This window comes from Bufo bufo, chromosome 8 (genome assembly GCF_905171765.1).
Source record: "Bufo bufo chromosome 8, aBufBuf1.1, whole genome shotgun sequence".
Lineage (NCBI taxonomy): Eukaryota > Metazoa > Chordata > Amphibia > Anura > Bufonidae > Bufo > Bufo bufo.
In genome coordinates, this window is record NC_053396.1 from 110,877,400 (window position 1) to 110,949,488 (window position 72,089).

Genomic DNA, 72,089 nt, shown 5'->3' on the forward strand with positions numbered 1-72,089 from the left:
ATTTCACCTCTCCTGGTGTCAAATGGCCTCCAATAAGTGCGGGGACGGCAGGCTACAGCTTTATACTTGCACTAATTAAAATCAGCCTATGGGACGGACAGGTTAGGAGTGCACGACCAACGGAGTCAATGCAGACTGCAAAGAAAGAAATGGGGGTTAGTCAGCACATCCCAATGCGCAGGTGCACGTCGCTGAAAGCACAGAAGCAAAAACAAACACAATGCAACAGCAGTCTGCAGACACAAATGATAAAGTAAAAGCTAAAATCTATATAGAATAGTTCCAATGCTGGAACTGTTTAATGCACAGGGCACACTAGAAATCAGTAGTGGGGGAGGACGGAGACAGTCAGGTCCTCGTGAATATAAAGACTCGTCGCCTCGCACTATGTATTGCACAACTCCAGCACTGGAGTTGTTCAATACAAGATTTTAGCAAGCGGCTAGGGAGGTTAAAGAAAATGACCCAGCATTTTCTAGGGAGATCTCTCACCAGTTTATGCTGCCCTTTAAAGAACATCTATCAGCAGGATCATCCCTAGTAAACCAGGCATATTGTTTAAGGCTAGGGCTACATGGCGACTTGTGTTATGTGACAATAAGTCGGGCGACATATGGGGTACAACTACCCTGCTACGACATATTGTACGATATACTGGTGTCGCACTGTGACATGCGACATGCCACGACTGCGACAAGAAACTCGCACAAAAATCCATCCTGTCACCGTGTAGCCCTAGCCTAAAATACCTGTATTGTGAAAGTCGGTTTGCGAGAAAAAAAGACAAATTTTTTATGCAAATTAGGGCTTCAGTTCACTGAGGGGTGTGGCTAACAATGGAAAGTTTAAAGGGGTTGTATCACTTCAGCAAATCGCATTTATTATGTAGAGAAAGTTAATAAAGGCCACTTACTAATGTATTATTATTGTCCATATTGCTTCCTCTCCTGGCTGGATACATTTTTCCATCACATTATACACTGCTCGTTTCCATGGTTATGACCACCCTGGTCGGGCTTGCAGAAAAAAGCACCAGCCTACGTGAGCTCCCGCAGTCCGGGTCACAAGAGAGGTGAATCAAGCCAGCAGAGGAAGCAACATGGATAATAACAATACATTAGTAAGTTGCTTGTATTAACTTTCTATACATGATAAATACCACTTGCTGAAGTGACACAACCCCTTTAAGTGCACAGAGGGGATAGGCCACACCCCTGGGTGCACATAAGTCCTAATTAGCATAAATAATAAAAGTCTTTTTTTCTGGAATGCTGCAGCTGACCTCATGTTAATCAGTATGATGAACCCTGATCCTGCTGACAGGTACACTACTCTTCAAGTTACAAGTACAGTCATGTGAAAAAATTAGGACACCCTTTGAAAGCATGTGGTTTTTTGTAACATTTTTAATAAATGGTTATTTCATCTCCGTTTCAACAATACAGAGAGATTAAAGTAATCCAACTAAACAAAGAAAACTGAAGAAAAGTCTTTTCAAGATCTTCTGTAAATGTCATTCTACAAAAATGCCTATTCTAACTGAGGAAAAAGATAGGACACCCTCACATGTATTCCCTCTTAAATTGGCTCAGATCTCACACAGGTATATCACACCAGGTGCACATAATTAGTAGATCGTTACTCTGCATGTTGAATGAGGCTTACCCTATTTAAACCTCAGACATTTAGTTTGGTGTGCTCCTGACTGTTGAAGTGAGAGTGAGCACCATGGTGAGAGCAAAAGAGCTGTCAGAGGACTTCAGAAAAAAGATTGTAGCAGCCTATGAGTCTGGGAAGGGATTTAAAAAGATCTCAAAAGATTTTGAAATCAGCCATTCCACTGTCCGGAAGATAGTCTACAAGTGGAGGGCTTTCAAAACAACTGCCAACATGCCCAGGACTGGTCGCCCCAGCAAGTTCACCCCAAGAGCAGACCGCAAGATGCTAAAAGAGGTCTCCAAAAACCCTAAAGTGTCATCTCGAGAACTACAGCAGGCTCTGGCTACTGTTGATGTAGAAGTACATGCCTCTACAATCAGAAAGAGACTGTACAAGTTTAACTTGCATGGGAGGTGTGCAAGGAGGAAACCTTTGCTTTCCAAGAGAAACATCGAGGCCAGACTGACATTTGCCAGAGATAAAGTTGACAAAGACCAGGACTTCTGGAATAATGTTCTTTGGACAGATGAGTCCAAAATTGAATTATTTGGACACAACAGCAGAGGACATGTTTGGCGTAAACCAAACACAGCATTCCAAGAAAAGAACCTCATACCAACTGTGAAGCATGGAGGTGGAAGTGTCATGGTTTGGGGCTGCTTTGCTGCAGCAGGACCTGGTCAGCTCACCATCATAGAATCCACGATGAATTCTACTGTGTATCAGAAGGTGCTTGAAGAACATGTGAGACCATCAGTTAGAAAATTAAAGCTGAAGCGGAACTGGACCATGCAACATGACAATGACCCAAAACATACTAGTAAATCAACCAAAGATTGGCTGAAAAAGAAGAAATGGAGAGTCCTGGAATGGCCAAGTCAAAGTCCAGATTTGAATCCCATTGAGATGCTGTGGGGTGACTTGAAAAGGGCTGTACGTGCAAGAAACCCCTCAAACATCTCACAGCTGAAAAAGTTCTGCATTGAGGAGTGGGGTAAAATTTCCTCAGACCGATGTCGAAGACTGGTAGATGGCTACAAGAACCGTCTCACTGCAGTTATTTCAGCCAAAGGAGGTAACACTCGCTATTAGGGGCAAGGGTGTCCTATCTTTTTCCTCAGTTAGAATAGGCATTTTTGTAGAATGACATTTACAGAAGATCTTGAAAAGACTTTTCTTCAGTTTTCTTTGTTTAGTCGGATTACTTTAATCTCTCTGTATTGTTGAAACGGAGATGAAATAACCATTTATTAAAAATGTTACAAAAAACCACATGCTTTCAAAGGGTGTCCTAATTTTTTCACATGACTGTACATTTTCTAGGCAGGGAACCCGAGCAAATTTTATATACATTGTGCAGCATTTTTTTTTTTCTACCGATGTGCCAGCATTGCATGTTTAATTAAAGAGCATAAAACACACAGGCAGCATTCTTTTTCTGTAAAATGTTTAATTTCAATTCAAAAAGTACACATTTCTCATATTGTGTAAATTTAGGTAATTCATGCAGTACTAGGCAAAACTCACAATCCGCTAGTATTACGGAACCATTTCATGATTAATGGCTTTAGCACAAAAGCTGTTCATCCTCGCCAATAATGTCCGTGATAAATGATCGAAATAATGGATTTTACACATCAATATTGCCGCTTCTCATTCAATACACAATTATCATGGTTAAGAACTAATCCTTACAGTACAGAGTTCTTGCCTAAATCAATTCTAACATACTCTGGGGGTCACATTGATGCTATTTTAAACTGAAATTTTGCATTCTGACAGATAGACTTGCAGTTAAAGTTTATGGTGAATTTAACCCCTCTGGAAACTTCCTGTTGGGATCCTAGACGTGATCTAGATTGTAAAGAGTTAAAAGAGTTTTCCAAGGTTTTAATACTGATGACTAGTGATGAGCGGGAGGTGCCATATTCGATTTCACGATATTTCACGAATATTCGATTGAATATTCGTCTTATATTCATCGAAATCGAATATTCGTCATTATTCTATTTATGCAATTTGATAATTCGCGTATTGCAATTTTCTTTCAACTGTCTAAGGCAACTTTCCTATTGGTTGGCTATGGTTATGGCTAATATGTGTATTTTACGAATATTCGCTATATTGCTATAACTTAGTTTTTTAGAATATTCGTAATATTCTAAAAAACGAAGTTATAGCAATATAGCAAATATTCGTAAAATACACAGACTGTAATTTAGCTAATATAGTGCTATAATCTTTTTTTTTATAGTCAAATTTTTTGTCTCTTCTGAACTTCAGTTTTAGAAAAAATTTATACTATAAAAAAAAGAAAATACTATAGCATTATATTAGCTAAATTGCAGTCTATATGTGTATTTTATGAATATTCGCTATATTGCTATAACCTCGTTTTTTTGAATATGACGAATATTCAAAAAAACGAAGTTATAGCAAGATAGCGAATATATTCGTTATTTAGAATATTTGTCTTTTTTTTTTTCCAATCTGTACTGTTATTCCACTTTGGCATACTGCTCCCCGACAAGCGTCCCCGTCACCATGGGAACGCCTGTGGGTTAGAATGTACCATCGGATCTGAGTTTTTACGGTCTCAGGGAAAACTCAGATCCGATGGAATTTTCTAACCCACAGGCGTTCCCATGGTGACGGGGACGCTTGTCGGGGTGACGTATGTGAACAACTGTACAGATTGGGGGAAAAAATTTGAATATTCTAAATAACGAATATATTTACTATATTGCTAAATATTCGTTTTTTAGAATATTCGTCATTTTTTTTCCATATGAAAACATGATTCCTTCCTGCTTAAGTTGCTTGTGGGCCAATGACTCATTGGCCTACAAGAAAGAAGCAGGGAGGAATCATGTTTTCAGATGTTAAAAAATAACGAATATTCGATATAGCGAATATATAGCACTATATTTGAAATATTCGCGAATTAGCGAAGTTGCGATATTCGTGATTAATATTCGCTTTTCGAATACTCGCGCTCAACACTACTGATGATTTATCCAATTGATAGGTCATCAGTACCTGATCGTGGGGGTCCGACACCTGGGACCCCCGCCAATACAAAATATAGGTCATCAGTATTAAAATCTTGGAAAACCCCTTTAAAACTGAATATTAATTAGGATCAGCAATCTTAATAATTGCTCTACCTGTTTGCAGAGCAGCTATCTAAGGGAAAGGCCACAAAGAAACAATTGTTTTGCAGACAAAACCTTGCATCCACTTAATCTTTCATTTAAAAACTGTAGCAGTATGTTTTACCTAGAACTAGATCCCTGGTGAGTTAGCAAAGGTTGAATTAGCTCTTGTTAACCTCTTCCTTACCCATGTAGAAAATAGTCCCTCACATATAGCCCTGGGGGATACCTATGGTATGTAATGCCCCAGCTGGCTAAAGAGAGATGAATGAAAGGTGTCTGGGCTGCTTATCTATCACTAGGCCGGCAATGAGGGGAGAAGAAGAGAGCAGGGAAGTTACTAAGCATGATCAACAGCAGGGGGCGCTGATAGAGAAGAGAATGTTATGCTCCTAAAAAAGAACAGTATTTGTACTGTCCAGCGACAATTCCTTTTTAAAAGAGAGAGACCTAACCCATAGCTTTATGTATTAGAGAAAGAAAGAATACCCCATTCAGTCTATCAGTTCAACGAGCCTTATTCAGGACATAAGAAATGGGAGGGTTAGGGTCCATTCACACGTCCGCAAAATGGGTCTGCATCCGTTCTGCAATTTTGCGGAACAGGTGCGGACCCATTCATTTTCAATGGGGCCGGAATGTGCTGTCCGCATCCGCGCTTCCGGATCCGCAAAAAAATAGAACATGTCCTATTCTTGTCCGGAATTGCAGACAAGAAAATACATTTTCTATGAGAGTGCCGGCGATGTGTGGTCCGTGGCACATTGCCAGTGTCCGTGTTTTGCGGATCAGCAATTTGCAGATCCGCAAAACACATACGGACATGTCAATGGACCCTTACGCTGTAGCAAACAATTTATGGGCCTCGTGTTCATAATTATATTTATTTTAATTATCTTCATATTTACAACATTAACATTATTTAAATATCATAGCTCCATAAGTTACAATATATGTAATATAAATACTTGAATTGTGTTCTTAAATGGGTTATCTGTGAATTTGGTATTGATGACCTATCCTCAGGATAAGTCCTCAATATCAGGTCAGCAGGGATCCTGGGGCCCCCACCAATCAGCTGTATGAAGAGGCCATGGCTTTCCTTATACGCCTAGGCCCTTTCCTAGGACAGTGATGTCACTGAACATCAGTCACGCGTCCTAGGTGCAGCTCAGTCCCATTCAAGTGAATGGGGCTGAGCTGTGATACCAAGCACGGCCGCTGTACAATGTATGGCGTTGTGCTTGGTAAGCTGTGAAGAAATGGCAATGTCCTCTTGAAACAGATCGCCAATCTGGCATTGATGATCGTGAGGATAGGCCGTCAATATCAAATTCCTGGATAAGGCCTGTAAGATCACAAATTCTATGAAATTGCTTTACTTTACTTGTCCAGTAGATGGCAGCATATACTAAATAGTCACTAGATGAATAAAGTCTGGGTCCAGAAGAATGTATGCAGTGTATGTATGATAAAAAGCACGTTTTCTGGAAGCAATATTGGAGATCAATGGCCTCGATGCCTGCTCTATTACCGGAGCTCTACACATGCGATTAGCCATGGCCAATCCAACCACACGAGCAACACACTTATGAGCTGATATGTCAATGAAGCCTCAGGCTTGGCTCTTGTAAGCTTCCCCTCTTCCTCATTTGGTAAGATTAGCTTCATTGTGTTCTTCCTCAAAGAAAAAATAGACACGATTGCCACAGCCTACTTTCGCTTGAAATCATCCATTTTTTTTGTCTGAGAAATGTGACCTTATTTGCCTTTCGCTTTCTATCGTAAGATAATAGGGAGGAAGTCTCTAAGCCCGTAGTCAGGCTTTCTTCTGGTAATAAATAATTCTGTTTTACAATTCTGTATTATCTAAAGTTCAAAAGGAATTTTCTAATGCCGTTGGCCATTTAATTAAGTGTAAGGTGTTTTTATTTTTTTTTACAATCTCTAGCTATTTATATTGGTTTGCATTATAGGAAAAAGACCACAGGAATCTTGAAAAGGTACATTTCTATAAAAAAGAAATTCAGGTCTCTGTGGGTAATTGTAGAAAACATTTCTCCTTTAGAACTGATTCCACTTAATGGATTATACGCAGCCGTGTTAAAGGGGTTTTCCAGAATTTTAATATTGATGACCTATCTTCAGGATAGGTCATCAATATCTGATATCCGCACCCCCGCTAATCAGCCTTTTGAAGAGGACATGCTCTGTGTGAGTGCTGCCTTCCCTTCATTGTGTACCTGCTTGACGTCGACATCGCAGCAGTGAACAGGTGTAATTACAAAAGAACGTCATGGCATGGGTCTGCTGACGTGGTGCATGTGGTCGCTGCCGACATCCTCCATTGTATGCATTTTTGCCGGGGATTGCCGTTAGCAACGGTTCACATGCGGAGGAATTGCTCCCCCGGTTATAAACACGCTACAGTGTGTGGGGTTTTTGAGCATTTCCTCCCATTGAGGCCACTTTATTTCAGTTATTTTTCAACCCCTTTAAGATAATTTGTTACCAGTAAATAGGTCAGCTATTCAGCTAGCTCAACTGAATGTAATGATCATTTTCATTTATTGATTCAGTCTGGGAAAAAAAAGTAAATAAAAGGGAGTCTGTCACCTACTCGACATGTTGTAAACTGATTATATAGCTCTGTGGGAGACAAGTACATGACGCTAATGTTACCTTTGTTTGGTTTGTGAGAGTCTCCAAAGCAGCAAAAACAAAGTTTTAAAGATATGGAAAAGAGCCATCGCAAGTGCCCTGGCAAGGAGAGTTTGCTGAAAGTGCCCAGGCCCCCCCGACCTTACCCCTTCCTAACTCCTCTCCTATGTATCCTCCGGCCGTGGAAAATGGTCTTAAACTACGCCAGCAAGAGAGCTGGCATAGTTTAAAGCATGTCGCACGGCCTCCGCCTCTGCAAAACTTTGGCGCCTCTGCCGCCAGTGCAGAGGAATTAAGATAGGCATCTAAGTTGGCGTTCTTAATAAATGAGCCCCTGTATGTTTGTAGACTTTAAAAAAGAATGGTTATATAGTTGATTTGTCAATGTAGTGTGTAGATCTAGCAGTATGCCAGATGTACACTGCGTGCAGAATTATTAGGCAGATGAGTATTTTGACCACATCATCCTCTTTATGCATGTTGTCTTACTCCAAGCTGTATAGGCTCGAAAGCCTTCTACCAATTAAGCATATTAGGTGATGTGCATCTCTGTAATGAGAAGGGGTGTGGTCTAATGACATCAACACCCTATATTAGGTGTGCATAATTATTAGGCAACTTCCTTTCCTTTGGCAAAATGGGTCAAAAGAAGGACTTGACAGGCTCAGAAAAGTCAAAAATAGTGAGATATCTTGCAGAGGGATGCAGCACTCTTAAAATTGCAAAGCTTCTGAAGTGTGATCATCGAACAATCAAGCGTTTCATTCAAAATAGTCAACAGGGTCGCAAGAAGCGTGTGGAAAAACCAAGGCGCAAAATAACTGCCCATGAACTGAGAAAAGTCAAGCGTGCAGCTGCCAAGATGCCACTTGCCACCAGTTTGGCCATATTTCAGAGCTGCAACATCACTGGAGTGCCCAAAAGCACAAGGTGTGCAATACTCAGAGACATGGCCAAGGTAAGAAAGGCTGAAAGACGACCACCACTGAACAAGACACACAAGCTGAAACGTCAAGACTGAGCCAAGAAATATCTCAAGACTGATTTTTCTAAGGTTTTATGGACTGATGAAATGAGAGTGAGTCTTGATGGGCCAGATGGATGGGCCCGTGGCTGGATTGGTAAAGGGCAGAGAGCTCCAGTCCGACTCAGACGCCAGCAAGGTGGAGGTGGAGTACTGGTTTGGGCTGGTATCATCAAAGATGAGCTTGTGGGGCCTTTTCGGGTTGAGGATGGAGTCAAGCTCAACTCCCAGTCCTACTGCCAGTTTCTGGAAGACACCTTCTTCAAGCAGTGGTACAGGAAGAAGTCTGCATCATTCAAGAAAAACATGATTTTCATGCAGGACAATGCTCCATCACACGCGTCCAAGTACTCCACAGCGTGGCTGGCAAGAAAGGGTATAAAAGAAGAAAATCTAATGACATGGCCTCCTTGTTCACCTGATCTGAACCCCATTGAGAACCTGTGGTCCATCATCAAATGTGAGATTTACAAGGAGGGAAAACAGTACACCTCTCTGAACAGTGTCTGGGAGGCTGTGGTTGCTGCTGCACGCAATGTTGATGGTGAACAGATCAAAACACTGACAGAATCCATGGATGGCAGGCTTTTGAGTGTCCTTGCAAAGAAAGGTGGCTATATTGGTCACAGATTTTTTTTTATTTTTTTTTTGAATGTCAGAAATGTATATTTGTGAATGTTGAGATGTTATATTGGTTTCACTGGTAAAAATAAATAATTGAAATGGGTATATATTTGTTTTTTGTTAAGTTGCCTAATAATTATGCACAGTAATAGTCACCTGCACACACAGATATCCCCCTAAAATAGCTAAAACTAAAAACAAACTAAAAACTACTTCCAAAAATATTCAGCTTTGATATTAATGAGTTTTTTGGGTTCATTGAGAACATGGTTGTTGTTCAATAATAAAATTAATCCTCAAAAATACAACTTGCCTAATAATTCTGCACTCCCTGTATGCAACCATACAGGGAGTGCAGAATTATTAGGCAAGTTGTATTTTTGAGGATTAATTTTATTATTGAACAACAACCATGTTCTCAATGAACCCAAAAAACTCATTAATATCAAAGCTGAATATTTTTGGAAGTAGTTTTTAGTTTGTTTTTAGTTTTAGCTATTTTAGGGGGATATCTGTGTGTGCAGGTGACTATTACTGTGCATAATTATTAGGCAACTTAACAAAAAACAAATATATACCCATTTAAATTATTTATTTTTACCAGTGAAACCAATATAACATCTCAACATTCACAAATATACATTTCTGACATTCAAAAACAAAACAAAAACAAATCAGTGACCTATATAGCCACCTTTCTTTGCAAGGACACTCAAAAGCCTGCCATCCATGGATTCTGTCAGTGTTTTGATCTGTTCACCATCAACATTGCGTTCAGCAGCAACCACAGCCTCCCAGACACTGTTCAGAGAGGTGTACTGTTTTCCCTCCTTGTAAATCTCACATTTGATGATGGACCACAGGTTCTCAATGGGGTTCAGATCAGGTGAACAAGGAGGCCATGTCATTAGATTTTCTTCTTTTATACCCTTTCTTGCCAGCCACGCTGTGGAGTACTTGGACGCGTGTGATGGAGCATTGTCCTGCATGAAAATCATGTTTTTCTTGAAGGATGCAGACTTCTTCCTGTACCACTGCTTGAAGAAGGTGTCTTCCAGAAACTGGCAGTAGGACTGGGAGTTGAGCTTGACTCCATCCTCAACCCGAAAAGGCCCCACAAGCTCATCTTTGATGATACCAGCCCAAACCAGTACTCCACCTCCACCTTGCTGGCGTCTGAGTCGGACTGGAGCTCTCTGCCCTTTACCAATCCAGCCACGGGCCCATCCATCTGGCCCATCAAGACTCACTCTCATTTCATCAGTCCATAAAACCTTAGAAAAATAAGTCTTGAGATATTTCTTGGCCCAGTCTTGACGTTTCAGCTTGTGTGTCTTGTTCAGTGGTGGTAGTCTTTCAGCCTTTCTTACCTTGGCCATGTCTCTGAGTATTGCACACCTTGTGCTTTTGGGCACTCCAGTGATGTTGCAGCTCTGAAATATGGCCAAACTGGTGGCAAGTGGCATCTTGGCAGCTGCACGCTTGACTTTTTTCAGTTCATGGGCAGTTATTTTGCGCCTTGGTTTTTCCACACGCTTCTTGCGACCCTGTTGACTATTTTGAATGAAACGCTTGATTGTTCGATGATCATGCTTCAAAAGCTTTGCAATTTTAAGAGTGCTGCATCCCTCTGCAAGATATCTCACTATTTTTGACTTTTCTGAGCCTGTCAAGTCCTTCTTTTGACCCATTTTGCCAAAGGAAAGGAAGTTGCCTAATAATTATGCACACCTAATATAGGGTGTTGACGTCATTAGACCACACCCCTTCTCATTACAGAGATGCACATCACCTAATATGCCTAATTGATAGTAGGCTTTCGAGCCTATACAGCTTGGAGTAAGACAACATGCATAAAGAGGATGATGCGGTCAAAATACTAATTTGTCTAATAATTCTGCACGCAGTGTATAGCCATTATACAGCTGTATATGTATATATATATATATATATATATATATATATATAAAATATACAGTACAGACCAAAAGTTTGGACACACCTTCTCATTCAAAGAGTTTTCTTTATTTTCATGACTATGAAAATTGTAGATTCACACTGAAGGCATCAAAACTATGAATTAACACATGTGGAATTATATACATAACAAACAAGTGTGAAACAACTGAAAATATGTCATATTCCAGGTTCTTCAAAGTAGCCACCTTTTGCTTTGATTACTGCTTTGCACACTCTTGGCATTCTCTTGATGAGCTTCAAGAGGTAGTCCCCTGAAATTGTTTTCCCTTCATAGGTGTGCCCTGTCAGGTTTAATAAGTGGGATTTCTTGCCTTATAAATGGGGTTGGGACCATCAGTGGCGTTAAGGAGAAGTCAGGTAGATACACAGCTGATAGTCCTACTGAATAGACTGTTAGAATTTGTATTATGGCAAGAAAAAAGCAGCTAAGTAAAGAAAAACGAGTGGCTATCATTACTTTAAGAAATGAAGATCAGTCAGTCAGCCGAAAAATTGGGAAAACTTTGAAAGTAAGGGCTATTTGACCATGAAGGAGAGTGATGGGGTGCTGCGCCAGATGACCTGGCCTCCACAGTCACCGGACCTGAACCCAATCGAGATGGTTTGGGGTGAGCTGGACAGCAGAGTGAAGGCAAAAGGGCCAACAAGTGCTAAGCATCTCTGGGAACTCCTTCAAGACTGTTGGAAGACCATTTCAGGGGACTACCTCTTGAAGCTAATCAAGAGAATGCCAAGAGTGTGCAAAGCAGTAATCAAAGCAAAAGGTGGCTACTTTGAAGAACCTAGAATATGACATATTTTCAGTTGTTTCACACTTGTTTGTTATGTATATAATTCCACATGTGTTAATTCATAGTTTTGATGCCTTCATAGTCATGAAAATAAAGAAAACTCTTTGAATGAGAAGGTGTGTCCAAACTTTTGGTCTGTACTGTGTGTATGTATGTATGTATGTATGTATGTATATATATATATATATATATGGTGAGGTAAAAAGAATCCAGAAAGCTGTGTTGTTTCATCAAAGCACAGTTTGCTGAGGCATTTTTGTTTAAGTTATTTTATAGGCTGGATTTTTATGGAATGGCATGTCTGTGTTGGTAATGGGTCCTGCCATTCCCTCCCTTCCAGTACAACACTATCCCCTAGCCTAAGGCAAACCCAGGTGTAGATGTTGGGCTAATTGCTGTAGGGATAAACACAGGGCTGAGCTTCATTTAGTGTCAGAGCCTGGAATCTGCATGACCTGTTGGCTGTGTTGGATTTGGAATACTTAGGTGAGGTAACCTGATGTATAGTTAGCGTCCAGATGAGCAAGGTGGCCTTCGATGTCCTGTGTTATTGGGAAAAAAGGTGTTTGGATTTTTACCCCCCAAATTCTGTGAGTCTGTCATTGATGACCCCACCCCGAGCACACAGATCCGTGATTATATATATCCAAAGGAACTCTGAAAAATGAAAGGTGGAATCTGATTGTTTGCTACAGGCAGTTTTGCTGTATATTAATTTTTTTAATTCTCCATCATAGAGTTATTACGCCAACACAATTCATTGTCATTTTAGAATGTCTAGAATAGTCTTGCAGTTAAAATTGTCGGTGAAAAAAGGAAACAATTGGATGACAAATTCTGCATTGCTACATCTCAATGATCTACCATAACAATGCCGGAGTGACAGGCTTCAATCTGTATGCCCAGCCTACATTGAAAGCAACATTTCCCAGCTATAATCTTTGTTCCTAGTGAATTACACTCTCATGCACACAGTATACTAGAAGAAAAAAAGAAAGCATTAGTGCATCCATTGTCAGGTATTATACCTAATTACCGTATGCATGTATATATGGGAAACATTTAGTAAGCACTAGAATCGGATTCCAGTTTTGACTCAGAACTACTAGGCATTCCCTGATTGTCGTCTGCTGTGGCAACCAAATCAGTGCTTTGTGAGCTGGAACTGGCCCTCGAGCGTCTGCCCATCAGCTTCTTGCACTGAATTCGAAGCTCCTTGTTCATGCAGAAGAGGATGATGGGATTGGTGAAGATAGGGAGATCAAATAAAAACTCAGTTGCCGTTTCCAAACAGATGTTTTTGTCTGCAATGATGGGCAGTATTCCTCCTGGAGAAGCAAAAATAAGAAAAGTCATCTTGTAGATCATGCTTAGTTATAGGAGTTTTGCTATCCTTAAAGGGGTTATCCCATGAATTTCAAACACTTTTTATTCAATCATTTGCTTATCAGGAGGACTTTCTTCCCTTTCTGTGGTGGGGCAGCAGCTCATCAAGTACCTGCATCTCCCAGTACGTGTTGCAATTAGCTCTTGTTAATCCCTGCATAGAAAATAGTCCTTCACATATAGCCTCAGAGATACATACTGCTTAGTGAGAGAGACACATACTGTGTAGAGAGATATATAGCTATTTATTTCGATGAATTCAGGAACAAATGAATGAAAGGGGTCTGGGCCACTTTAACTGTTTCTCTGAGATCAATACACCAGCACGGACGAGAAGTGAAGAGAGCAGGGAAGCTACTGAGCATGTTAGTCCACCACTGAATTCAGGAGAAGGTGAACAAAAAGAATAAACAGCAGAAGATGGACTAGACTTCTATGTGTCTGGACTGATTCTATAGAAATACAGTATATATGATACCAACCAGGGGTGTAGCTAAAGACTCATGGGCCCTGGTGGAAGTATTCAGCTCGGGCCCCCTTTCTCTCAGTGCTATGTGGCCAGGGGCAGGCAGGCACATAACCTTCGTGCTGCCAGAGGCAAAAATTGAAAAGGTACCTCCCCTCCTCATGCCAAATTCTTGACCTATCCCGTTCCCTCCAGCCAGAGGTGTAGCTTGACCAGCATGTACTTTCTATAATACTGGTGTCTTCTTATGCACCACAAGGCTCTTTTGGGCCCCTCAGGCTCCTGGGCCCGGTAGAGACTGCAGCCTCTGCACCCCCTATAGCTGCGCCCCTGATACCAACGCATTTCCCTATCAGTTGTTACTAGGTCCATCATGGGGTATGTGACTTTATATTTACTTGTGCTAAGTGCTATCTGGTTACTATTAAAAGTTATGTTTTAACAGGGATTATTTTGTAACTCATTAATCTTTATTCTTACAATTTCCCAAGATTGCAGAAGAGAAGATAATGCACATTCAGAAGATGCTAAGCGCAGTCAGTAATTATTTCATTGTAATAAAGGACATTGTCTCTTCACTTCTGTCATTGCTGGAGCCGCTGAATGATTCTTCTCCTTGTTGTTTCTCCAGATGTTAATTTTTTTTTAGCGTGGTGAATACTCATATATACATACAAGTGATTCATCCATCAGCTTCACAGTACTGGCAACAGAGGCTTTTACATTGCCCACAGGACTGCAGTTGCCCATAATGTATCCGTGTCGCAATAATCACTATATCTATTGGCGCCCCCAGAGGAAGGCATCGCCGAAACTGGCGTTGGAGTGTGCGGCTATCCTGAGGCGAATCTCCCTATTATAGGGATGTGATACTGATGTGTGACTTCATATGAGGAAACATTAGTTATGTATTTGCACATGCACTTTAACATTGTTACTATGTTTGGGACTTTGTGTTTATGCTCCTCTATATATAAATTCATATTATTTAGCCAGTTACATATCCAATTAGGGTTCCTTTGTGGGATTGTATTTGTATAGGTTCTCTGCTGTTTCCCCTCACATACCGTATGCATTTCCCTATTATGGATATGTGATATTTGTGTGTTACTAGCATTACCACATTGAGGCCAATATAGTCATGCATTCATATAATTTGGTGTATTACTCTATCAATTAAGGTTCCTCCTTAGGACACAGCATCTACATGATCCCTGTTATTTTCCTCATATATGTATCTTAACACAATCTCCTCAGGAGTAGTCCGCACTGTATATTTGGTGTATTATGTCTCTTTTTTTTTATCTATGGTAGATATGTATTTAATAAAGTATATATTTTTTGATTTGAAGCCTGTTTAGTCTCAGTTTGTCTTGTGTAGGTCTAATTATTGTACACTGAGGTGGTTTTTATTAGGGTCTTCTACAGGGTGGGCCATTTATATGGATACACCTTAATAAAATGGGAATGGTTGGTGATATTAACTTCCTGTTTGTGGCACATTAGTATATGTGAGGGGGGAAACTTTTCAAGATGGGTGGTGACCATGGCGGCCATTTTGAAGTTGGCCATTTTGAATCCAACTTTTGTTTTTTCAATAGGAAGAGGGTCATGTGACACATCAAACTTATTGGGAATTTCACAAGAAAAACAGTGGTGTGCTTTGTTTTAACGTAACTTTATTCTTTCATGAGTTATTTACAAGTTTCTGACCCCTTATAAAATGTGTTCAATGTGCTGCCCATTGTGTTGGATTAGCAATGCAACCCTGTTCTCCCACTCTTCACACACTGATAGCAACACCGCAGGAGAAATGCTAGCACAGGCTTCCAGTATCCGTAGTTTCAGGTGCTGCACATCTCGCATCTTCACAGCATAGACAATTGCCTTCAGATGACCCCAAAGATAAAAGTCTAAGGGGGTCAGATCGGGAAACCTTGAGGGCCATTCAACTGGCCCACGACAACCAATCCACTTTCCAGGAAACTGTTCATCTAGGAATGCTCGGACCTGACACCCATAATGTGGTGGTGCACCATCTTGCTGGAAAAACTTAGGGAACATGCCAGCTTCAGTGCATAAAGAGGGAAACACATCATCATATAGCAATTTCGCATATCCAGTGACCCCCTTAGACTTTTATCTTTGGGGTCATCTGAAGGCAATTGTCTATGCTGTGAAGATACGAGATGTGCAGCACCTGAAACTACGGATACTGGAAGCCTGTGCTAGCATTTCTCCTGCGGTGTTGCTATCAGTGTGTGAAGAGTGGGAGAAGAGGGTTGCATTGACAATCCAACACAATGGGCAGCACATTGAACACATTTTATAAGTGGTCAAACTTTTAAATAACTCATGAAAGAATAAAGTTACGTTAAAACCAAGCACACCATTGTTTTTCTTGTGAAATTCCCAATAAGTTTGATGTGTCACATGACCCTCTTCCTATTGAAAAAACAAAAGTTGGATTCAAAATGGCCGACTTCAAAATGGCCGCCATGGTCACCACCCATCTTGAAAAGTTTCCCCCCTCACATATACTAATGTGCCACAAACAGGAAGTTAATATCACCAACCATTCCCATTTTATTAAGGTGTATCCATATAAATGGCCCACCCTGTATAGTGCCCTGCATTATATCTGGACTAATATTTGATTTTAATGTTTTGTAACTTGTATATGTTAATCACTATATCTATGGTACCAAAGAGGTTGATATCTAATAACTGAAATGTTATTTAATCACTAGGGACATTAATCAGACATGTTTTAAAACATAATCATAATTATGCCATTATAACTGATACATATATTTGGTATGTACATTGTATATTCACTTTGTGGGATTAGAACATATACAATACATTCGGAAAGTTTTCAGACCATTATTTTTTTTTTTCACATTTTGTTATGTTGTCGCCTTTTGCCAAAAATAATTCAAGCTTATCTCCATCATTCTGCACTTAATACACCATAATGACAAAGTGAGAACAGAATTTTAGAAATTTTTGCTAATTTATTAAAAAGGAAAAACTAAAATTCTGCAGGAACATAAGTATTCAGAGTCAGTCAATTTGCAATGACACTTGAAATTTAGCTCCTTTATCTTCTCATCTTTGAGATGTTTCTACACCTTGACTGGAGTCCACCTGTGGTAAATTGAGTTGATTGGACATGATTTGGAAAGACACACCCCTGTCCATATAAGGTCTCACTGCTGAGAATGCATATCAGAGCAAAAACCAAACCATGAGGAGGAAATCAGTGCCTGTAAAGCTCAGAGGCAGGATTGTGTGGAGGCACAGATCTGGAGAAGGGTACAAAATATTTCTGCTCCACTGCAAATTCACAAGAGCACAGTGGCCTCCATAATTCTTAAATGAATGAAGTTTGGAACAACCAGGACTCTATCTTTAGCTGGCAACCCCAACAAATTAAGTAGTTAGGGGAGAAGGTCCTTTGTAAGAGAGGTGACAAACTACCCAATGGTCACTCTGGCTGAGGTCCAAAGTTCCTGTGTGCACATGGGAGAAACTTCCAGATGGTTAAACATCAATGCAGACCTCCACTAATCAGTTTTTTATGGCAGAGGGGCCAGAAAGAAGCATCTTCTCAACAAAAAACAAACAAAAAACAAACACATGAAATCCCAGCTGAAGTTTGCAAAAAAAAACAAAAAAAAAACACCTAAAGTACTCTCAGACTGTGAGAAACAAGATTATCTGGTCTTATAAAACCAACATTGAACTCTTTGGCCTCAATGTCTCCTTCATGTCTGGAGGAAAGCTGACACTTCTCATCATCTGCCCAATACCATCCCTACAGGGAAGCATGGTGTCGGCAGCATCAAGCAGGAGGGGTGTGTGGTTATCAGCATCTAGGACAGGGAGACTGATCAGGGCTGAGGGAAAGATGAATTGAGCAAAGTACAGAGTTTTTTGGTAATAATAATCTGATCCAGAGTGCACTGGACCTCAGACTGGGCCACAAAGGTTCACCTTACAACAAGACAATGTCTCTAAGCACACAACCAAGACAACATATGAGTGATTTAGGGACAACTCTGTGAATTTCCTTGAGTGGCCCAGCCAGTGCCCTGACTGGAACCCAATTAAATATCTCTAGGGAAATCTGAAAATGACTGTCCACCGATGCTGAGGCTATGGACACCTTTATGGGCAATTTTTCAAAATTATTGCATTCTACTCATTTTGTCCTAAAAATCATTTTTTTAAGTGGGTCATCTGATATAGCTTTTTTTGTGACCTTATACTCCACAATTTTTGGGTAAGCATTTAAAATGGCTACCATACTATATGTAGGACAGGTCAGCTTTGAGCTTGACTGTCAGGGCTCATACATGGTATTATGAATTTTTAATACAGCACCAATAGAAATATAAGGGTCAATACTGTACCTGATGCAGGAGATTGTGATCCTACAAGGGGGCATAATACAGCAGCAGAAGGAGAGAGACTGCGCCATATTATCTGAGCCTTTAATATGGCTACCCCTAGTATATGAAGGACATGTCTGCTTTGAGCTTGACTGTCAGGGCTCATATACATGGCAATATGAATCTGCAATACAGCAGCCACTTTCTAACTGGTTGCTAGAAATCGTACAGTCTGCATACTAGTATACAACACCCATATACACATGACAAGACTACTGTAAAATATGAACAATTTGAAAGGTAAAAAAAATGATGAGCTTGTTATAGCCTTAAAATGTTATGTCATATTTGTGGATATGAGTATATAAATACTTGAAGTAACATAATACAATAATAACATATCTGCAAATGCAATGTAGATAAATAGATAAAGGAGGCCACCGCGGCTTTATGTATTGATTTACCTCTGTGCTATCCTTCTACCTGGAAACGGAGGGATTTGCTAAGTGCTGTTAGGTGCAGCTCTGGTACAGTAAATCATTTAAAACATTATTAGTTTACCCTTTGAAGCCTCTTTTGGGGATTGCATCAAAAGCGCATCTTTCCTTAAAGGGGTTGTCTCATCATAGACAATGGGGGAATATCGCTAGGATATGCCCCCATTGTCTTATAGGTGCGGGTCCCACCACTGTGACCCGCACCTATATAGAGAACGGAGCCCCACAAGGTGGTGGCTGGAGGACTCCGGTCCGGCCACCACCAAGCCGGCTCCCCATAGAAGTGAATGGGAAAGTACCGCGTATGCGCGGCCCCCGCTCCTATTCATTTTTATGGGGCTGACGGAAATAGCCGAGCCAGCGCTCGGCAATTTTCGCCGGCCTCATAGAAAATGAATGGAGGGCGGCTGCGCGTGCGCAGTGTGCGCTCCTTCACTTGCGGGGCTCCGTTTTCAATATAGGTGCGAGTCCCAGCATATTGCTCCTGCCGCTCATCACTGATATCAATCTGTTCAGCTCCTCCTGCTCCATAACATGCTGCCTGCAGACTGGACTGCATTTTCATGGTTACAGGTTCCCTTTACATGACATCCATATGCTCCATACGCTTTGGTACATATGGACAGGTAGTTTTAATAGAAAACCCCTTTGACGTAATGCAAAACAATAAAGAAAATGACCATAATTGTATATCCCAACCCAATATCTAGTTTAGATCATAGGATAAAAGATAAAACTGTTGATTCTGGGGTATTAGTGCCAATGATGCTTTATATCAGATTTAATGATGTGGCTCATACAACAGAACGTATTCTTGCTACTGTACAAAGCAATCTTACAGTGACACATAAGGAGATTATAACAGCCGCTTTAACCGATTAAAGGGGTTGTCTCATCATGGACAATGGGGACATATCGCTAGGATATGCCCCCATTGTCTTATAGGTGCGGGTCTATATGGAGAACGGAGCCCCGCAAGTGAAGGAGCGCACACTGCGCATGCGCAGCCGCTCCCTCCATTCATTTTCTATGAGGCCGGCAAAAATAGCCGAGCGCTGGATCGGCTATTTCCGTTGGCCCCATAGAAATGAATGGGAGCGAGGGCCGCGCATACGCGATACGCGATACGCTCCCATTCACTTCTATGGGGAGCCGACTTGGTGGTGGCCGGACTGGAGTTCTCCAGCCACCACTTTGCGGGGCTCCGTTCTCTATATAGGTGCGGGTCACAGTGGTCGGACCCACACCTATAAGACAATGGGGGCATATCCTAGCGATATGACCCCATTGTCCATGATGAGACAACCCCTTTAATCGGTTAAAGAGGCTGTTATAATCTCCTTATGTGTCACTGTAAAATTGCTTTGTACAGTAGCAAGAATACCTTCTGTTGTATGAGCCACATCATTAAATCTGATATAAAGCATCATTGGCACTAATACCCCAGAATCAACAGTTTTATCTTTTATCCTATGATTTAAACTAGATATTGGGTTGGGATATACAATTATGGTCATTTTCTTTATTGTTTTGCATTACGTCAAAGGGGTTTTCTATTAGAACTACCTGTCCATATGTACCAAAGCGTAAAGGAAACCTGTAACCATGAAAATGCAGTCCAGTCTGCAGGCAGCATGTTATGGAGCAGGAGGAGCTGAACAGATTGATATCAGTGATGAGATGAGCGGCAGGGGCAATATTCGAATTCGTGATATTTCGCGAAAATTTGGGCAGATATTCGTCATATATTCGCAAATTCGAGAATTTGTGATCTCGTAATTATTTTCTTGATTGCAAAAATCGGCAATCGGGAAATTTGCGATAAAAATTTGCGATGCGAAAATTTGCATTCGACACTACTCCTAAAGTCAAAAATATTGCAGCCTTCTCATTGGCCCACAAGCAAGAAGCAGTGAGGGATCATGGGTACTGATGAAAAAAAATCTAGAATATTTGCGATTACTAAGATATAGCACTATATTCTAGATATTTGCGAATTCTCGAAGTGTCAATATTCGTAATAAAAATTAACGATTAGAATATTCGCGATCAACACTAAAATTGATATATAGTTTTGTGGGAAAAGATTCAGTATAACTTGTATTTCATTCATTTAATTTCCTCCTCATTCTGGGCTTTGAAGTCATGGAGGTGGTCCTATCAATGATTGACCGCTATCTCTGTATTCACAGTCACCAAACGTTTGTACCATCCTGAAGTCCAGAAATGACTTGGTCCTTAAGACATCTATATGCAATGAAGCCTGAACACTCATTGCCTTTATGTTATTTTTCTTCAGTTTTTCTTCAGTTTTAAATGAATTTCAGAGAATATACTATGGTCTTTTGGCAGTATTAGTTTAATGAAGTTTAATGATGACTTTTGTCCAGGGCAGTTTTCTTTTTCCAAGAAAATTTAATTAGGTGTGAACAAGGCTAAGCCTATTTCTGAAAGTCTGACTTTGAAACTCTGGACATTGAATCGCGTAACCACAAAAAAACAACCTTGAAAAAACAGTACATTAGAAATACAATGCAAATCTCATTAACATGACTGGGTAAAGCAGAGCAAATAAATGAAATATATTAAGAATCTGGCAGCAACATGCTTAGAATGAAGTGTGCTGGCATGCTTGATCATTGCTCTATTGAAATGAATGGATTGTTGTGCACGTTCATTCAGAAACCTACAAATCAAGAGTCATTTAGGACTTAAAGGGTCCAGCTATTTATGGTGTGGCAAGTTCTCTTTGTTAAGGGCATCACAGTAGTCATTCTATCTTCTGGACCCCTGTGCGCTAATTCATTTACATAACATTTAGAGTGTAATACTCATTAACCCCTTAAGGACCAGGCCAATTTTTGTCTTTGCGTTTTCCTTTTTTTTTCTTTCTACCTTCCAAAAACCACCACATTTGAAATTTTTCATTTACATAGACATGATTGCTTATGTTTTGCAGGACCAGTTGTATTTTTTAAAGACACCATTTAATTTACCATATCTTGTATTGGAAAATGGGGAAAATAATTATTTGTGGAGTGAAACTGAAAGAAATCCCCACAACTCCCCAAAGTTTTTTTGGGTTTTGATATTACTGCATTCACTGTATGCTAAAAATAACATGACATCCTTATTTTTGGGGTCAGTGCGATTACAGACATATCAAATTTGTATAGTTTGTATTATGTTTTACTTCTTTTAAAAAAAATAAAAAACTTTGGAAAAATAAAAATATTGTTTGCATTGCCACTTTCTGCAACCCATACCTTTTTTTAAACTTTCTTTTACACTGTAATTCTTTTCTTTTCCTTAGAGGACTGGAACATGCAATTCTCTGATTGCTTGTGCCGTAGACTGCAATAGAATGCTATTGCAGTCTATGGGATTCTGCCAGGCTGGCTGAGAAGCCATGCATTGGACACAGCTTTTAAGCCTTCACAAGGCCACAGGCTGTCATAGCAACCGATTGGAGCCCTGTGTTTTTGGCTCTATTGACAGTCGCATCTGAGGGGTTAAAATAACCGGGATCGGTTTCATTGCTGATTCAGGTAACTGCTGGAGGGTACCTGCTATATTATACAGCCAGCAAACACCATGTATGATGCGAACTCAGATTGTGAGCTCCCTCCATACAATTCCTTAATGCCAATAACGTACATGTACATGTTTATGCATTAAGGGGTTAAAGAAGCACAATATATAGAAAAATTGTAAGGTAACATTCTTGCCTGCGGGTGTGAGTTATCCACTTCTTTCTGATCCTCAGCATTGTCATGTGACTATGACTCTCCAACTGACACAGCGTCTTATGTGTGGACAGGAAGTCAGTTTTTCTACTCATTTCTGTGAGAATGACATTGAGACTATCACAGGAGTGAATAGAGAAACAGACTTCCTGTCCACACATTAGACGCTGTGTCAGTTGGAGAGTCAGTGTCAGTCACATGACAAAGCTGAGGACCAGAAGAGAGGGGATAACTCCAGTTACTAGTAAAAAAGATTTCCCGCCCCACAATTTACAGCATCTACCTTTCTAATAGGCCAGAGAGTAAAACGTTTTTTTTTGGGATTGTTTCTTTAATAAATAACATGACATCCTTATTTTTGGGGTCAGTGCGATTACAGACATATCAAATTTGTATAGTTTGTATTATGTTTTACTTCTTTTAAAAAAAATAAAAAACTTTGGAAAAATAAAAATATTGTTTGCATTGCCACTTTCTGCAACCCATACCTTTTTTTAAACTTTCTTTTACACTGTAATTCTTTTCTTTTCCTTAGAGGACTGGAACATGCAATTCTCTGATTGCTTGTGCCGTAGACTGCAATAGAATGCTATTGCAGTCTATGGGATTCTGCCAGGCTGGCTGAGAAGCCATGCATTGGACACAGCTTTTAAGCCTTCACAAGGCCACAGGCTGTCATAGCAACCGATTGGAGCCCTGTGTTTTTGGCTCTATTGACAGTCGCATCTGAGGGGTTAAAATAACCGGGATCGGTTTCATTGCTGATTCAGGTAACTGCTGGAGGGTACCTGCTATATTATACAGCCAGCAAACACCATGTATGATGCGAACTCAGATTGTGAGCTCCCTCCATACAATTCCTTAATGCCAATAACGTACATGTACATGTTTATGCATTAAGGGGTTAAAGAAGCACAATATATAGAAAAATTGTAAGGTAACATTCTTGCCTGCGGGTGTGAGTTATCCACTTCTTTCTGATCCTCAGCATTGTCATGTGACTATGACTCTCCAACTGACACAGCGTCTTATGTGTGGACAGGAAGTCAGTTTTTCTACTCATTTCTGTGAGAATGACATTGAGACTATCACAGGAGTGAATAGAGAAACAGACTTCCTGTCCACACATTAGACGCTGTGTCAGTTGGAGAGTCAGTGTCAGTCACATGACAAAGCTGAGGACCAGAAGAGAGGGGATAACTCCAGTTACTAGTAAAAAAGATTTCCCGCCCCACAATTTACAGCATTTACAGCATCTACCTTTCTAATAGGCCAGAGAGTAAAACGTTTTTTTTTTGGGATTGTTTCTTTAATATTTGTTTTTAGAGATATCGCTATTCAGTTTCTTTGTACTGATGTAAAAATATTATGATTTTAATTTCTCCCAAAAATGGCTATTTCTGAAGCATTTCTGTATTTTGTATAATTTGTATAATTTGTATCATCAAGCAGTCAAAACGTTGCTGTGTTGTCTGAATATAGTGTCTAGTGTAGTGTCTGAATAAACTATTGGAGGAGATTCAGAAATGTTTTCCCATTTATGCATTAAGAAAATCTCTTTCCGACTATCTGTAAAAAAGAGAGCTTTTAATGTGAATTGGAGGCTTTTTGCGTAATAGGGTTGTTCATTTTCAGAAGGCTTTAATGTGCTATCTTCTAGAGCCTTCCTACACGTTCAATAAATACATTTTTTACTCTGAAAACTGTTTGGCTATGTTTGCTGTACGAGATACAATAGTTTACTCAGAGAGGATTATGTTTTATTTTGTATTAACACAAACTGCTTTGACTGATTATATAAATATAAAGCTGGAAAACATTTCATAAAAGTTGTAAGAGGGCACATATGCCTAATCTGACTTCATTTGCAGTGAACATTGCCAAACTGCTTTATGCTCAGAGTAGTTTGGTTTTGTGCAGTTGATTCCATAGAAAGGATTATGTTTTATTTTGAATCGAGGCAAATGAACTACGTTATCTATTTATAAAGTGTAAGGGTGGAAAATATGTTTAAGGTAAATGAAAATATTAAATGTGTCGTATGAGGGTGCAAATACCTAATAAACTTCATTTTTCTCTCTAGGTAATATCTCAGTGCTGCATCTATCAGGATCACTGCAGAGTAGATTCTCTAAATGCAGGTAGCAATCCCTCAAAATCAACTTCTTGCAAGGATACAAATCACTGCCTGAAAGGATACTAAAAGAAAATAACAGAGTTTATTAGACTTATTGAATACTTGTGGGCAGGACCACCCTAATGTATCAAAGGATACCTTGATGTAGGTAAAACTGAATGTAGTCCATCAAGGCTGTAGAGAGTGTTGTCTCCTATAAACAACAACCTCAGACTTTGGACAGACAGTTTTGACAAGACTGTAGCTGATAATAGGTTCAAGAACTAAATATTGCCTATTATACTAGGTCAGCACAGTCAGAGAGGCATTAATAAGTCGCAAACTACTACCGCTAACTAGACTGTACTGTTAATTGCTCAACGCGTTTCTACAAAAATACTCTGTATCATCAGGAGCAAGCAGAGACCAAATAGATACAGGTTAGATAAGACATTGAGGTTATCTGCCTTTGATACATTAGGGTGGTCCTGCTCACAAGTTTTTGATAAGTTATTTAATAAACTCTTTGTTATTTTCTTTTAGTATCCTTTCAGGAAGTGATTTGATTTCTATTAGGCTACAAACATACATACATTCTCTAGTCAGTGGTCTTTTCTTGCAAGTGCCCAAAGTAGACAAATCCTTTAGGGTTAAAGTATACATCTAGTTATAAACAAGTTTTCAGAAATGAACAGTACAGTTGAATATAAGAAACTTTGTAATATATCTTATTTAACATTTATGCTTCCTCCTGGGCTTCTCAGGGTGCTTTCTCATGTTTTCCTTCTCTTAGCCTCTTCTCTCTATTAGCATTCTGTCTCCATCACCAGCCTCACAGACAAAACTCTACTGAAAGAGGAGGAATGAGATGGCCGCTAAAATGCTGACAGCTAGTAAGCGATTTATTACTTCACTTTGAACAGTGGTAGAGCCTTATCCTACTAAATATAGGCGAGCTAAGAAACTTCAGTTTGTGTGTCTCTCATCCAAGAGCCTCCCTCGACCCACCCTCTGTTCATAGACTTCAGCTTCATAAAAGAAGATAGAAGCCTTTTTCTTTAACAAGATATATTACAAAGTTTCTTATATTCACCTGTACTGTGGGCGGTGATCGGAACAAGGTGCCTGCTGAAATCATTGAGCAGGCACCTCGGCTAAATGCGCGGGGGGGGTCCCGTGACCCCCCCGTGTCGGCGATCGCCGCAAACCGCAGGTCAATTCAGACCTTCGGTTTGCGGCTTTTACCTGGTGCGCCGATGGTGCCATCGGGTCCTCATGGGGCCGATGGCATGGAAGGCAGCGTGAAGCCTTCCTGAGGCATCTGCGCTGCCTTCCGGTGAAGAGCCTGTGAGATTCAACCCCCGGGATCTCACAGGCCCCGGAAGCTGTATGAGTAATACACACAGTATTACTCATACAGCCAATGCATTCCAATACAGAAGTATTGGAATGCATTGTAAAGGATTAGACCCCCAAAAGTTCAAGTCCCAAAGTGGGAAAAAAATGAAGTGAAATAAAAGTTGAAAAAATAAAGTTTTCCCCCCAAAAAATTAAAAGTTTCAAGTAAAAATAAAGAAAAACGTCATTTTGCCCAAATAAAGTTAAAAAAAATCGGTAAAAAAATCGAAAAAAAAAGGTATACATATTAGGTATCTCCGCGTCCATATCGACCGGCTCTATAAACATATCACATGAACTAACCCCTCAGATGAACACCATAAAAAATAAAAACTGTGCTAAATAAACCATTTTTTTGTCACCTTACATCACAAAAAGTACAACAGCAAGCGATCAAAAAGGCGTTTGCCCACCAAAATAGTACCAATCTAACCGTCACCTCATTCCGCAAAAAATTAGCCCCTACCTGAGACAATCGCCCAAAAAATAAAAAAAACTATGGCTCAGAATATGGAGACACTAAAACATAATTTTTTTTGTTTTAAAAAAGCTGTTATTGTGTAAAACTTACATAAATAAAAAAAAGGACACATATTTGGTATCGCCGCGTTCGTATCGCCCGACTCTATAAAAATATCACATGACCTAACCCCTCAGATGAACACCATAAAAAATTTAAAATAAAAACTGTGCTAAATAAACAATTTTTTGTCACCTTACATCACAAAAAGTGTAATCGCAAGCGATCAAAAAAGTCACACACACCCCAAAATAGTGCCAAGAAAACCGTCATCTCATCCCGCAAAAATCATACCCTACCCAAGGTAATCGCCCAAAAACTGAAAAAATTATGGCTCTCAGACTATGGAAACACTAATACATGATTTTTTTTGCTTCAAAAATGAAATCATTGTGTAAAACTTACATAAATAAATAAAAAGTATACATATTAGGTATCACCGCATCCGTGACAACCTGGTCTATAAAAATATCACATGATCTAACCTGTCAGATGAATGTTGTATATAACAAAAAATAAAAACGGTGCCAAAACAGCTATTTCTTGTTATCTTGCCTCACAAAAAGTGTAATATAGAGCAACCAAAAATCATATGTACCCAAAACTAGTACCAACAATACTGCCACCCTATCCCGTAGTTTCTAAAATGCGGCCACTTTTTTGGAGTTTCTACTCTAGGGGTGCATCAGGGGGGCTTCAAATGGGACATGGTGTCAAAAAAAACAGTCCAGCAAAATCTGCCTTCCAAAAACCGTATGGTATTCCTTTCCTTCTGCGCCCTGCCGTGTGCCCGTACAGCTATTTACGACCACATATGGGGTGTTTCTGTAAACTACAGAACCAAGGCCATAAATAGTGAGTTTTGTTTGGCTGTTAACCCTTGCTTTGTTACTGGGAAAAATGGATTAAAATGGAAAATTTGCCCAAAAATTGAAATTCTGAAATTTCATCTGCATTTGCCAATAACTCTTGTGGAACACCTAAAGGGTTAACGACATTTGTAAAATCTGATTTGAATACCTTGAGGGGTGTAGTTTCTTAGATGGGGTCACTTTAATGGATTTTCTACTCTAGGGTTGCATCAGGGGGGCTTCAAATGGGAAATGGTGTAAAAAAAAACAGTACAGCAAAATCTGCCTTCCAAAAACCGTATGACATTCCTTTCTTTCTGCGCCCTGCCGTGTGCCCGTACAGTAGTTTACGACCACATATGGGGTGTTTCTGTAAACTACAGAATCGGGGCCATAAATATTGAGTTTTGTTTGGCTGTTAACTAGAGTTAAGCGAAAACCTGGATGTTCGGGTTCAAGAAGTTCGGCCGAACTTCCCGTAAATGTTCGGGTTCGGGATCCGAACCCGACCCGAACTTCGTCCAGAACCCCATTGAAGTCAATGGGGACCCGAACTTTTCGGCACTAAAAAGGCTGTAAAACAGCCCAGGAAAGAGCTAGAGGGCTGCAAAAGGCAGCAACATGTAGGTAAATCCCCTGCAAACAAATGTGGATAGGGAAATTAATTAAAATAAAAATAAAAAAAATAAAAATTAACCAATATCAATTGGACAGAGGTCCCATAGCAGAGAATCTGGCTTCACATCAGCAGAGAATCAGTCTCTTCATGCCATAGCAGAGAATCTGGCTTCATGTCAGCAGAGAATCAGTCTTCATGTCATAGCAGAGAATCAGGCTTCACGTCACCCACCACTGGAACAGGCCACTGTCACATATTTAGGCCCAGGCACCCAGGCAGAGGAGAGAGGTCCCGTAACAGAGAATCTGGCTTCATGTCAGCACAGAATCAGTCTTCATGTCATAGCAGAGAATCAGGCTTCACGTCACCCACCACTGGAACAGGCCACTGTCACATATTTAGGCCCCGGCACCCAGGCAGAGGAGAGAGGTCCCGTAACAGAGAATCTGGCTTCATGTCAGCACAGAATCAGTCTTCATGTCATAGCAGAGAATCAGGCTTCACGTCACCCACCACTGGAACAGGCCACTGTCACATATTTAGGCCCCGGCACCCAGGCAGAAGAGAGAGGTCCCGTAACAGAGAATCTGGCTTCATGTCAGCACAGAATCAGTCTTCATGTCATAGCAGAGAATCAGGCTTCACGTCACCCACCACTGGAACAGGCCACTGTCACATATTTAGGCCCAGGCACCCAGGCAGAGGAGGGAGGTCCCGTAACAGAGAATCTGGCTTCATGTCAGCACAGAATCAGTTTTCATGTTATAGCAGAGAATCAGGCTTCACGTCACCCACCACTGGAACAGGCCACTGTCACATATTTAGGCCGCGGCACCCAGACAGAGGAGAGAGGTCCCGTAACAGAGAATCTGGCTTCATGTCAGCAGAGAATCAGTCTTCATGTCATAGCAGAGAATCAGGCTTCACGTCACCCACCACTGGAACAGGTCACTGTCACATATTTAGGCCCCGACACCCAGGCAGAGGAGAAAGGTCCCGTAACAGAGAATCTGGCTTCATGTCAGCACAGAATCAGTCTTCATGTCATAGCAGAGAATCAGGCTTCACGTCACCCACCACTGGAACAGGCCACTGTCACATATTTAGGCCCAGGCACCCAGGCAGAGGAGAGAGGTCCCGTAACAGAGAATCTGGCTTCATGTCAGCACAGAATCAGTCTTCATGTTATAGCAGAGAATCAGGCTTCACGTCACCCACCACTGGAACAGGCCACTGTCACATATTTAGGCCCCGGCACCCAGACAGAGGAGAGAGGTCCTGTAACAGAGAATCTGGCTTCATGTCAGCAGAGAATCAGTCTTCATGTCATAGCAGAGAATCAGGCTTCACGTCACCCACCACTGGAACAGGCCACTGTCACATATTTAGCCCCCGGCACCCAGACAGAGGAGAGAGGTCCCGTAACAGAGAATCTGGCTTCATGTCAGCACAGAATCAGTCTTCATGTTATAGCAGAGAATCAGGCTTCACGTCACCCACCACTGGAACAGGCCACTGTCACATATTTAGGCCCAGGCACCCAGGCAGAGGAGAGAGGTCCCGTAACAGAGAATCTGGCTTCATGTCAGCACAGAATCAGTCTTCATGTCATAGCAGAGAATCAGGCTTCACGTCACCCACCACTGGAACAGGCCACTTTCACATATTTAGGCCCCGGCACCCAGACAGAGGAGAGGTTCATTCAACTTTGGGTTGCCCCGCAATATAATGGTAAAATGAAAATAAAAATAGGATTGAATGAGGAAGTGCCCTCGAGTACAATAATATATTGTTAAGGGGAGGTAGTAAATGTGTAATCTGCACAAGGGATGGACAGGTCCTGTGGGATCCATGCCTGGTTAATTTTTATGAACGTCAGCTTGTCCACATTTGCTGTAGACAGGCGGCTGCGTTTGTCTGTAATGACGCCCCCTGCCGTGCTGAATACACGTTCAGACAAAACGCTGGCCGCCGGGCAGGCCAGCACCTCCAAGGCATAAAAGGCTAGCTCTGGCCACGTGGACAATTTGGAGACCCAGAAGTTGAATGGGGCCGAACCATCAGTCAGTACGTGGAGGAGTGTGCACAGGTACTGTTCCACCATCTTATTGAAATGTTGCCTCCTGCTAACACGTTCCGTATCAGGTGGTGGTGCAGTTAGCTGTGGCGTGGTGACAAAACTTTTCCACATATCTGCCATGCTAACCCTGCCCTCAGAGGAGCTGGCCGTGACACAGCTGCGTTGGCGACCTCTTGCTCCTCCTCTGCCTTCGCCTTGGGCTTCCACTTGTTCCCCTGTGACATTTGGCAATGCTCTCAATAGCGCGTCTACCAACGTGCGCTTGTACTCGCGCATCTTACTATCACGCTCCAGTGCATGAAGTAAGGTGGGCACATTGTCTTTGTACCGTGGATCCAGCAGGGTGGCAACCCAGTAGTCCGCACACGTTAAAATGTGGGCAACTCTGCTGTCGTTGCGCAGGCACTGCAGCATGTAGTCGCTCATGTGTGCCAGACTGCCCAGAGGTAAGAACAAGCTGTCCTCTGTGGGAGGCGTATCGTCATCGTCCTGCGTTTCCCCCCAGCCACGCACCAGTGATGGGCCCGAGCTGCGTTGGGTGTTAGCCCGCTGTGAACCTGCTTCATCCTCATCCTCCTCCACCTCCTCCTCATCCTCGTCCTCCTCGTCCTCCAGTAGTGGGCCCTGTCTGGCCACATTTGTACCTGGCCTCTGCTTTTGCAAAAAAACTCCCTCTGAGTCACTTCGAAGAGACTGGCCTGAAAGTGCTAAAAATGACCCCTCTTCCTCCTCCTCCTCCTGGGCCACCTCCTCTTCCATCATCGCCCTAAGTGTTTTCTCAAGGAGACATAGAAGTGGTATTGTAACGCTGATAACAGCGTCATCGCCACTGGCCATGTTGGTGGAGTACTCGAAACAGCGCAACAGGGCACACAGGTCTCGCATGGAGGCCCAGTCATTGGTGGTGAAGTGGGGCTGATCCGCAGTGCGACTTACCCATGCGTGCTGCAGCTGAAACTCCACTATGGCCTGATGCTGCTCGCACAGTCTGTCCAGCATGTGCAAGGTGGAGTTCCACCTGGTGGGCAGGTCGCATATGAGGCGGTGAGCGGGAAGGCCGAAGTTATGCTGTAGCGCAGACAGGCGAACAGCGGCAGGGTGTGAACGCCGGAAGCGCGAACAGACGGCCCGCACTTTATGCAGCAGCTCTGACATGTCGGGGTAGTTGTGAATGAACTTCTGCACCACCAAATTCAGCACATGCGCCAGGCAAGGGATGTGCGTCAAACCGGCTAGTCCCAGAGCTGCAACGAGATTTCGCCCATTATCGCACACCACCAGGCCGGGCTTGAGGCTCACCGGCAGCAACCACTCGTCGGTCTGTTGTTCTATACCCCGCCACAACTCCTGTGCGGTGTGGGGCCTGTCCCCCAAACATATGAGTTTCAGAACGGCCTGCTGACGTTTACCCCGGGCTGTGATGAAGTTGGTGGTGAAGGTGTGTGGCTGTCTGGATGAGCAGGTGGAAGAAGAGGAGAAGGAAGCTGAGTAGGAGGAGGAGGAGACAGGAGGCAAAGAATGTTGCCCTGCGATCCTTGGCGGCGGAAGGACGTGCGCCAAACAGCTCTCCGCCTGGGGCCCAGCCGCCACTACATTTACCCAGTGTGCAGTTAGGGAGATATAGCGTCCCTGGCCATGCTTACTGGTCCACGTATCTGTGGTTAGGTGGACCTTGCCACAGATGGCGTTGCGCAGTGCACACTTGATTTTATCGGATACTTGGTTGTGCAGGGAAGGCACAGCTCTCTTGGAGAAGTAGTGCCGGCTGGGAACAACATACTGTGGGACAGCAAGCGACATGAGCTGTTTGAAGCTGTCTGTCTCTACCAGCCTAAATGACAGCATTTCATAGGCCAGTAGTTTAGAAATGCTGGCATTGAGGGCCAGGGATCGAGGGTGGCTAGGTGGGAATTTACGGTTTCTCTCAAATATTTGTGAGATGGAGAGCTGAACGCTGCCGTGTGACATGGTTGAGATGCTTGGTGACGCAGGTGGTGGTGTTGGTGGTACATCCCATGTTTGCTGGGCGGCAAGTGCCAACGTCCCTCCAGAGGCGGAGGAAGAGGCCGAGTCGGCGGCAGCAGCAGAAGAGGCCGAGGCAGCAGCAGTAGCAGAGGTAGCAGGGGGAGCCTGAGTGATTTCCTTGTTTTTAAGGTGTTTACTCCACTGCAGTTCATGCTTTGCATGCAGGTGCCTGGTCATGCAGGTTGTGCTAAGGTTCAGAACGTTAATGCCTCGCTCCAGGCTCTGATGGCACAGCGTGCAAACCACTCGGGTCTTGTTGTCAGCACATTGTTTGAAGAAGTGCCATGCAAGGGAATTCCTTGAAGCTGCCTTTGGGGTGCTCGGTCCCAGATGGCAGCTGTCAGTAGCAGGTGGAGTCTCTTGGCGGCGGGTGTTCTGATTTTGCCCACTGCTCCCTCTTTGTCTTGCTACGCTGTTGGCTCGGTCTCACCACTGCCTCTTCCTCCGAACTGTAAAAGTCTGTGGCACGACCTTCATTCCATGTGGGTTCTAGGACCTCATCGTCCCCTGCATCGTCTTCCACCCAGTCTTGATCCCTGACCTCCTGTTCAGTCTGCACACTGCAGAAAGACGCAGCAATTGGCACCTGTGTTTCGTCATCATCAGAGACGTTCTGAGGTGGTATTCCCATGTCCTCATCATCAGAAAACATAAGTGGTTGTGCGCTAGTGCATTCTATCTCTTCCACCCCTGGGGAAGGGCTAGGTGGATGCCCTTGGGAAACCCTGGCAGCAGAGTCTTCAAACAGCATAAGAGACTGCTGCATAACTTGAGGCTCAGACAGTTTCCCTGATATGCATGGGGGTGATGTGACAGACTGATGGGCTTGGTTTTCATGCGCGATCTGTGCGCTTTCTGCAGAAGACTGGGTGGGAGATAATGTGAACGTGCTGGATGCACTGTCGGCCACCCAATTGACTAATGCCTGTACCTGCTCAGGCCTTACCATCCTTAGAACGGCATTGGGCCCCACCAAATATCCCTGTAAATTCTGGCGGCTACTGGGACCTGAGGTAGTTGGTACACTAGGACGTGTGGCTGTGGCAGAACGGCCACGTCCTCTCCCAGCACCAGAGGGTCCACTAACACCACCACGACCATGTCCACGTCCGCGTCCCTTACTAGATGTTTTCCTCATTGTTACCGTTCACCACAATAAGAAAAATATTATTTGTGCCAATGTATTGAATTAAAATTCAGGCCTTTTTTTACAGACACCTAACACTGTCTGGCTATCTATTTAGGTACCGTATTACACTAATACAGGCACACCAGTAATGACAGATTTAGCTGAATATAAATGTGAGGCTTATTTTTTAGGCGCTGTGTGACAGGTATACGTTTAATCACAGAATTAGACTTGTATCTGCACTGTAGCGTGTGTGTTAAGTTTTTCAGAATGACCCTATCAGCACCTTGAATCTAATATACCCTTTTAGGGATAGATTTAAAGTAGGCCTGATATAGCAGAAACTACTAATTTTGAGAATTGCAAATTTGGGAATTGTTTTTCAACCCAGAACAAAAACTGTGCTTTTACGGTCACTAAAAATAACTTGACCAGCTAAAACAGTACTGATTTGGATGAATATAAATGTCAGACCTATTTTCTAGGCGCTGGGTGACAGGCTCAACTTGCCCCTGATGTAGTATATGGCCAAAAAATAACCACACTATTGATGGTTAAATGCACCTGGGTGACACAGGCTCAGCCTGCACCTGATGTAGTATATGGCCAAAAAATAACCACACTATTGATGGTTAAATGCACTTGATGAAAGCTTGAACCTGATGTAGGATATAGCAAAAAATAACCACACTATTGATGGTTAAATGCACTTGATGACAGCTTGACCCTGTTGTAGTATATAGCAAAAAATAACCACACTATTGATGGTTAAATGCACTTGGGTGACACAGGCTCAGCCTGCACCTGATGTAGTATATGGCCAAAAAATAACCACACTATTGATGGTTATATGCACTTGATGAAAGCTTGACCCTGATGTAGTATATAGCAAAAAATAACCACACTATTGATGGTTAAATGCACTTGGTGGTAGCTTGTGCTGGCGCACCACAAGCCACAAAATGGCCGCCGATCACCCCAGAAAAAAGTGACTGAAAAACGCTGTGGGCAGCCTAAAAACACTGAGCAATTGAATATCAGCACTTCAATGATCCACAGCTGTAGATCGATCACAGAATGAAGTCTTTTGGAGGAGTTAATCTGCCTAATCTCGCCCTAACGTCGTAGCTGCAACCTCTCCCTACGCTTGTATCAGCAGAGTGACGTGCAGCCCTACGTGACCCAAGCTTATATAGAGGCTGGGTCACATGTTGCACTGGCCAATCACAGCCATGCCAATAGTAGGCATGGCTGTGAAGGCCTCTTGGGGCAAGTAGTATGACGCTTGTTGATTGGCTGCCTTGCAGCCTTTCAAAAAGCGCCAAGAAAGCGCCGAACAACGAACCCAAACCCGGACTTTTACGGAAATGTTCGGGTTCGGGTCCGTGTCACGGACACCCCAAAATTTGGTACGAACCCGAACTATACAGTTTGAGTTCGCTCATCCCTACTGTTAACCCTTGCTTTGTAAAAGTTAAAAAAAATATTAAAATGGAAAATCTGCTAAAAATTTGAAATTTTGAAATTGTATCTCTATTTTCCATAAATTCTTGTGGAACACCTAAAGGGTTAACGACGTTTGTAAAATCTGATTTGAATACCTTGAGGGGTGTAGTTTCTTAGATGGGGTCACTTTAATGGATTTTCTACTCTAGGGGTGCATCAGGGGGGTTTCAAATGGGAAATGGTGTAAAAAAAAAACAGTCTAGCAAAATCTGCCTTCCAAAAACCGCATGGCATTCCTTTCCTTCTGCGCCCTGCCGTGTGCCCATACAGTAGTTTACGACCACATATGGGGTGTTTCTGTAAACTTCAGAATCAGGGCCATAAATGTTGAGTTTTGTTTGGCTATTAACCCTTGCTTTGTAAAAGTAAAAAATATAAAAATGGAAGATCTGCCAAAGTTAAATTTTGAAATTGTATCTCTATTTTCCATTAATTCTTGTGGAACACCTAAATGGTTAATAAAGCTTGTAAAATCAGTTTTGAATACCTTGAGGGGTGTAGTTTCTAGAATGGGGTCATTTTTGGGTGGTTTCTATTATGTAAGCCTCGCAAAGTGACTTCAGACCTGAACTGGTCCCTAAAAATTGTTTTTTTTTATATTTCTGAAAACTTTCAAGATTTGCTTCTAAACTTCTAAGCCTTGTAACATCCCCTAAAAATATAATATCATTCCCAAAATGATCCAAACATGAAGTAGACATATGGGGAATGTAAAGTAATAACTATTTTTGGAGGTATTACTATGTATTATAGAAGTAGAGAAATTGAAACTTGGAAATTTGCAATTTTTTACAAATTTTTGGTAAATTTGGTATTTTTTTTTATAAATAAAAAAGATTTTTTTTTACTTCATGTTTACTGTGTCATGAAGTAGAATATGTGACGAAAAAACAATCTCAGAATGGCCTGGATAAGTCAAAGCGTTTTAAAGTTATCAGCACTTAAAGTGACTCTGGTCAGATTTGCAAAAAATGGCCAAGTCCAGAAGGTGAAATTGGGCCGAGTCCTTAAGGGGTTAAGTATAATGTACCCTTATATTAATGTGCATATAATTAATTATTGTGAATTCTCCAAATATAATATGCTTCCAATGTGGGAGAACCACAGAAGCAAACTTACCAGGTATATGGGCAATGAAGGTTATAAGACAGATAGATGAAAACATTTTAGCCAGCTTTTTGTTTGTTGCCTGACTCCTTTTCATTAACTGGGCGCTCTTGAAGATGGTGAGTAATATGTGAAGGTAAAAATATGCAGTTAGAGGAAGTCCAAGCAGGATCTTAAAAAGCATTCTGATCTTCATGGTTTGGTCATTAATGATGGTGAAGCATGTTTCATATACAAAGTCATAATGAGAGTCCTTCCAGCCAAGAAGATGTTCTAGCAGTTCTTCACTCATAAGCACAAAACATGGAAAGAACAATTGGAAAAATGTGAATAATCTGTGCTCATCTATTTTATATCCAAATACTATTGCTATGTAGATGGAAAATGAAATACATGAGACATAATAGAAAGAAATGGTACTTGCTATTTGCTTGATATAGACCATTAGCTCACAGATGGTAGAACTAAAACGCCACTTCTCGTAAATCCTCCAGTCAATCATCAGGGGCCAAGAAAGTAAATTGATTATGTTGAAAGCTGTGCTGCCCACCACATAGGCCACAATGCTGGTTTTAATGCAATTCTTCCTGCTGTTTAGACACATGAAGACAGATATGAGGATCAGCAAGTTTATAGTCAGTCCGGGCGTTATTAGAACACTCCTGACAGAGGCACAAAACTGGAAATAAATTCTCACATTGCAATATAAGGTGTCGTTTTGATGCATGTTTTCATATATTTAGTGTATTGTCCTGCGCTGTTAGGCTGCACACATGTCAAAAGTTCCTAGATCTTTCCAAGAAAGTCAATCCATTGCTACAATCATATAAAAAAATGTGTCCTTTTGGAAAAAAAAAAGTTGACTTTAAATATTCTTCCTCTTGTTTTTGTTAAAAATTATTTTAGAAGACCAATGTTCTTGCTGGAACTGACTCATGCATGGTACTGAACTATCTTATACAGAACTTTTATACGTTAACATGGCAGGATGAAGAGAACTCAAGGGATTAATTATGAAGAACTGGCAACATAATCCGTGCATACCACCTGTCATTAGCTTCATTATCTCGAAATATCACTAGTAATAATTGCCCAGAATAAACTTGTTTAAGTCTGTGCAGCAGTGTTTTTGCTTGTTATAATCAGTTATATCACAGGATTAAAAAAAACTGTGATGTCAGAGCTTTACGATTTTGAGATTTTATAACAATACTATTATTATTACTACTATTAATATTAATAGCAATCATCACCATCTTTATATAGCACCAACATATTCTACAGAACTGTAGAATTACGAGGATACAAACAAAAATAAGGCATTACAGAGTAACAAACTACTGGAGAATTCAAACAAGAGGAGTGAGTACCATGCTCACAGGAGCTTACAATCTGTGAGGAAATTGGGGTAGCACACAAGGTAAAAAATGCTTCTGCCCTATAAAAAATTGGGCAGTACATATAAAGCTGCATGAGACAGAACACAGCCAGTATCGGTGTATGGGTAAAGATGAGCTGCATTAGGGTGAAAGGTGTGTGGGGCATACAGTTGAATGGAGGGATCGGGTTCTGAGGAATACTGTAGAAAGGGAGAGGGGTAACTAGAGAAGGAAATTAGGAAGAAATGTTATTGACCTGTGTGATAATATCTGCTCCAAGGTAGACTGTATTTATCTGTTGTGTGATTTTATATAAGTGAGTTAATTAAAATAAAATACATTTTATGTCCTAAACCTCAATGTGTAATATGGTCCTCAGCCAGAATTACAGATATGATCACAGAGGTCCTCTGCCTCTCTAGTAGCGTATATTCTCTGTAATGTAATTTTATGAGTGTGTCCTATGTCTACTATAATTTTATACTGAATCTTATGATAACGGAATCCTTACAGTGCGAAGAAGAGCATAAAGCAAAGTGCACACAAGTCTTCCCAAAATATAAAGTAGCATTACAAAAAGAGAAAAAACATGGATCACACATCCACAAGCTCTGCATTGTGGTTGCATTTGTTGTTGTGATGCTGTGCTGGTGGGTCCCACTGCCTGCTGGTCGGTGCTGCAGGCTCTGTAGTCGCCATGTGGTGCTGCTCCAAATTAGGCGCCCAATTGCAGAGGTAACCTTAGCGTGGTGAGTGGGCCTATGCATTTTGATCAAAACATATATTAATGCCTTGTAAACAGTATGTAGATCAGGGCTTGGTATACTATTATTTATGCTGATAAGTAATATGAATTGTGCTGAGAAGCAATAATAGATGATTGCATAGCAGGGAAATGTGCGATCCGTGTTATTTTCTTTTTTTTTTTTAATTTTCCCAGTGTCTGTCTCTTTCCTATGACATCAGCACTCCTCTCATTCGCCCCAGGTGTTTTTAATTAACAAGAGACTGCATAAGGGTTAATAAATTCCTACTAGGTTTCAGTAGGTGGTAAGGTGAGCTTTTGACATCTGTTCACATGGTGTGATGCTGCGCGGTTGCATTGTTGCTGTGGAGCTGTGCTGGTGGGGCCCAGTGCCAGGGTAGTTTTGTCTAGCAGCAGGAGTGTTGTTGGAGTGCTGGGTCCCACTGCCTGCTAGTGCGGTGCTGTAACCTCTGTGGTCACCACGTGGTGCCGCGCCAAATTAGAGTAGGTATTCTCTTGTAGAGGTAACCTTGGCATGGTGAGTGAGCCTATGCATTTTGATCAAAATGTATACTAATGCATCTTGTATGTACCGTATATAGATCAGGGCTTGGTATATTATTTATGCTGAGAAGATATGAATTGTGCTGAGAAGCAATAATAGATCAATGCACAGCATGGGGATATGCGATCCATGCTTTTTCTAGCCACAGACAAACTGCAATGTACGCGTAAGGTTATGATAATTCACTATGCTGCTGCAGGGGAGCACAGTCTAAACACCACCTAAAGACATGACACGTGCCCTCTCTGGGTACACAGACCAGAAGTAGAGAACCTAGGCGCCATAAGGTACAGTAACTGTATATGTTCTTCATATATGTAACATTTTACATACCTGTACACAGGGGCGTCTCAAAAGATTCAGGGACCAAGCCCTAATGAATATGGCCCAATTCTCTAAGTTGACCCTCCCCCCCGCATACCGCATTTTACTGTACTTGCTATACAGCAGCATATACCTCTCACATCCAGTGCCTCCCAGGTGACGTCTCCTCTTCTCCATTCAGTCCGGACAATTTCTTTCAGCCGCACCTCATCTCTGTAGAGTGTGACACAAAGCCATCTTAGCTTCCTCACTTTTCTATCATCAACCCCCAAGCTCGAATTTCCAACAGTGTCATCCTGCTGCTCGCTGTGCTCCCCAATACCCCCAAATACTATCCTGAAGAAATAATAGCGCCATACAGATAGTCCCCCCCATAGTTGTAGTGCTCCTCAAAGTCCCACTAATAGTAATTCCTTTCTAGAATGCCCTCCTTAGTACTACAGACCCCTACAGTGCCCCCAACAGTGCCCCAAACAGTGATAATGCTCCCCAAGAGTGCCTCCCTTAGTAGAAAAGCCCTCCAGTATTAATAATGCCCTCACAAAGCCCCCAGTTGACATAAGGCCCCCTATTGTTCCCCCAGTGGAAATAAAGCTCTGTTCAGACCCCTCAGTAGTAATAAGGCCCCCTTAGTGCTCTTAATAGAAATAAGGCAGATCTATAAGTCACTCCTATAGATCCCCCAGTAGTAATAAAAATGCTGAATGTCCCCTGTATTTAAAATGCCCTCCTACAGTGCCCTCAGTATTTATATTGCCCCCTACTGTTACAATGCTCACCCTGAAGTGTCCCCAGTATTTATAATGCCCCCTGCAGTGCCCCCTGTAGTTATATTCCTCCCTTTAGTGTCCTCAGAAATTATAATTCCTCAGTCCCTATTATTTCTCTCCCTTCACCATTGAGTCCTACGTAAATAACATCACTTCACCCCACTCCAAATACAGTCCCATGTAAATAACATCCCTCCCTTCAGCCCTAAGATACAGTCCCAGTTAATTCTGAATACAGTAGTCTGGGACCTCCTTATACTAAATAATATAAAACTTAACTTTTACTTAATTAATTAAAATGTCTAACATTGATACAGAAAGTGCTAAAAATATTCAGTAGTCCAGGTACAGTAAAGGGTCAGATAGCTCTGGCTGGGTACAGCCAAGTGTGTCTCAAATAAATCAGTCGCAGTTTTTAAGTGGAAAGACAGCTTATATCACTATTTACCTAGGTAAAAAAATCATCCAGCACTTGTGGGATAGTTGCTCCAACTTTATTGACAAGAATGTGAATCACATACAGTGTACCCCTCTGCACATTACCACCCCTTCAGTTTAGGCGTTTCGACCACTACTTGGTCTTAATCATATTAAGACCAAGTAGTGGTCATAACGCGTAAACTGAAGGGGTTCTAATGTGCAGAGGGGTACACTGTATGTGATTCACATTCTTGTCAATAAAGTTGGAGCAACTATCCCACAAGTGCTGGACCATCGCCCTTTTTTTTTCACTGTGGACACGAAACTTACCTGGTTCGATCCATGCACGAGGAATTCAACATACAGGGTGAGCTGGATTTGTCGTTATTTACCTAGGTACTCTGACCCAATAGATACTAGTCTTATCAGTGGGTAGCACGTCAAATGGCTGTTGTCAGAGCACCCGTTTTGAAAAGAGTGACCCCCAGCCTGCTCGAACCTTGGACCTGTGCTAGATTACCCTATTGCTTACTAGTCTCTCATATCTCCAACGCGTTTCGCCTGAAAAGGCAAAAAGACTGAACCGAAGACAATCCTGATGCATCCTGAACGGATTGCTCTCCATTCAGAATGCATTAGGATAAATCTGATCAGTTCTTTTCTGGTATTAAGCCCCTAGGATGGAACTCTATGCCGGAAAAGAATAACGCTAGTGTGAAAGTACCCTTAGAGAAATAGATTTTTCTGTTGCCATGACAGGTGGAAAAAAAGTTATAATTAGGCAGGAAGGTTTAGGGAGATACGGTACATAGGCGCTACATGTTATGACTAGCTATTAAACATGTTACCCTGCTAACATGGGGGATAATTGGGAAGGTTTTTCTTAAGTAGGTCACTTTTTGAATAAAAGCCTCATAAATGAAGCAGGGGAAAAGAAGCTTTGATTAGCAGAGGACTTTTGGCTCATTTTACACAATAGCTAATTAATGCGAAGTCAATGTGCCATGGGCGAGGCGCCTAGGGCCCTCTATATATAAAACATCCCAGGTATAGGAAATGCTGAGTGGTATGTTGCAGCCTAAAATGTCTCTTATTGTGTGTCACAGTTCTCCTACCTGGATACCGCTGGACCCCAGGCTTTGGCTCCGAAGCAATAAATAGGGGGAATAATTGAGGGATAAAATAATAACTTGAGTCCAGACCTCGAGATGAAGTTCAATGGCAGCTTCACTTCGCATAAATGTTCGCCAGAACAGTTTACAGGCTTTGTCTTGGTTCCAGCAGACTTTAGCATGAAACTGGCAGGCAAACTCCACTCTGCTATATCTGTTTCTCTCTGACTCTGCTGTACTGACAGGCTGGCTGTATAACTTCTTCTGTATACTGCACTTCACTTTGTAGTCTGACTCTAGGTTATGCCAGGGAACTTTCCTCCTGGCTCCTGAGGCTTGAAGTTTTGGCCTCCATGGCCAGCAGAGCTTAGGGTGCTATGCCTGGCGTGGGCATGTCCAGCAGAGACGTGCCCCTGCACACCTTTCCCCTAGCCGGGGGTAAGCTAGACTAACTAACTGGTCCCCACCCTTCCTGCAGGAAGTAGGACTCGCCCACCTCTCTCCAGAGGAGGTGTTAGAATGGTATAGCTCTGCCATGTTTGCTGCCACCTGCTGGTGAACCAGGCACATTACATGAACAGTTGCATAAGATTAGGAATGCACAGAGTGGAGGACCTGGAATAAATGCATGGATGACTTTATGTTATACCATTAAGGACAGTAGCAGGGTGTAGGAGTGGCAACACCACTCGGGGGTGTTACAAATGCAAATTCAAGTGCTTGTTATTGCTGCCAGTGTAATTGTAATAATCGTGGGGTTAAAAATCCAATTTAATGCTCAAAATGTATGACAGGTGTAGTAGAAATTTGTTTAATGTTTGACACAAAAGACATTTTATTCTCTTTTTTTCCTATAAAGAAAGACACAGCATTCCATTAAAATACACGTTTATCATTAAAGGGGTTGTCCAGGGTTTGTAAGTGATTATCTATCCTCAGGATAGGCCATCACTAGCTGATCGGTGGGGGTCTCACACCCCGTATTCCCAGGCGATCAGCTGGTCTTTGTAGCTCTGTTAAAAGGAGTCAGCATTGGAACTTCAGAGCACTGTCAACATTGTGCTACAGTGCTGCTGCTGTTGAAGTTGAAGTCCAATGTTGACAATGCTCTGTAGCTCCAAAGCTGAATTCCCTTGATGGAGATACACAGATAAGCTAATCGGTAGGGGTGCAGGGTATCTGACGCCTCCAATAAGCTTGTGATGGCCTTTTCTGAGGACAATCCTTTTAACTCAAGATTGTGTATAAACTTTTGAACAGACATGTCATGTCAGAAAAGTTGCAACATGGCCTATCAGCAAGGTGCACTGTTCTCCATTTTTATTTTTATTTGTATAATTGTACTATCTCTGTTAAGCCAAGATTTACAGAGGGCATATCATATATTTTCTGTTTATCTAATTCCGTTTTTTCAAATGGAGGGTTGGATTTAAAGATGTTGACTGAGACTGGAAAAAATAATCTAGCTAAGGGGTGGGGGGAGAGGAATTGTCTTAAAAAACAAAAGACCCATCAGTTACCCAGTAAATTCCCCATCGTAAGTTATTTTCCTGGAGTTGAAGATGTTAAGAGTCTGTGTTGCATGTATTGTAACCACTGTGAACAGTACTCTATTGTCATCACCAATCTTGTGTCTCATGAGTGATAAAGTTTATTGTTCCATTAGCCAGTCCATGTCCATTACTGCACCATTCTCAGCTGGGTAACCACAACAATACCTCCGTGTCTTACAACCCTGCTGATCACACACAGCCTATGTATTTTGGCCTTTGCTGTTGCTGTCTCACCCCTTGGACTGGCAGTGGTGTCACAGTACTCACTAGGCCATGTCGTTCCACTGACCCAGACCCTCTGCTCTTGCTGCTGGCAATGAGCCTGGGTACCAGTGTTCCATGTGCTCCTCCTTCAGGATGTGGCATGCTTCTTCCAATATGAAACGCATAGGGACATCGAGTATATCGCTATATAAGCTTTTACCACCTTTACCTTTTGATACACCCCTGGTCCACTTTCCCTGTCCCTGACAGGGCCACCTAGGGTAATTAGTTTAGGGTCAGGTTCCGGACGGGGCCACCCCTTGCGGGGACAGGACCCCGTGTTAGGAGGCTTACTTTAGGGCATAACAGGCCAAGTAGGGCATAAACAGGGATAGATTCTCCCTGTGGCCCTCCATCACCGAGTGACCGTCTACCTGAGGATTCGTTCAAGTTTAAGAACTACCTCTGTTTGCGCACCACGTGAGTGGGTTCAGACTGTCCTCCACCGGTAAGACCTACCCTTTTCTTTGCCTTTTGGCATGTCTATAGACCTTTAGGCACACCGCCGTGGTCTTATCTTTATTTACGTTTATTGGTCTATCAGTCCCACTCCCACCCTACTTAGGGGCGGCATTGTGGACTCGACCAAAAGCGACCTGGTACACCAGGTTCCCTGTTGTTGTCTGTATTGTATGTCTGTATGGGGTTCTTATTCCCATTACAGGGATCTTAATCTATAACATTAAAAATTAGGTTTTAACACGTTGCTGCCCCCTTGATTTCACATAGTCTTAACTGCCGAGCAGTATTGGGGTTGGGTGCCACTGCACCATTCTCCCCTGAGGGACCACCCTTCATATTTCATTATTAGTTCTTCTCCGAGTGACATGGCAGATTTTCTGACCACGGGCCTAGATAGGGATTTGTGACTCACTGAAGCCAAAACAGTTTTTTCAGAGTAAACCTTCATTCAGAAAAACTAAACTCACACCCTAAACGGGGCATTCGCCGAATTGACTCGAATTTACAAGGAACACATCAGTTCATGGTGGGAGGTTCAGGGCTTAGAAAATTATATTAAACAGGGGATCGTACACCGTGGTCTCCGCATATCCCTCACTCCAGCTAGTCGGATCAGAAACCCAGAACTATTGAAAAAGTGGGAGAGGGAGCGACCAATAGCTCTCTGAGGTTTATGCAAATATTATTGGATGAGGAGAGGGGGCTACTTGAACGAGTAGAGAGTAACCTTGCAGACCAGATTGAGACAACCAAAAAGTTTCACCAAGAAGCAGAATTCAGCACTAAAGAAAATCAATTACAGAATACCATTGAGAGATACCAGTATCACCTTAAGGAACGGAAGCACAGACAGTTTGCTAGGGACCAGGATTTTAAAGAGAATAAAGCATATCTGTTCCTGACCAATCCTGACAATTCCCACAGGACTGACGTGTCTTCTTCCGAGACAGAAGTTTCCGATAACGAGAGGGACAGGTACCCCAAGACTAGGGGACGAGGTCGTGGTAGCTATAGATCTAGGCGCCGGGGTGGCCGTTATAACACGAAGCAACCAGGCACAAGGCGCTTCCCCTAGCCCACAGTCATCCTCTTCTGCCTCTTTTTTAGATCAAGCAACGCAGTATCCGTTATGGAGTCGAAATACCCTACCTCCACCCAACCAATAGGGCCTATTGAAGGCAGACTGGTAATTAACCTGTCGTCTCGCCCTTTGACTCAAGTGGAGACTAAGGTATTGAGACGAGGCTTATCTTTTGTTCCTACCACTAAATTCTATCTATTTCGCTGGACCAAGGATCTCCACCTGTTCGCCCGCAAACTGAAGTGGCACAAACATTTCAAGCTTAGAGACAAGAAAGAGAGCCGCGAGCTGGGCGTACCGGTGGAGATCCTGGAGGATGTTCATCTTCTGTACAACCTTGACACCATGCCTAATAATCCCGAAGGCACAGGTCCCTTTACAGACCTTAAAAATAGAAGTACCAAAATGCCTCCAGTGGGGGATATCTCATGTATCGATGTTTTTCTAAAACAAACCATCACCACATTAACTGGGGTAACCTCAAACCCTACAAGGTTTAACTGTAGTAGGAATGAGAGGCAGGCGATAAAGGAGCTATCGAAAGACACTAATATCATGATTAAACCTTCCGACAAAGGGGGGAATGTCGTAATCCTAGACACCCCAGCCTACCGTGATATGTGTCTAACAATACTCACTGACAGACAAGGCTATGAGGTCTTATCATCTGACCCTACCCCAAGATTCCAGCTGGAACTGAGACAGATTCTGACAAAAGCTAAGAAGGACAAACTCATTAGTAGCGATGAGTTTGAGTTCCTCTACTCATCATACCCAATAATGGCAACTTTTTACTGCCTACCCAAAGTCCACAAGGGCACATTGCCTCTTAGGGGGCGGCCGATTGTCTCAGGGGTAGGGAGTCTGCCTCAGAACAGCGGAATCTATGTAGATCGGGTATTGGGGCCATTTGTACAATCCCTACCCTCTTATGTGAGAGAAACGGGTGATTTACTCTCCAAACTTGAAAACCTCTGCCTAGAACCCAGCTGGTTCCTGGCATCAATCGATGTCGAGGCTCTGTATTCTTCCATCCCCCACGATAATTTTTTTTTTTAGCTACAGCAAATTTTTGGAGAGCCAGGGGCCGGCAGTTCTCCGCACACAACGAGTTAGTCCTCGATCTTCTGAACTTTATGCTGTCTAGCAACTGCTTTCTCTTCGATGGTCGGATATACCACCAGCTAAGGGGCACCGCTATGGGCAGCTCATGTGCGCCGTCTTATGCGAATCTGCTCCTGGGCTGGTGGGAAGAGACCATCATATTTGGTGATACACCTAGTTGGTATGCTGAATATAGCGTCCTCTGGGCCAGCAACATAGATAATATTTTCATTCTGTGGAGCGGGTCAGGACTTTAAGAAGTTGGTGGAGGAGCTCAATAACAACACCATTAACCTCAGGTTCACCTCGCTAATTGTACGTAACAATCTCCCCTTCCTGGATATATCTATATCCAGGGACACTAAGGGGGGTTTGCAGACCACGATTTATTGGAAAGAGACATCAACGAATTCACTGCTTAGATGGGACAGCTGACATCCTATCCCACTAAAACGAGGGATCCCCGTGGGTCAATATTTAAGGCTGAAACATAATTGCTCGGAACAAGGGTAGTTTACACGTCAGGCAAATGAGCTGAGAAGACGTTTCCGGGCACGAGGCTACCCTGATAACACACTGAGACAGGCCTACCAGAGAGCACTGCATGAGACACGCACTACACTTCTGCATCCTACTCGGGGCCTTAAAAATGCGCCACAAAAAAGACTACTAGTCATAGGCACATTTGACTCAGCAGCCACTCAAATTAAAGAAATCCTCGGACGCAACTGGGATACCCTCCTGATGGACCCGGATATGGCCGATGTGGTCAGTCCTCACCCTTCGGTGACCTTCAGGAGAGGTACCAATCTCAGAGATCAATTTGTTTATAGTCACTATAGTCCACCAAAAAAAAGGACATGGCTGGACAAACCAGTCAATGGATGCTTTAAGTGTGGCCGTTGTAGCTTTTGCAAATTTGTTACCCAGGGCAAATCATTGGTATTGGACTCCACGGGCTATACCCACTACATACGTGATTTCATCAACTGTCGCACCGCAGGAGTTATTTATCTCCTTACCTGCGAGTGCGGAATACGATATGTTGGCAAAACCCGCAGGGAATTACGGGTACGTATGGGCGAGCACATTGGCGATATACGCAACAATAGGGAACCCCGATGGCGAGACACGTTCACTCCGCTCATAGCGGACGGGCGTCAGCTGTCACATTCTTAGGCAATGAATTAATCAGGAAACCACCACGAGGGGGATATTGGGATAAACGGATCCTCCAGAGAGAATGTTGGTGGATATTCAAACTTAAAACCACTAACCCTCATGGTCTGAATGACCAGCTACAATTTGGCTATTTCCTGCGTTCTGTAACGATGCCTTCTATCCAACAGTGCCCTCTGCCCACGTACAAGATTGGGTGGTCAATTGAGTGGAATAAGGGGCAACTTTATCATCTTCACATGCCCCTTTACACTATCTATTCACCCCCTTACCTTCAAGCTCCCCTTCCTCTCCTACTTATGTAATGATTTATTAATAGACATTTATTGTTTATCGCTTTACTTTCCCTATCTAGACCTTTAGGTCTGACTGTCAATAATTTCCCTTTTCGGGTCCCATGCAGGAGGGGACGCTTATTGCCCCCTTTAGCCTTAGCACGAGTGTAGTTGTAGTAGCCGATATACAGTAGTTTAACTAATAGCTTTTCCCACTCCAGCTACCTTGCACTGGCAGCCCGTGTTGCGCTTTGCCCCGATGACGCCGTTATGTCGTGACGTCGGTGAGGCTGCGCTCTGTCTGGGCTGCCCTACAAGCTGGTGCGCATGCACTAATTTATACGGAGCGCGCCGCATCACGTGACGTAGTCCTGCGCAGACCAACGTCCTCTCTCCCCTTCCATTTAAATCACACATCGCGCTTAGTCACGCCGTCAGACGCTGGCAGACCGGCAGCATACTTCTCCGCTCTGCCGCACTCCCTGGTAAAGGCCATACGCGCTCCAAGGAAACTGTAAGTAATTATCCTTATGCTACTAGAATGTGCCGCAGCCAGTCCTTCACCCTGATTGAATTGGTTTCTGATGTTTCCACTCTACAGGTGCCTAGGTTGAATAGGGCTATACGCCCTTCACAGTCTGCGCCACTACAATCTTCCCCCCCCTCCCCTCTGCCCAACCATATAGTTGGTGTAGGAGCGGGAGTACTCCTTCTACTTAAGACCCTTGTCCCCTGATGAGCTATGGGGTCTTCTACAGTTAGAGGTTTTCTCCTTTAGATGCAGATTTATTCCTATATGAAACGCGTAGGTACATCGAGTATATCGCTATATAAGCTTTTACCACCTTTACCTTTTGATACACCCCTGGTCCACTTTCCCTGTCCCTGACAGGGCCACCTAGGGTAATTAGTTTAGGGTCAGGTTCCGGACGGGGCCACCCCTTGCGGGGACAGGACCCCGTGTTAGGAGGCTTACTTTAGGGCATAACAGGCCAAGTAGGGCATAAACAGGGATAGATTCTCCCTGTGGCCCTCCATCACAGAGTGACCGTTTTCCTGAGGATTCGTTCAAGTTTAAGAACTACCTCTGTTTGCGCACCGCTTGAGTGGGTCCAGACTGTCCTCCACCGGTAAGACCTACCCTTTTCTTTGCCTTTTGGCATGTCTATAGACCTTTAGGCACACCGCCGTGGTCTTAACTTTATTTACGTTTATTGGTCTATCAGTCCCACTCCCACCTTACTTAGGGGTGGCATTGTGGACTCGGCCAAAGGCGACCTGGTACACCAGGTTCCCTGTTGTTGTCTGTATTGTATGTCCGTAAGGGGTTCTTATTCCCATTACAGGGATCTTAATCTATAACATTAAAAGTTAGGTTTTAACACGTTGCTGCCCCCTTAATTTCACATAGTCTTAACTACCGAGCAGTATTGGGGTTGGGTGCCACTGCACCATTCTCCCCTGCGGGACCACCGTTCATATTTCATTATTAATGCTTCTTCCAAGCCCTCTTCCTCTGTCTTTAGGGCATGTGCAACTTCTGCTTGCTCTTAAAGGGCCAGCATGTTTCCTGATTTGTTCCAGTTGATTGTTGACCACCTTTGTCTTAAGGCACCTTCCCCAGGTGTCTGAACTTTTGGCTTCCTAGGTTACTAGTCCTAGTTAAGGTGTGCCTATTCTGAGTATTGAACTCTGTCTGTTTACTAATGCTGGCCATCCGCTTCCTGTCCTATCTTATGCCTGTTTACCATATTGATCCTTAGCTGCTTGCCCTGATCTTGGATTTTTTTCACGGATAGGCACAAACTCTGCCTACCCCAATCTCGCCTTGTTTTCTGATTCCAAGTATTGCCTAACCCCATTGGTGTTTTGTATCAGTGTCTCTGATCTCCATGGGTCAGCTGGCAACTATATAAGGATTATTCCAAGAGGCAGTGGCCTGGTGATTCCCTGTAATGAAGGCCATATCCCTGTATTATGGTTAAAGAGTAAAGACCAGGGCACCAGCAGGACAGTGCCCTTAAGAACAGCCAAAAGCCAAACCAGTTATTTGGCACAGTGGTTCCACATCCATTGTCTGTTACACAGTTATGAGAAAGACAAAGTACTCCCTCTTTGAATCCTATGATTTCATGTATCAGGACATAATAGAAAAATCTAGTCCTTAGAAGATCTTAAAATTAGGTAAATACAACCTCAGAGGAGTTTTCTGTTTAATGGGCTTCTCTACCACCAGCTCAGGGGGACTGCCTTGTGTCCACACATATGCAAATTTCTTCCTGGGCTGGTGGGAAGACAAGAGTGTTTTCCCTGATAATCAAGTCTGGTGGAATGACCAAATTAATTTTTGGACCCGTTATATAATATATAATATATTCCTCATTTGGAATGGGAGTAGGGATGATTTCTATAAACGGATTGAGACATTGAATGATAATAAGATTGGGCTTAGGTTTATGTTTGAGGTACAAATAGAGAGTATAACCTTTCTTGATGTGACAGTTGGGACACAAGAGGACAAGTTGGGCACCACTGTCTTTCGGAAACCAACTGCTACCAATAATATCCTCCACTGGAATAGTCACCATCCGCCTGCCCTCAAAAAAGGCATGTCAAAGGGATCTCATGAAGGCGGTTTCTCCCTTTCCAAAGATCACCTATCGGAAGGGTAGAAGTCTGTGTGACCAGTTGGTTCAAATTTACTATAATGGCCCAAAAAGGGCATGGACATGGCTTGATAGGAAACCATGCAGCATGTTCTGTTGTGGTTCCTGCAAAGCATGTCGTTTTATACGTATTTCTAAAACAGTAACTTGTTCCGTGACAAATCGCAGTTATTATATTAAAGACTTCATAAACTGTAAAAGCAAAAGAGTGACCTATATTTGTCAATATACTTGCCCAATGGATTACATCGGCAAGACATTTAGACAATTAGGATGCAGGATTTGCAAACACATCAATGACATCAATAAAAAAATAAAATATACACCGGTAGCAAATCACGTCACTGACTTCCATGATGGTGACCCCCATGTCATACAATTTGCGGCGCTTGAAGTGATACCGTGACCCCCTAGGAAAGGCGATTGGGACAGTAAGATACTTCAGAAGGAATCTGAGTGGATCTACCGGTTTCCGTCCCAATCTCCTGGAGGGTTGAATGAGAGATTGACGCTCACGTGTTTAATTTCAACGATGGGTGATTTTCTTTTACATGCCTCTGCTTTCAGTTTTTGTACTATACCTGTAGCTAGCTTTTTGATGCAAGAAGCATCTGTATAATGTATGGTGGTGATATCGGCCACTAAATCGTTGGTTGTTGATGAAATCTGGTGCCTGCAGGTATCATTGTTGGCATGTGTATGTCTGAATTGGATATACAGTCAGGTCCATAAATATTGGGACATCGACACAATTCTAACATTTTTGGCTCTATACACCACCACAATAGATTTGAACTGAAACAAACAAGATGTGCTTTAACTGCAGACTGGCAGCTTTAATTTGAGGGTATTTACATCCAAATCAGGTGAACGGTGCAGGAATTACAACAGTTTGCATATGTGCCTCCCACTTGTTAAGGGTCCAAAAGTAATGGGACAAATGGCTTCTCAGCTGTTCCATGCCCAGGTGTGTGTTATTCCCTCATTATCCCAATTACAATGAGCAGATAAAAGGTCCAGAGTTAATTTCAAGTGTGCAATTTGCATTTGGAATCTGTTGCTGTCAACTCTCAAGATGAGATCCAAAGAGCTGTCACTATCAGTGGAGCAAGCCATCATTAGGCTGGAAAAAATAAATAAAAAAACATCAGAGAGATAGCAAAAACATTAGGCATGGCCAAAATAACAGTTTGGAACATTCTTAAAAAGAAGGAACACACTGGTGAGCTCAGCAACACCAAAAGACCCAGAAGACCACGGAAAACAACTGTGGTGGATGACCGAAGAATTCTTTCCCTGGTGAAGAAAACACCATTCACAACAGTTGGCCAGATCAAGAACACTCTCAAGGAGGTAGGTGTATGTGTGTCAAAGTCAACAATCAAGAGAAGACTTCACCAGAGTGAATACAGAGGGTTCAGCACAAGATGTAAACCATTGGTGAGCCTCAAAAACAGGAAGGCCAGATTAGAGTTTGCCAAACAACATCTAAAAAAGCCTTCACAGTTCTGGAACAACATCCTATGGACAGATGAGACCAAGATCAACTTGTACCAGAGTGATGGGAAGAGAAGAGTATGGAGAAGGAAAGGAACTGCTCATGATCCCAAGCATACCACCTGATCAGTGAAGCATGGTGGTGGTAGTGTCATGGCGTGGGCATGTATGGCTGCCAATGGAACTGGTTCTATTGTATTTATTGATGATGTGACTGCTGACAAAAGTAGCAGGATAAATTCTGAAGTGTTTCGGACAATATTATCTGCTCATATATTAAGCCAAATGCTTCAAAACTCATTGGACGGCGCTTCATAGTGCAGATGGACAATGACCCAAAGCATACTGCAAAAGCAACCAAAGAGTTTTTTAAGGGAAAGAAGTGGAATGTTATGCAATGGCCAAGTCAATCATCTGACCTGAATCTGATTGAGCATGCATTTCACTTGCTGAAGACAAAACTGAAGGGAAAATGCCCCAAGAACAAGCAGAAACTGAAGACAGTTGCAGTAGAGGCCTGGCAGAGCATCACCAGGGATGAAACCCAGCGTCTGGTGATGTCTATGAGTTCCAGACTTCAGGCTGTAATTGACCGAAAAGGATTTGCAACCAAGCATTAAAAGGTGAAAGTTTGATTTATGATTATTATTCTGTCCCATTACTTTTGGTCTCTTAACAAGTGGGAGGCACATATGCAAACTGTTGTAATTCCTACACCGTTCACCTGATTTGTATGTAAATACCCTCAAATTAAAGCTGACAGTCTGCAGTTAAAGCACATCTTGTTAGTTTCATTCCAAATTCATTGTGGTGGTGTATAGAGCCAAAAATGTTAGAATTGTGTCAATGTCCCAATATTTATGGACCTGACTGTATAAATTGGCAAGTAAGCGGCAATTTATATATATAAATAATAGTGTTTCTATCATAAATTTGTATGGCTAGGACCCTCACTTTTGCTGCTTTTGAACTTAATATAATGAGGCTCCACTATAAATTACTGCATGGGGTGCCTCTGTAATCCATATTGTTGGGATCCCTCTATAGTGCCAGTCTCTATGTGTGGAACGCATCGTTCATTTTATGCGTTCCACTGGGTTGGCGATGCGGCGCTACTATTTAAGCCTGAGAGCGGGTATTAGCTTTACTGCTGCATGACCTATGCCAGTCCAGGAGCCTACTAGCCCCTCACTCATCCATGTAAGTACTTATTCTCAGTTTGGGTGAGACTTTGCTTAATTTGAAAGAGACTACAAGCATTTAATGAACTTTCTCTTCCCTTATTATAGGTGTAGCATTATCAAAAACATATGGACATATCTTGCTGGATGAATGTTTTCAGTGGCAAGTATTCAATTTATCTGGCTCCATCTTAATTAACCTATATTTTTATATCCAATGTCTTTTTCTTTGTTGTTTTTTTCCCCTCTTAACCCTCTGATGAAACCAGTATTTTGGGGAAGCGAGTTGGGATGTGGGAACATCTATTTGACATTAGTCATTTATCTGTAACATCATTTAGGGTATCAATAGGGCGTGTTTAGGATAAGAACGAGGACAGAGAGCCCCTACCATCTGGGGGTTTCTTTGGGCTGAGGGATATACCCTATATAGGGTGAATCAGGGATAGTTGATCCCATAACTCACCTATCCAGTAGACCTATTCCCAGTACACGTGATGATATACAATTCTGACATATTTTGGTTTATTTACCTATTTACTTTTTTTTTTAGTATGTCATTTAAAGGATTATCAATAACGTGTGTTTTTAGGGCTAACGCCTTTAGAATTTTTGAATTTAGAGACTTGCGTGACTCAGATTGGGTATTGGGAACATCTCTTTTTTTCTTTTTCAGATGAACAAGAACACGCAACAGATTACACTGTGTCATTATTTTTTCATAAAAGATGAAGCCATAATGGAAAAGCCATGTACAGTATGAAAAGCTAAGTATACCCCATAAATCAGCTTGTAGAACCAGCTGTAGTAGTAATAACTTGAAATAATCTTTTTATGTATGACTTTATCAGTACCTTACATTGTTCTGGAGGAATTTTGTCCCACTTTTCTTTACAGTATTGCTTCAGTTCATTGAAGTTTGTCTTCTTTTGTTTATACACAGCTCTTTTAAGTTGCCAACACGGCATTTCTATTGAGTTGTAGTTTGAACTTTGACTGGGACATTGCAACTCCTCGATTCTTTTCTTTGTTAGACATTCTTTTGTAGATTTGCTGGTGTGCTTGGGATCATTATACTGTTGCATGCCCCAGGTTTGGCGAAGCTATAGCTGTTGGATAGATGGCCTTACATTTGAGTCTAGAATAGTTTGGCATATAGAGGAGTTAATAGTCGACTCATTGACTTGAAGGTGCCCAGGTCCTGTGGCAGCAAAAGAAACTCAAATCATCACCCATCCATGTCACGTACCAGAGACCCAAAGGCAGACCTCCGGGAAGTCTTGCAAACAGGACATAGGCAAGATTCAGACCAGGGACCAAAAGAATACTTTATTACACATGTAATTAAAGCACATGACAGTAAAGCAAAATAGGCAATAGTGGTAGCACTACCACAGAACCAAGTGCAATGACAGACCAGAGGCAAAACCAAGAGGGTGCAGAGCCAGTGAGCCCTGTTCTTCACAGAGCCCCTGGTAGTGGGGATGAACTGGGCCGAGGGATCACTGGTTGCACCTCCAGGAAGGTCCCGGTACACTTGGCCCCTACCTGCAGAGAACAGAACTGGAACCCAAGGAAACACAGGACAAGGATCAGACAACAAGACAAACTGGAACAGCACAGAAGCAGATGCCTGGACCCCATGCGGAATGGAAGCATGGCAGTCTCAGGCAGAGCTGCACACAGTCTAGAGATCCTCCCTCTGGAGAAGCCAGGGGCCCTCTCACTAAAACAGGACATACACAGGAACAGAAGCAGTGAGGCACTGCAGGACAGACAAGTAACATACTAGATCAGAAGCAGTAGGCACTGCCAGGCTGGACATGGAACAGGCAGGATCGGAAGCAGTTTAGCACTGTCAGGCTATCAGACGCAGTTAGAGCACTGCTAGGCTACACAAGGAACAGAGCGGAACAAGACACAGAACAAGTACAGAAGTTTAGGCAAGGCCAAGGATAACAAAATCAACAAAACCAAACCAGAACAGGTACAGAAGATCAGACAAGGCATGGACATCTACAACACCAACATCATCACAGGACAGGTACAAAAGAACAGGCAAAGGAATAACATCAAAGCTTTACCAGGCAACACCACAACAAGGGCAGATGGCAAACAAAACCTGGGTCAGCGGCAGCAAGGGGCTACACCCAGTAAGGCACAGGACAGAACTGTACTGGGTGAGCAGAGAGGTGCTACACCTAGCAAGACACAAAATAGTCCCAAGGCTCACAGGTAGAAATAGCTGCATAACGAGGGCACCTGATAAGAAACACCCAGGAACAGATCAGGGAATGTTAACCCCATCAGAATCAGGATAACCAGAACCATAGAACAAAGAATACAGGCCACAGTTCACACAAGGCTGCAGCCAGCACGCATCGCAGAACCAGCATACATGGGGATACCCACAGCCAGTACACAAAGCTCATGCAGCCAGCCTACACAGCACCAGTAACAGGAACCACAGAGATGCAGACATGGAAGCCACAAACACAGGCCACAGTTCACACACACCACCGCAGCCAGCATGCAGTCCCAAGAAACCATTATACACAGAAGTCAGCCTGCAGCCAGTTCGCGAGGGAGCCTGCAGCCAGCCTACACGGCAAAAGTGACAGGAACTGCACAGAGATGAAGAAACGGGGAGTGAACACATTCACAGGCAACAGTTCACACAAGACACCGCAGCCAGCACGCAGGCCCAAGCAACCGGCATACACAGGAGTCAGCCTGCAGCCAGTACACGTGAGGGCATGCAGCCAGCCTACATGGTCAAAACTGTCACAGTGAACCGCACCGTGACAATTCACCAGCATGCAGTTGGTATGAGGTGTTTGTGCTAATATACTGTGTTTGATTTTCGTCAAATGTGGCTCTGTGCATTATGGTCAAAGATCTCCTCATTGGTCTCGTCTGTCCAAAAATCTTGTGATTTGTTCTGGTGTAACTTTTCAAAATTAAACCATGTTGCCATTTTTTTTTTTTATAAAAAGAAGTAGGCATTCTCCTGGCAATCCTTCCAAAAAGCCATACTTCTTGGTTTGACCTTTGGGTGAATTTGCTGGGACATCCACCTCGTGGGAAGATTGTCAAATGTCTTGAATGTTTTCCACTTGTGAATACTTTTTTTACTATAGAATAATGGTCTTCAAATTGTTTGGAAATGACCTTATAACCCTTCCCAAATTTAATGTGCAGCAACAATTGCTTCTCTAAGATCATTGCTGATATCTTCTTCTTTGTCTTTGTGTTAACATGCACCTAAATGCTCCAAACCAACAGACTGCCAAAACTTCTTCTGTTATAGAGGGGGTCACACTTGCTGATGATCGAGCGTGAGCGTAAGTACAAGCGGAGTCTCGCTACCGGCCGGGGCAAGCTTATATACCATTTAATATGCTCAAGGCGATCAGTAAGGGAAGGGGAATTGGCCGTGCTGCTAATTGTGCACGCAGAGGCCATGGCCCTGGGCATTTTGAAACTGTGCCTGCTGCCAAAGCACAAGAAACACACTCATCCACGATACCTAGCTTCATGTCCCAGTTTGCAGGGAGGCGCAGGACACCACTCTCGCAGTCACACCAGTGCAACCAGGTGATCGGTTGGATTGCAGTAGATGATGCTTCCAGTCAGTTAAGCACCACCCTGTCTTCCACAAAGTCCAGTCTCAGTAGCCAAGAGTCTGGTCAACAGAATCCTCACCCTGATCCTCCTTCCTCCCACCATGGAGAGTCTTGGCAAACAAGTAATCCCACACTCGGATATTCCGAGGAGCTCTTTTCATCGCCATTCCTTGATTTGGCCCTCTCGCCTAGCCCGCTTGAAGAGGGACGTGAGGAGATCTTGTGCACTGATTCCTAAACTCTTGAGCATCCACAGTCAGAAAAAGATGACGGTGGCGAACGGTAATTAGTGTTTCACGAGGTGGATGATGATGAGACACAGTTGTCAATAAGTGAGGTTCTTGTTGGGTCAACAAGTCAGGAGGATGACCAGAGTTAGGAAGTGGAAGAGGAGGTGGTGGCTGATGAAATCACTGACCCAACCTTGGAAGATGGCAAGCTGAGCGAGGACAGCAGTACAGAGGGAGAGGGATCCGCAGCACCGCAACAGGCTGGAAGAGACAGTGTGGTGGCAAAAGGAAGAAGGCGGGCCACACCAAATAGGCCCGCAACTGTTAACCCGGAGCACCCCCTTGCGGCAATCTCCCTTGCAAAGGGGTAGGTGTTCCGCAGTCTGGCGCTTTTTGGCGGAAAGTGCGGACGATATAAGAATTGTCATTTGCAACCTGTGCCGTACCAAAATGAGCAAGGGTGTGAAGACTATCAACCTGACCACCACCAGCATGATCCGCCACATGGCATCAAAGCACCCTAATATGTGGGCCGAACACCTGGGTCCACAATTAGTGTCTGCGGGTCACACCACTGCCTCCTCTTCCTCTGTGTTACGTGCCGGCCAATCCCCTGTCCAAGACGCAGACCTGAATGCCTCCCACCCTGCACCTGGTTCTTCGCAAGCACCATCATCTAGCACATCCACTTCTGTGTCCCAGCGCAGCATACAGATGTCCATGCTACAGGTTTTTGAACGAAAACGCAAATACCCAGCCACCCACCCACAGGCCATAGCACTAAGTGTGCACCTTTCCAAATTGCTGGCCGTGGAAATGTTGCCATTTAGGCTTGTGGACACTGAGGCTTTCTGCAGCCTGATGGATGGCGGTGGTGGTCCCTCGTTACTCAGTCCCCAGCCGCCACTATTTTTCCCGATGTGTCATCCCCACCTTACACCAGCATGTGTCCCGTAACATCATCCATGCCCTGACCAACGCAGTTTTTGGGATGGTCCACTTAACGACTGACACATGGACAAGTGCTTTTGGCCAGGGACGCTACATTTCCCTGACGGCACACTGGGTGAACGTTGTGGAGGCCGGGAGCGAGTCGTACCCTGGGATGGCACAGGTGCCACCAGACTGAGCTGTGGCTCTCGCCACTCAATACTCAACCTACAACCAGGCATGGTTGTGTCTGATAATGGCCATAACTTGGTGGCGGCTTTGGAGCTCGGCAAGCTCACACACATCCCATGCCTAGCCCACGTGTTCAACTTAGTGGTTCAGCGGTTTCTCTAATCCTACCCCAATTTTCCTGAGCTACTGGTGAAGGTGTGCCGTGTGTGTGCCCATTTCCAAAAGTCATCTACAGCTGCCGCCGGTCTGGCAATGCTGCAGCACCGCTTGCAATTGCCAGCTCACTGACTGTTGTGCGACGTGAGCACGCGCTGGAACTCCATGTTCCACATGTTGGCCAGGCTTTGTGAGCAGCAGAGGGCAGTAGTGGAATACCAGCTGCAACATGGTCGTTGCCTTTCCAATCAGCTTCCGCTCTTCACAAGCGACGAGTGGGCATGGATGTCTGACCTCTGTGAGGTATTACGCAACATTGAGGAATCAACACAGATGATGAGCGGCGATGCCGCTATTATCAGCGTAACCATTCCTCTTCTGTGTCTACTGAAACGCTGGCTGCTCACAATGAAGGCGGACGCTTTGCATGTGGAAGAGGTGGAAATGGGGGAAGACAGTACACAGGGTGATAGCCAGACCACCCTCAGTTCATCTTCTCAGAGCAAATTGGATGATGAGGAGGAGCAGGAGACGGTCGCTGCCTTTCCCGTGACCCTTGCGTTATACACATTTTGGCCAACACCGATTACTGGTTGTTCACCCTTCTCAACTCCCGCTACAAAGAGAATTTCTCATCTCTCATTCCTGTGGTGGAGAGGACTAGCAAAATGGTGCAATACCAGAATACCTTGTGGAAAAATTGCTCCAAAAATTTCCAGCTGACAACGCTGGCAGCAGAGTACTTAGTTCCTTGGGCAACCGAGGAGGAGAGATGAGGGGAACACACAGCAGTTCCAACAGAGGCAGGGCAACACTCTCCAAGGCCTGTGATAGTTTCATGACACCCCGCCAGCACCCTCACCCTGATGCGCGGCCTAGTGTCACAAGGAGGGAAAAGTTTTGGAAGATGTACCTTACAATTATTGGGTGTCCAAGCTGGACATGTGGCACAAACTGGCGCTCTACTCCTTGGAGGTGCTGGTCTGCCCTTCTGCCAGCGTTTTGTCAGAGCGGGTATTTAGTGCTGCTGGGGGCATAATAACTAATAAGCGCATCCGCCTGTCAACTGAAAATGCTGACAGGTTGACTCTTATCAAAATGAACAAGGCCTGGATTGTTTTAGAGGGTCAACAGCAGGCCCTCGCCCATAATGTTTTAGAGGGTCAGCTCGGAAGCAGATCCTCACCCCTAATATTTTAGATGGTCAGATCAGCAGCAGGCCCTCGCCCCTAATGTTTTAGAGGGTCAGCTCAGCAGCAGACCCTCACCCCTAATGTTTTAGTTGGTCAGATCAGCAGCAAGCACTCACCCCTAATGCTTTAGAGGGTCAGTTCAGCAGCGGACCCTCGCCCCTAATGTTTTAGAGGGTCAGCTCAGCAGAAGACCCTCACCCCTAATGTTTTAGAGGGTCACCAGCAGGCCCTCGAGCATAATGTTTTCGATGGTCAGATCAGCAGCAGGCCCTCACCCCTAATGTTTTAGAGGGTCACCAGCAGGCCCTTAGATTGTCAGATCAGCAGCAGGCCCTTGCCCCCAATGTTTTAGCTGGTCATATCCGCAGCAGGCCCTCACCCCTAATGTTTTAGAGGGTCAGCTCTGCAGTAGGCCCTCACCCCTAATGTTTTAGATGGTCAGATCAGCACCAGGCCCTCATCCCTAATGTTTTAGAGGATCAGCTCAGCAGCAGACCCTCACCCCTAATGTTTTAGATGGTAAGATCAGCAGCAGGCCCTCGCCTCTAATGTTTTAGAGGGTCACCAGCAGGCCCTTGCTTCAAATGTTTTAGAGGGTCACCAGAAGGCCATCAATCATAATTTTTCAAGGGTGTGTATGATGCCCTCCTTTATGTGTGATAAAGGGTGTATTGGAGTGCCGTTTCTTTGTAATTTCGGGCAGCTTTTTCACTTAGTGCATAGGCTTTATGAGTATAGGAGTCCCACTACCTGAACAATTGTACTACAATGTGAATGAGGCCCTTCTTTATGTAATATACAGGTTGTATTGGAGTGCCTCTTCAAAGCAAACAAAGAGAAGCAGTCCTCCAATGTGTTGTTTATTTAAGAGGTGATGTTTCGGCTGACATAGCCTTTTTCAAGCAAGGAACCAAAGCAGTGGTATAACAGATTTATGTGAGATTCTGTATGACCAGATAGGTGAAGGACACACTCTGCAGAAGCAAAATGGTAGGAAAGTAAATAAATATAATGGTCTATTTAGAAAGGTGATTTATTTTTCATTTAGGAAGCAAATGAACAATAAAAAAAAATACGACAAACATATCAATAGTCATTATATTAATATTTATTTTAAGCAAGATGAATATACCATAGTTTTCTGCTGGATGGACAACTTATCTTGAGATTATGAATCACATGTAGTTGTTAATAATTAGGTATTTTATAACTAACAAAAACAAGTTTTCAACTTCCTTCATGGTTGTGTAAATCCCCTTAATGAGACTGTACTATCTCATACAGCCTGTGTAATTAATACCATGACCTGGAGTTCTCTGATTTATGTTATGCAAACACTTCATAAAATATCAAATTGCAAGAGCCAGAAAAAACAAGCTTTTTCCTCAAATGAGTCCACCTGGATTATATAATGAGAAAAGTTACAAAATACGTAGGAATTGCTGAGTAAAAGCAGGAAGCTAAACTTTCAAAGCAATGTGTAAATTCTGTTAGGAAGAACTTGTTAATTACACTTATAAAAGCTAAGCTCCGTTCAGTGCACAAATTTCTATTTTACTAGTTTTCAGCCACTGACAGAAGAATATTTTTCATTATTTTCAAGACAAAATATTATTAAACCTCAGATGCTCCGTTTCATACATGTTTAGTAGTTAGAACACTTTTCATACAGGTTTTTTAAATGCTTGTGAAATTTGACATGAATCTGAAACATTTTTTGATGGCGCTTAATTTATTTAATTATTCTCTTGGTACTCACCGCACATGGTTGCTATGGTGAGTCTTCCACTTGACTACAGAGACAGTGCTACTTCTCTGCTCACATAGTGGTGCATGGTTACCAAGGCAACCAAAGATGATGTCAGGCCCTGGCGGCATATTTAGAAATGACTTCAGCTTCTTCACCAATAATACTCAAGGGCTTCTATGGTCTAGCAGAAAACTATTACAATTTTGAGATTACTTTAGAGCACATCAATTTCCACTAAAATCTGTTTCTAATTAAATAAAATTAAGAAGAAGACATGTGCATGTTCTGAATAGAAAGATTGTGGACCCTCAAAATTATTCTCTTTGGCTGGCCCAAGGAACCCCAGTCTGACACTGATCCTGTCTGATATCCCCTCACGGCTACATTCCTTATTTTGCTTCATGTTCTTTGCTATGGAACACCCGCCACAAATTGATGACTATTCTGGGGACTGCAACCTAGATTCATCTCTGTGACAGAAAGTTAATTGTATATAAAGAACACTCATGAAAACAACATCATGCTATCAGATGACAAAACCATGTTTGCGGATGCAAATAGGTGGAACATGGTGTCATGAACCCTCTAATTGCATGCAACAATAATATATATATGGTTATTACTTACCGATATATGTTGGTACTGGCGGGAATTCCTCATTGGTTGAAAGCCAGTTGCGGTTGACCTCGTGCAGAAATCTTTAAAAGAAGAGAGATCATTTGGATCAGTTGCAGACGTAGCAGAGAAGAAACGAGAGCTGAGCTGCACTTATAGGAAGATGGAAGAACTACTAAAATAACTGATAGAAAAGGCTTCTGGAGGTGAACAGAGCTGCTTACAAGACAAACGATCCATTGAGGAACAGGATCTTCACTCTGATAATCTGGTCTGCGCTCCTGTATTATCTAGGAGCGCAGAGCTAGTCTCTGAAAATGATCTCATGGCAGGACAGCATATCATCTCTGCCCCACCCCATCATCTCCTCCACCAGCGAAAAGGGCAAGAAAGATCTTTTTCTCCTTCACAGGATTATTATTTTAACAAGAACCAAAAATTTCCTGCGCAATCCAGAGAGAGGAATAAAGGCAGAAAATCAACAGCTGCACTTAAACTCCCATCTACTTCAACGGCAACTGTCCGAAGCATTCATCAATCAAGAAAGGAGAAGTCTTCAAGCAAATCAAAAGGTAGTGATAACTCATCAAACACTCGAAAAAGTCATAGTGTCTGTAACTTACAGACCACTGCTACAACTTTAAATGATTTTACGTTTAATTCAGAATCTTTTTCTGCTGAAAAAGTACATTTATTTAAAGAATTTATCTCTTTTATATCTCACAAAGACGCATCAAATAATCTGATTCCTGTTTGGACTTCTACGGACAGTCAATCAGATACAAATAGTATAATTGAACAAGATTATAATTCACAAATAACTCATCCACCTTTAACTAGCTAACCAGCACAGGCTATCCAGGCTATCCATATGATCCCATCATTAGAAACTAGCAATGGCATAAAAGAGATTTCTCTGAAAGAAACAATGTCATGCCAAGTTTCTTCACTGGGATTTCATTTATCTCAACAAGTAAAAGAAAAAATATGGAATAGGTAATTTATTGACATATTTTCCCTCCTCCCATCAGCAAATGATTTTATAAAATATGGAAAAAGTGATGAGGACGAGAGGAAAAGATTACAATAAAAAATGTTTCTCAACTGGCTACAAGGCTTTAGTATTTATTCAGCCGTTTTGAGGGACACACATCCAGAAATGTGTAGTGGTCTCTTTCATCACAAAGACAGCATTTTAGAAGCATACAAAAATTTCGGTAGGAATGCATGGTACAACTATGACGAATCTTATTGTCAGAAACTCGCAGTGTATCCAGAGTTACATTGAAATCCAAAGATGTCGGCCTCTGGATTAATTTGATGCTACCCCAGAGGTCGAATCTTTTTCGACAACTAATGCCCAAAAAAGGAATCTGCTTTGCTTTCAACGAAACAATGTGCAGATGGCAGAATTCCTGCAAATATAAACATGAGTGTACTTTCCACTCAGGCAACCACCCTGCAACCAAATGCTTTAAAAAACATAATTGGCAAAGTGCTAAAAGTTCAGAATTCAATAGAACAAGTGACTCCTCTGAATATCACAAGAATAATTAATTGTTTAAAAGGATATCCAAACAAATCGATGGCCAAACTGCTAATTAACATGGTGCACATGTAAAAGCCTGGGCTATATCAGCCAGTCTTGGGTGGGGCTCAGAGCTCTCTCCCTCCTCCCATTGTTAGCATGGCTGCATGCTGGAAGTAACTGGGAGTTTGCTGTGAGTCGGACCTTGCGCTCCTATAATTTGCCCACTGTCTCCTGGTATTGCCCATACGTCACAGGTAGGTTTAGCGTTAGGTCCCGAAGCTACTTGAGAAACCTTGGCGCGGTACTCCTGCTCAGACATGTCCTCCACAGTAGGATATGTTGGCTAATCTCTCAATTTTACATCACTATGAGGGTTTAGTAACACCGCAGAGTGCACCTGTCTTTGTAAAAGTTATTGTTATTTTGTTTTATTGTTTATCACATCCACACATTTGCTATCCTGTGTAGGATGTCTATTGTGGTACTTGCTGGGGATTGCCATTAGCAGCGGACAACAAGTGCAGGATCTGCCCCCCCCCCCCCCCCCCCTGGTATAGATGCGCTACTGCATATGGGCTTGAGCACTTCCTGCTTTTCATTACCACGCCAATTTGTAGTATATATACATTCAAAGCTATGAAAGAGTGGTTAGCAATTAGAGCTGATAAAGTAGGCCCTTTATTTTTACATGAAAATAATTTACCACTTACTAAATATCAATTCAATTATATCCTTTCTAAATGCAAAAAAGAAGCGGGTATACACAATGAGAAAATATCTTCTTACTCTTTCAGGATAGGTGCAGCTACATTAGCAGCAAAAATTGGACTGAGCGTAAAACATATTAAAAAGATTGGGAGATGGAACTCCAATTGTATATAAGACCTGAATTGGAATTATAATTTATTTTCAGATTTTCAGAAGATCATCTGGATTATTGGAGACGAGACGATTTTAGAGGCCAAAAAACATTCCATAATAAGATTTACTTCTGAGAATTTAGCTTTCAACAACAAATTTCACATATTTTGGAGAAGCATAAATTGTCTGAGAATAAAAAACGTTAATTTTGAATGTTTAGATGCAATAAAAAAAAAGCCATTACCGAATGTATTAATTATTCAAGTAGGTTTGTTTGACATGGGTAGATTAAAAACTCATCAGTTATTAAATGAATTAATAGATTTTTTACCAAAAATCCATGGGCATTTCCCTAATACTAATCAAATTTTTTCAATTAGCTTGGAAAATGAAAATATGTTTTTTATTGAAAAAATTAGAATAAGAATTAACAAGGGCATGGAGAATTACATGAAACTTACAGATGGTAAGTCTTATAGACATAGAGAATTGGAAGGTTTTATAAATGGATTATATGACTGTTCAAAAAAAAATATTTCTGATATCGGATTGGATATTCTGAATGTCGGCTTTCAGAATATGATTGAGGTTGGCTGCGGTGTTTCAGTCGATTAGCCATTCAGCGATGCTATATGGCGGTATGGGGTAAAGTCGCCAGGGGCGGACTATTGTTGTTTGATATTATTCAAAAGTTGGTGTTGGTATTAATTAGTAATTATAGTTTAATGGTAACATTATACACCGTGGCCAAAATAAGCCAGTAATAACAACATATGGATTTAAAAAAATGAGTGTTGGCTATTAATTAGAGTCTATGACACCATGACAAAACCATGTTTGCGGATGCAAAAAGTGGAAACATGGTGTCATTAATAGGGTTGAGCGAACCCGAACTGTAAAAGTAAAAGTTCGTGTTCGAGTTTGGTGTTTGGCGATTTGAATGGCGCTTGTTAAAAGCCTGCAGGGCAGCCAATCAACTAGTGTGCCCTTAGAAGCCATCACAGCCATGCCTACTATATTGAAGATAAGGGTCGGCACTGCCTTGTGATAGTTGCGTGCACGTGTCAAAAGGTCGGCGTCCCAGCAAACAATGTAAAGAAGAGGACCGGCACTCACAAATGGAATTTTCACTGCTGTGGTTTATTCAGTCACTTATAAACACATAGAGACGCGTTTCAGCACATGGAAAGTGCTTTCATCAGACCATACAACACACTACTATCATTGTGTCTTATATACATTCAAAAGGTAAAGGAACTGACGTCATGTGATGTAAGGTTCCTCCCACATGGAGGCCGATACAGGTTCAGTTGTGTGCATACCATAGACCATGGGAATCAATGTAAAGCGGTGGAAAAATTCAAGTCCGCTGAAAATCAAACATAAATCAAAGTATAAGCATTATGCATATTATGCAAACGTGATCAAGCATTAGATAAAGCCAGAAATATTGTAATCCCTGTTGAGGCCTCTTGGTTCCACTGTTTGTAGTCGGTGGATCCAGTATGCCTCTCTCTTTAGGAGCATTTTATTCCTATCGCCAACGCGGCGGGGTAATGGCACATTTTCGATCACTTGAAATCTCAGTTGGGATAGTGCATGTCTTTTCTCATGAAAATGGTGCGGTAAAGGAAGCAATAAATTCTCGGTGCGAATAGTGGACTTATGTTTGCTTAATCTATCTTTGATGCGCATAGAGGTTTCACCCACATAGAGCAAACCACAAGTACATTTGAGGATGTATATGACATGTTTACTGTCACATGTGAACATGCCCTTAATTGGGATCTGTTCACCTGAATGGGGATGTGTAAGATAGGCACTTTTAATGACACTGGAGCAGTTATTACAGTTCAGGCATGGAAATGTGCCCTGACGTGGAGTGGTCAGTGTGGTTTGTCGCAGACTTGGTTTAATGGTGCCTATGTCGGCTCGAATAATTTTATCACGGATATTATCTGATCTTTTGAAGCACATCATGGGCGGAGTCTGGAATGCCTCTATCTGGGGGTATGATCTTGAGACTACGTGCCAGTGTTTATTAATAATGCCTCTGATTTTCTGTGTCCATGGGTGATATTTCACTACTAATGGGATGCGGGGTGGTTTATTTGTTTTCTCTTCCTGGGGTTGATCGAGTTTTTTCTTTTGAGTTTCTAGTAGATGTCTGGGATAGCCTCTATTGAGAAATCTATTGGTCATCTCTTTCATCCTTATTTGACAGTTGTCAGGATCCGTGACGATCCTTTTTACACGTTAGTATTGTGAAAAGGGGATACCTTTTTTAATTGCTGGGGGATGATCAAAGTGCATGGTGAACTGTAGTTCACTCCAAATGGAGTTAAGGTAGAGATTGAACTCCGTGAGGGATCGAACTTCGCCCCGCCACACGCAAAACACGTCATCAATAAATCGACGCCAAAATGTACAATGTTTCAAGAATAAAGGATTAGAATAGACAAATTCACTTTCAAATGATGACATGTAACTATTTGCATAAGGCGGCGCGACGTTCGATCCCATCGCGGTCCCGCAGCACTGTTGAAAAAACTCATTTTTTAGCCAAGCGCCGCGGCAAAAGAAGAGCAACACCAGGAGAGCCGGCCGCCATCATAGGAGAAGCAGAGGCACCGAGGATGACACGATCGCAGGTACAGCAGAGAACTTAGTTGTTAATTTATCCAGTAAAACCGTGAGCCCTGCACAACTGAACTTACTAAAGAAGGGATTGTTCTTCAGCCCCACTGGGACGCTGGACACCTTTGCTTTAGACATAGACCTTCAGCGTTTTTTTTGCAATCTGCGCCTTAAAGCGCATTTTTGCAAAGATGACAATGACACTAATGATGACCGCATCGGTACTGAGGAACACTCTGATCAACTAACCCTGAAACAATTTGCATTGAGAGTAAAAAGTCATTTCTCACCACCAAAAATATATCACCCTGTGGAAACCTTTGCCAGTTTAGTTCAACGTGATGTTAATACTTTGTTGCAACATTGTAGACAGGGTCATTTACATATAAGACACAACTTAACTTCAGAAGAGAAACATGCATTGAACCATCTACTTGATGATAAATCTCTTGTATTCATACCAGCAGACAAGGGGGGAGCCTGGTCATTCTTGATAAAGAGTATTATATATCCGAGATCCTAGGTCAATTAAATGACATTGACACATATAAAATCTTACAGTCGGACCCAGTATACTCTATCAAAGACACACTGCAGAAAATAGTGACAGGGGCTAGAGAAGAAGGTCTTATTGATAATAAATTATGTGAATTTTTAATAAATCAGCACCCAATCACGCCGGTATTTTACACCCTTCCTAAAATTCACAAATCCATGACAAGACCACCTGGACGCCCCATAGTGGCTTCATCCGATTCAATTCTCTCACCTCCTGCTATTTTTCTTGAGAAAATCCTCACACCTTTGACTGTAAAATCACCTTCCTATATACGCGACACAGGACATTTTCTGAGTGAGGTCCGCCTTCTTAAAATGGACGGAGACTGCATACTCGTCACTTTTGACGTGTGCAGCCTCTACACCTCCATCACTCATGACAAAGGTCTAGAAGCAGCATCTAGATTGCTCAACACCAGCAATCACACAGCACCCCAAAAAGAATTATTTCTGACCCTTCTAAAATTCATACTAGAAAGAAATTATTTTTTATTTCAAGATATGTTTTTTCAACAGTGCCGCGGGACCGCGATGGGATCGAACGTCGCGCCGCCTTATGCAAATAGCTACATGTCATCATTTGAAAGTGAATTTGTCTATTCTAATCCTTTATTCTTGAAACATTGTACATTTTGGCGTCGATTTATTGATGACGTGTTTTGCGTGTGGCGGGGCGAAGTTCGATCCCTCACGGAGTTCAATCTCTACCTTAACTCCATTTGGAGTGAACTACAGTTCACCATGCACTTTGATCATCGGAAAATATATTTTCTGGATACGTGGGTAATACGCAGTGATGATGGCACGGTGTGTACCGATCTATTCACTAAAGAAACGGATTGCAATAGTTTGCTTAACTTTGCAAGTAGTCATCCCCCAGCAATTAAAAAAGGTATCCCCTTTTCACAATACCAACGTGTAAAAAGGATCGTCACGGATCCTGACAACTGTCAAATAAGGATGAAAGAGATGACCAATACATTTCTCAATAGATTTCTCAATAGAGGCTATCCCAGACATCTACTAGAAACTCAAAAGAAAAAACTCGATCAACCCCAGGAAGTGAAAACAAATAAACCACCCCGCATCTCATTAGTAGTGAAATATCACCCATGGACACAGAAAATCAGAGGCATTATTAATAAACACTGGCACGTAGTCTCAAGATCATACCCCCAGATAGAGGCATTCCAGACTCCGCCCATGATGTGCTTCAAAAGATCAGATAATATCCGTGATAAAATTATTCGAGCCGACATAGGCACCATTAAACCAAGTCTGCGACAAACCACACTGACCACTCCATGTCAGGGCACATTTCCATCCCTGAACTGTAATAACTGCTCCAGTGTCATTAAAAGTGCCTATCTTACACATCCCCATTCAGGTGAACAGATCCCAATTAAGGGCATGTTCACATGTGACAGTAAACATGTCATATACATTCTCAAATGTCCTTGTGGTTTGCTCTATGTGGGTGAAACCTCTATGCGCATCAAAGATAGATTAAGCAAACATAAGTCCACTATTCGCACCGAGAATTTATTGCTTCCTTTACCGCACCATTTTCATGAGAAAAGACATGCAATATCCCAACTGCGATTTCAAGTGATCGAAAATGTGCCATTACCCCGCCGCGGTGGCGATAGGAATAAAATGCTCCTAAAGATAGAGGCATACTGGATCCACCGACTACAAACGGTGGAACCAAGAGGCCTCAACAGGGATTACAATATTTCTGGCTTTATCTAATGCTTGATCACGTTTGCATAATATGCATAATGCTTATACTTTGATTTATGTTTGATTTTCAGCGGACTTGAATTTTTCCACTGCTTTACATTGATTCCCATGGTCTATGGTATGCACACAACTGAACCTGTATCGGCCTCCATGTGGGAGGAGCCTTACATCTCATGACGTCAGTTCCTTTACCTTTTGAATGTATATAAGACACAATGATAGTAGTGTGTTGTATGGTCTGATGAAAGCACTTTCCATGTGCTGAAATGCGTCACTATGTGTTTATAAGTGCAATGCAACATTTTTGTACCCTGCCCTGAGCCCAGCGAGACTGAAAAAAACGTTTAATCCGTCTTTTAGTTAGGAGGCCGTCAGCGGCCATTTTGTGCAACAGCGGTGCACCAGCACTGCATATGTGCCAGAGACAATCATTTAATCCTGTTCTTGTAGTTCAGTGGCCGACATATACCCATTTTTAAAGTGCACCTGCACTGCATATGTGTCAGGGGTAGGGAAAATAATACCGTCTGTGAGTTCAGGAACCCAGGGGAAGACTTATCCCCATTTTTTTCTGTAAAGTACCCCTGTAAAATATAATCAGTTATATCCATCTGTTCCATTGTGGGGTGACATATTTTCATTTTTTGTTGTAAAGTACCTCTGAGGCCTGCACATGTGAGAGGCAGGCACATAAATTCAGTAAATCCATCTGTTCCATTGTAGGGGGTGACATATCCACCATTTTTTATGTTAAAAACCCCTGTGCTTAATTTGTGAGAGTGAAATATAATCTCAGTTAAATCAATCTGTTTCATTTAGGGTTAAAAAAAAAACTTTTTTTTTGGGAGCAATAAAGTACCTTTTTTCCCTATGCTGCATTTCTGGTAGTTAAAGAAATACAGTTAAATCCATCCGTTTCATTGTTTGTGAGAATTTTTTATTTTTTTGGGCAATAAAGTACTTTTGCTGCCTGCACTGCATAGCAGACCGGGCAATAAGTTTAAAAAAACTTGTCTGTTCCATTGTTGGGTGACCCATTTTTCCCGTCCAAAAACCCTTGCTCTGCCTAGGTGACAGGGACCTAAATTTCAAAAATTTGTCTGTTCCATTGTTGGGTGACATTACCCATTTTGGCCGTCAAAAAAAACTTGCTCTGCATTGTTCACAAGGAACTTAATTTAGTAAAAATGTCTGTTACTTCGGTGGGTGACCGCAAAAATGAGGAGAACGTCAAACAAGGGACGTGGCCCTGGTCGTGGAGCTTCTGTTGCAGGGAGAGGACGTGCTTGATCTGTGCCAGCTACACGCCCAAGTAAAACACCTTCCTCAGGTGTGAGTAGGCGACAGAACCTTCAGCATTATTTGGTAGGGCCGAATGCGGCTCTACGAATGGTGAGGCCAGAACAAGTACAGGCGATAGTAGATTGGGTTGCTGACAGTGCCTCCAGTTCCTTTACATTGTCTCCCACCCAGTCTCCTGCTGAAAGATCAGAGTTGGCACCTGCAGCCGATGTCCATCAGTCTTTCACCTAACCCACGTTCAAATCAGTCAAGCAGTCTGAGCCACAAGTCATGCAGCAGTCTCTTCTGCTTTTTGATGACTCTGCTAGCAGGGTTTCCCAGGGCCATCAACCTAGCCCTGCCCCAGAAGTAGAAGAGATTGAGTGCACTGATGCCCAACCACTTATGTTTCAAGATGAGTACATGGGAGGACCATCGCAGCACGTCTCGGATGATGACGAAACACAGGTGCCAACTGCTGTGGCTTTCGAAAGTGTTCAGACCGACAAGGAGGGCAGGGGTGAAGACTGGGTGGAAGATGATGTGGAGGACGATGAGGTCCTCGACCCCACATGGAATCAAGGTCATGCGAGTGACCTGTGTAGTTCGGAGGAAGAGGCGGTGGCCGCACAGAGCCACCAGCACAGCAGAAGAGGGAGCAGAGTGCAAAAGCGGAGCGGCCGTCCCCTAGACAGTACTCCTGCTACTGCCCACCACATCAAGGGACCGAGCACACCAAAGCCAGCTCCAAGGAGTTCCCTGGCGTGGCAGTTCTTCAGACAATGTGCTGACGATAAGATACGAGTGGTTTGCACGCTGTGCAATCAGAGCCTGAAGCGAGGCATAAACGTTCTCAACCTGAGCACAACCTGCATGACCAGGTATCTAAGTGCAAAGCACGAGCTGCAGTGGAGTAGACACCGCAAAAAACTAAAAAGTTCTCTGGCTCCTCCTGCTTTCTCTTCTGCTGCAGTCTTGGACTCTTCATCCCCCTCTGGAGTGACAGTAGCACCTGCCACCCCGCAAACAGAGGATGTGGCAGCAATGCCACCACCTCGGTCACCAAGCATCTCCACAATGTCCCATGGAAGCGTTCTGCTGTCTATCTCCCAAACAGTGGAGCGAAAGAGGAAGTACCTGGACCTGAATGCCAGCATTTCCAAATTCCTGGCCTTTGAAATGCTGTCATTTCGTCTGGTGGACACGGACAGTTTTAATAATCTGATGGCGGTGACTGTCCCACAGTACGTTGTGCCCAGCCGCCACTACTTTTCCAGGCAAGCCATCCCTTCCCTGCACAACCAAGTGGGGGACAAAATCAGGTGTGCACTGCGCAACGCCATCTGTGGCAAGGTCCACATAACTATGGATACATGGACCAGTATGCACGGTCAGGGACGTTATATCTCCCTAACAGCACACTGGGTAAATGCAGTGGCAGTTGGGCCTGAGGCGGATAGCAGTTTGGCGCATGTCCTTCCACCACCGAGGATTGCAGGGCGTTTCTATTTGCCTCCTGTTGCTTCCTCCTCCTACTCCGCTTCCTCCTCCTCTACCGCCTCCTCATCTGGTCAGCGTAACACCTTCACCACCAACTACAGCACAGCAAGGGGGAAACGACAGCAGGCAGTATTGAAACTTATCTGTTTAGGGGACAAATCCCATACCGCTCAGGAGCTGTGGACGGGCATGGAACAACAGACCGATGAGTGGTTGGTGCCAGTGAGCCTCAAGCCCGGCATGGTGGTGTGCGATAATGGGCGAAATCTCGTAGCAGCTCTGGGCCTAGCCGATTTGACGCACATCCCTTGCCTGGCGCATGTGCTGAATTTAATTTAATAACTTGACCCACCCTCTCCAGCCAATAACCTTGACCTCCCTTGGATGTGGTATCCCTTTCTCAGGCTCCCTCTCCGGCATGGAACCCTAATTCCCCATTGCCCGTGATCACCTTGGTAGACGCATAAAAGAACATCGAAAGTTGATAGGGAAGATATCCAAATGGATCGTGGACATCACGGGGACGTACGATCAGGCAGAAGTTATCTAGAGTCAACAAAGCGGCAGCAGGGCCTCTCCTGTATAACGTTTCTTCATCCAAAATACTGCAGTGACATTCCCTGTAATTTTTTATTACTCATTCCAATAACAGGGCATCTTACGAGTCCTGTATTGTTATTTATCGTCACTACCCCCCGAGTCGGGAGTGGATAATTGCCGCGCGCCTCTTGGCTTCCTTCGATTTTTATGCTTTAATAACTTGTCCCGCTATCTCCATCCAATCAGATTTCAGCCATTGACCTCCCTTGGATGTGGTATCCCTTTCTCAGGCTCCCTCTCCGGCATGGAACCCTGATTCCCCGTTACCCGTGATCACCATGGTAGGGCATAAAAGAACATCGAAAGTTGATAGGGAAGATATCCAATTGGATCGTGGATATCACGGGGATGTGCGACATGGTGGAGCAGTAT

At 42.8% G+C, this 72,089-nt stretch overlaps 1 protein-coding gene across 1 annotated transcript; it reads right to left on the reverse strand.

The window, feature by feature from the left end:
* Positions 1-12,956: 12,956 nt before the first annotated feature.
* LOC120978082 (C-X-C chemokine receptor type 2-like) lies at positions 12,957-36,464 on the reverse strand. The gene is made up of 2 exons (XM_040406317.1): positions 35,750-36,464; positions 12,957-13,222 (listed from the first exon to the last, which is right to left on the reverse strand). Exons 1-2 carry the CDS (start codon positions 36,462-36,464, stop codon positions 12,957-12,959), a joined length of 981 nt encoding a protein of 326 aa, XP_040262251.1.
* Between the last annotated feature and the right edge of the window lie 35,625 nt (positions 36,465-72,089).

Coding starts and splice junctions, on each gene's coding strand:
- LOC120978082 (XM_040406317.1), bottom strand. CDS start 36,464: ATGCATCAAAACGACACCTTATATTGCAATGTGAGAATTTATTTCCAG. Junction 13,223..35,749: donor CTTCATTGCCCATATACCTG/GTAAGTTTGCTT, acceptor TTGCTTCTCCAG/GAGGAATACTGCCCATCATT.